General features: G+C 44.4%; 3 protein-coding genes across 17 annotated transcripts; 2 read left to right on the plus strand and 1 right to left on the minus strand.

The window, feature by feature from the left end:
- The first annotated feature begins 28,020 nt into the window (after window positions 1-28,020).
- On the plus strand, window positions 28,021-33,272 carry ZNF32 (zinc finger protein 32). 8 transcript variants are annotated; one of them, XM_084904798.1, is made up of 5 exons: window positions 28,029-28,115; window positions 28,949-29,106; window positions 29,231-29,356; window positions 30,648-30,787; window positions 32,341-33,272. In XM_084904798.1, the coding sequence occupies exons 4-5, from the start codon at window positions 30,718-30,720 to the stop codon at window positions 33,090-33,092; spliced, it is 822 nt and encodes a 273-aa protein (XP_084760924.1). In that variant the 5' UTR covers window positions 28,029-28,115; window positions 28,949-29,106; window positions 29,231-29,356; window positions 30,648-30,717; the 3' UTR covers window positions 33,093-33,272. The 8 variants fall into 8 exon arrangements, 7 of the variants coding, with proteins under 7 accessions (XP_084760925.1, XP_084760924.1, XP_084760923.1 ...); XM_084904795.1 differs by having other exon boundaries at window positions 28,044-28,293; XM_084904794.1 differs by lacking the exon at window positions 29,231-29,356 and adding an exon at window positions 28,618-28,695 and having other exon boundaries at window positions 28,045-28,293.
- A 2,454-nt stretch (window positions 33,273-35,726) lies between these two features.
- ZNF239 (zinc finger protein 239) lies at window positions 35,727-58,273 on the plus strand. Of its 8 annotated transcripts, none has more exons than XM_084904776.1 (7): window positions 35,727-35,780; window positions 36,428-36,521; window positions 38,146-38,206; window positions 49,163-49,456; window positions 53,857-53,917; window positions 55,464-55,556; window positions 56,656-58,273. In XM_084904776.1, exon 7 carries the CDS (start codon window positions 56,751-56,753, stop codon window positions 58,146-58,148), a length of 1,398 nt encoding a protein of 465 aa, XP_084760902.1. In that variant the 5' UTR covers window positions 35,727-35,780; window positions 36,428-36,521; window positions 38,146-38,206; window positions 49,163-49,456; window positions 53,857-53,917; window positions 55,464-55,556; window positions 56,656-56,750; the 3' UTR covers window positions 58,149-58,273. The 8 variants fall into 8 exon arrangements, with proteins under 8 accessions (XP_084760902.1, XP_084760905.1, XP_084760908.1 ...); XM_084904777.1 differs by lacking the exon at window positions 35,727-35,780 and adding an exon at window positions 35,822-36,304; XM_084904778.1 differs by lacking the exon at window positions 35,727-35,780 and adding an exon at window positions 35,822-36,001.
- On the minus strand, window positions 45,902-47,782 carry LOC311632670 (zinc finger BED domain-containing protein 5-like; the record flags this gene model as incomplete). The annotated part of the gene is made up of 1 exon (XM_084904384.1): window positions 45,902-47,782. One exon carries the CDS (start codon window positions 47,780-47,782, stop codon window positions 45,902-45,904), a length of 1,881 nt encoding a protein of 626 aa, XP_084760510.1.
- Window positions 58,274-69,582: the final 11,309 nt, after the last annotated feature.

Raw genomic sequence — 69,582 nt, forward strand, 5'->3', positions numbered from 1 at the left:
CTTTAACCCACGTGTTGTAAGGTCAAACAGGCTTGGCTCACTGTTTTTAAACATTCAGCAGTCATTCAACTATGTCACCATGGCTTTAAGCAAAAACAGCAACTTAAAAGAACATATTTTGATATGCCAGGGGAAATCATTTGGAACCAAAGAATCATGAATACTAGGGCAAAAACTAAGTTCAACTGTAAAAGAGATCCCTAAAATGAAGTCTCAGAAAACTTAAGAGTCCCAAGAAGGACAAATATAAATAAAGGAAAGCAAAGGTCACAGCATTCAGTACCACACCATGGCAGAGTTGGGAAATGCTCAAATCACTTCACCTCCATTTCTACTCACCACTCTGCTTGGATTGCCTGTGTGGATCAAGCATGGTCTGGAAAACAGTGCTTCGGTAACTCTAAACTGTAAAGTAGACAGCTATTTCCAAAAAGTTCAAATATAAGCTCACGTAGGATAAGTTTGTTTGTGTGAAAGAATATTTGCTAAATGCTCAAACAGAACAGAGTGTGATCTTGGGAGGAAGGAAGGGAGCAGAGGCAGTGTTGCATAACGCTAAGAGGTCAGTGTGTGAGGGTTAGGGGCCTGCAGTGGGGAGAACGTGAGAGCAGGGCAGGAGGAGGGCACGGGAGGAGAAGAACATGGCAAGGGGGCCCCACAAACACCTAAGAAGGTCGTGCCCTTCCCCTGCCCAAATCTCAGGCCAGCCATGCAAAACTTCCCCTTCGGTTCCCAAGGGCCACCCCTCCTTCTTCCCCTGCCCAGTGAGCTCTTCCCAAGCATCCACATGGCCACCGCACCTGAGAGACAGCTCAGGTCTGCCTTCTCCTCAGCCTTCCATGTCTTCATTTTTATGTTTTTTATTTTGTTTTGTTTTTTACTTCTTTGCTGCTGTAAATGAAGAATAAGTGAAGAATGGATAATCTTTTAAAAAAGCCAAGCTGTGTCTTTTGTTCCAGGTCTGTTGTGAAAGGTGTAATTAAGAATCTTCAGCACTAGACAGTTTGGCTCAGTGGATAGAGTGTTGGCCTGCAGACTGAAGGGTTCTGGTTTTATTCCAGTCAATGGCATGTGTCTCAGTTGCAGGCTTCTCCCTGGTCCGGACCTTGGTCAGGGCACATGCAGGAGGCAACCAATCGATGTGTTTCTCTTTCTAAAAATCAATGGGAAAATATCCTTGGGTGAGGATTTTAAAAAAAAAAGGGGGGGGGAATCTCTGGAAGATGATAGTACAGTGGGTAGAAGTTATACTCACCTCCTCTCAGAACAACATCAAAATTACAACTGGAGAACCATTGAAAACAAGCTGAACAAAAGTCTTATAACTAAGGATTTTCAGAAGAAGCCACATGAAGATTGATAGGAAGGGCTGAGACTATGAAAAGAGTTGGCCCCACACCTGGGTGCAGAGGCGGGAATCCAGAGGGATAGCTCAGGTGCAGAGGCCCCATGAGGAGTGGGGGTCTCAACCCCATGCTGGGCAGAGGAGCCCACCCAGCACCTGGCTGTGAGAATCAGCAGTGATTCTATCTCCCTGGGAGGGAAGGGAGACTGCTGCAAACTCAGGCGCCCAATTAAAGATCCAGCACACGAACTCTCCCTGACAGACACTCACCTGGGGCTCCAGCAAAAGGATAGATTGGGCTGTGTGCCTTTGGGGAGAGGGCTGGAGGGACAGCTGCAAATGTTCCTGTACTGAGTCCATCTCCCATACCGCCCACTGATGCCCACTCTTCCCTGAACTGAGTGCTCCCCTCCATACAGCTTTAGCCTAGGGAGCTCCACTAGCCTCACCCTGCCATCTCCCTGAGGCCCTCACTGCCAAACTCGTACTCTGCAGAGGGCTCTGCTGGCAATGGTCAGCCTGGGCCCACGTTGCAGTCTTTCTTGAAAAACCTCAAGGAACTCTGGGAAAGCTCAGAGTATGCAAGAGACACACAGGGAGAGAATGAGTTGTGTGGCTTTGGAATAGAGCTCCCCGCACACCTGACAGGCATCATTAGTCCTATGCAGAGGCCTCCCTCCACACAGCAAAATCCTGATCTGATTTTTTTTTATTTCTTTATTGATTAAGGTATTGCATATGTGTCCTTATTCCCCCATTGAACCCCACTCCACCCCTACTCATGCCCTCACGCCCTGTTGTCTGTGTCCTTTGGTTAGGCTTATATACATGCATACAAGTCCTTTGGTTGCTCTCTCCCCCTAACCCCACCCTCCCCTACATTCCCTCTGAGGTTTGATGGTCTGATCAATGGTTCTTGGTCTCTGGATCTGTTTTTGTTCATCAGTTTATGTTGTTCATTATATTCTACAAATGAGTGAGATCATGTGATATTTATCTTTCTCTGACTGGCTCATTTCATTTAGCATAATGCTCTCCAGTTCCATCCATGCTGTTGCAAATGGTAAGAATTCCTTCTTTTTTACCTCAGCGTAGCATTCCATTGTGTAGATGTACCACAGTTTTTTAATCCACTCATCTGCTGATGGACACTTAGGCTGTTTCCAAATCTTAGCTATGGTGAATTGTGTTGCTATGAACATAGGGGTGCATAAATCCTTTCTGATTGTGTTTCTAGTTTCTTGGGATATATTCCTAGAAGTGGGATCACTGGGTCAAATGGGAGTTCCATTTTTAGTTTTTTGAGGAAACTCCATACTGTTCTCCACAGTGGCTGCACCAGTCTGCATTCCCACCAGAAATGCATGAGGGTTCCTCTTTCTCTGCATCTTTGCCAGTACTTGTCTATTGATATGTTGATGATTGCCATTCTGACAGCTGTGAGATGGTACTGCATTGTCATTTTGGTTTGCATCTCTCGGATGATTATTGACTTTGAGCATGTTTTGATATGTCTCTTTGCCTTCCTTTTGTCTTCTTTTGAAGAATATCTATTTAGATCCATTGCCCATCAAAAAATTATTAGACTTAATAAATGAATTCGGCAATGTAGCAGGATACAAAATGAATGCCAAGAAATTTATGGCATTTCTATACAGCAATAGTGCACTTACAGAAAGAGAGACTAAAAAAGCAATCCCATTTACCATTGCAACAAAAAAATTAAGATACCTAGGAATAAACTTAACTAAGGAGGTAAAAGACCTATTCAAGGAAAACTACAGGACACTGAAAGAAGAGATAGAGTAAAACATAAACAGATGGAAGACCATACCATGTTCATGGATTGGTAGAATCAATATTATTAAAATGTCCATACTACCTAAAGCAATCTATTGATTCTATGCACTCCCCATTAAAACAACAATGACATATTTTACAGACCTAGAACAAACTTTCCAAACATTCATCTGGAATAAAATAAGACCCCAAATAGCTGCAGCAATCCTGAGAAAAAAGAACAAAGTAGGTGGGATCTCAATACCAGATATCAAGCTGTATTACAAAGCCACTGTTCTCAAAACTGCCTGGTACTGGCACAAGAACAGACATATAGATCAATGGAATAGAATAGAGAACCCAGAAATTGACCCAAACCACTATGCTCAATTAATATTTGCCAAAGGAGGCATGAAAATACAATGGAGTCAAGACAGTCTCTTCAATAAATGGTGTTGGGAAAATTGAACAGATACATGCAAAAAAAAAAAAAAGAAAGAAAGAAAGAAAGAAAGAAACTAGATCACCAACTTACACCATACACAAAAATAAAATCAAAATGGATAAAGGACTTAAACATAAGACGAAAAACCATAAAAATACTAGAGAAATCCACAGGCAGCAAAATCTCAGACATGTCCCGAAGCAGTTTCTTCACTGATACTGACCCTGGGGCAATGGAAACTAAAGAGAAAATAAACAAATGGGACTACATCAAAATAAAAATCTTCTGCACACCAAGAGAAACCCTCAACAAAATAACAAAAGCCCACTGTGTGGGTGTTCTCTCTGATAAGGGTTTAATCTCCAATATTTACAGGGAACTCATAGAACTTAGGCAAAAGAAGATAAACAACCCAATCAAAAAATGGGCAACAGACCTGATCTGTTTTAGACCAATGAACTCAACTGGCTCCATCCTGGTGACCCCTGAGACCCTGCCAAACTGCAGAGGTCCTCAGGTCCCAGGTGGTAGCCATGCCCGGGGTGTGCCCTGGAACTCCTACAGGGCCAATAGAATAAATCAGTGTCCTGGGTGGTTTTAATGTACCTACTTTGGTAAACATTTCCAACTGATCAAGTATGTAAAAAATTTAAAAAATATAAAGAATCTAACTAATATATAATCAGTCCTTAGTTCAGAAGCATTCTCATTATTTTTATGTCCTGATACTGCTTGAGGAGGACTTACAGCAATTAATCATGTTTTCAATTACAAAGAGAAGTGGAACATTAATTCTACATCTTTATCATAAAACTCACCTCTCTGCCAAGCTGCCTGGGACATCTCCTGGAGAAGCACACAGCCACAGTCCATTGTGTCCAGTGAAATCTGCCCCCGGAGCCAGTGAAGTGATTACTGTCTGTCATGGAACGCATTGCTCCTGGGTCCAGGCCCGTCACTCACAGTGTGGCCATAGGCACCTCTTTCTACCTTAGTCTCTCTCTAAAATGGGGAAATGACAGTCCTGGCTCAGAGCACTATAGTGAAGATTACAAGATATACATACATATAAAATGCTTGTGGGAGTGAGTGCATAACGGAGTAAATGCACAGTAAATATTAGCAATTATAATTATTATTACTCCATGATATGGAGCTTAAAACACTATTAAAAAGAAGCAAGTCAAAAGAAATGGTTTATTGTCCTAACCCACATGTGTCAAACACAAGGCCCGCGGGCCAAATCCAACCCGCCAGGCCTTGCAATGTGGCCCGCACCGCGCTGTCATCACTGCACTCCGCTGTCAGTTTATGACATTGTCAGTTTATGACTGTTCAGTAAAACATTCGGCCCGCGATTTAGGCTGGATTTTAGATTTTGGCCCCTTCTCTGATTGAGTTCGACACCCCTATTAACCGGTTTGGCTCAGTGGATAGAGCATCTGCCTTCAGACTGAAGGGTCCCAGGTTTGATTCCAGTCAAGGGCATGTACGTATCTTGGTTTCGGGCACATCCCCAGTGCAGGAGGGGGCTGATGGATGTTTCTCTCTCACCGATGTTTCTAACTCTCTATCCCTCTCCCTTCTTCTCTGTAAAAAATCAATAAAATATATTTTAAAAAGAAAAAAGAAACGGTTCATTTGAGAGAGTTGAGCTGTAAGTGAGGGGCCTCCACAGAAAGGGGAGTCTCCAGAAGTCTTACATCAGAAAATCACAGGCTAATGCTCACTCTGTTGTTCAGGAGCTGTAAGAGAAAGCCCAACATCAGCCTGGCGTAAAAACAATTAGCACACGTAACTGGAGAGCCAAGATCCAAGACAACTCCAGAACTGGTGGGCCCAGGGACTCTCAGGAGTCGTGTAGGTCTCCATTTTCCTCTTTCTCCTCAGTGTCAGCTCCATCCCTTCCTTGTGACTGCAGTCTGGTTGCCAGTAAAAACCAGACTACCTGTTTCTTCATTCTGGCCCTCTGTCAGCATACACTCTGCACCCCTGCCACAGAGAGTGAGGCCAGGGCAGGAGCCACTGTGGGTCCACTGTCCACGGCAAGTGCTGCAGTGGGAGCTCAGCTTCATCCCAGCAGCAGAAGACAAAAAAGGGGAAATTCAAGAGATCCTGTGGGCAACCATAGATGCTGAATAGCTAACCACCAGGTCTGCTGGCTCCCTGGTTGTTTTTTCCAGGACACAAACACTAGATATTAATCACCTGTGTTCACCACACATCCTGTGAGACAATTTTGCCCATGCAAGTGAGCCAGTTCTGCCCAAAGGGTGGTCAGTAAGCCATCCCATCAGAAATCATTTGCTAATCTAATTAAATGCCCACAGGAATTAGCTAGCTTCACATGTGGTTCCTTTCAACCACTGTGCACCATGAAAATCCAGATTGATCGCTCCATTGGGCTCACATGGAGATGCGGTCTAGAAGGTGTGGGCTCACGCACCTGAGGCTGGGACCAGGCAGCCCAGTGATGGCCCAGTCCAGACAGCACTCCATCCATCCTACTTCCTCAAATTAGCGGTGCTGGTTTCATAACTTATGCAGCTCTGACTTCATCCAAAATTCTGACAAAACATTTTTTTTCCAAGTCTGGTTTATTCCCAAAGGTGAAAAAGTCTAATTTATAAAATATTGGAATATCTCAACAAAATAAACAAAGGAGAACTGGGTGAAAAATCATGGAAATTTATAAAAACCCCTCCACTGACTGAAGAATCTTCCAAGGCATTTTGTCTGGTTCAAATTAATAACTTATGTAACGATCAAAATACCACTTGATGAATCCTTCAATTACTCCACCTCATGGGAAAGGTCAAAGCATGTCCTGAGTGTCGTAAGGCTTGGGGTCCTGCTCCCATTCCTCCGTTTGGAATGAGAGCTCTCCTAACGACCTGGGGGCTTTGTGCTATCAGCACAAAAGCATGCACCTCCTGAAATCTGAAGGCCCGTTAGCTCCACTTCTAGCCTGGAGTGACAATAGCTATGGCCCTGCGCCTTTTTGTTTAAAATTCACAAAAACAACCCTAACCAGTTTGGCTCAATGGTTAGAGTGCCCGCCTGTGGGTTTGATTCCGGTCAAGGGCATGTACCTTGTTTGCAGGCTCAATCCCTGGCCTTGGTCAGGGCGCATGTGGGAGGCAACCAATAGGTGTGTCTGTCTCTCTCACCTGGATGTTTCTCTCTTCCCATCCCTTCCACTCTCTAAAAAAAAAAAAAAAAAAAAAAAAAAAAAAAAAAAAAAACTCAATGGAAAAAATATCCTCATGTGAAGATTAACAAACAAACAAAATTCACAAAAACAACATAAATATCCCCAAGATATAAATAAGCAAAGAGTTAAAGACAGAGCGAGATGTTTCTTAACTGACTTGGGCAGAATTACTCAAAGAATGGGGCTTAGAGAAAATTCACCAGTGTGAACATTTACTTTCTTGGGAGCAATGAAGGGCCAGTGTCACATCTGTTTACCTTTCCAAGTACTGCATCAGTGGGGACCCTGGGGAGAGACTTTTACAGCTTCTCAGATGTGCTTTGTGGCATCTGTTCAGGAGATCACAGGTTTCTTTGTTTCCTTCCATCTTGGGGACATGGTGAGTGATGTTAAGAGTTCCTGTTGTTGAGCTATACATACTAGCACGGCTTAAACAAGACATTCTTGGTCAGAACACACTACTCTTTAAGTTTGCTTGATTTGTTAACATTTTAACTGAGATTTTTCATCTTTGTTTATGAGTGAAATTGACTTACACATTTTCCTCTTCATGCTATTCTCTTTTCCAAAGTGGGATCACAGGGTTATGTTCACCATTTAGAAAAAGATCAGGACTATTTCATCTATTGCTGGGTCTGGAACCATATAAGTAACAGAAAGTATCATTTCCTTGCATGATGGTGATTCTTTAAGAAGTACATTTTAGGACATTTTTCCAATTTCTCCATAGTTATTGGGACTTTTTTAAAATATATTTTATTGATTTCTTACAGAGAGGAAGGGAGAGAGAGAGAGAGCTAGAAACGTCGATGAGAGAGAAACATTGACCAGCTGCCTCTTGCACACCCCCTATCGAGGATGTGCCCGCAACCAACGTACATGCCCTTGACCAGAATCAAACCTGGAACTCTTCAGTCCTCAGACCGACGCTCTACCACTGAGCCAAACCGGTTTCGGCAGTTATTGGGACTTTTTTGGACCCTTCTTAGATCACAGTTTCCCAGCATTTGCTCTTCTTATCTAGATTGTTTAAATATATTTAAAGGGGATTTCTTCTTTTTAAAATGTCTTACCTTGCTGAAACCGGTTTAGCTCAGTGGATAGAGCATCGGCCTGCAGACTGAAAGGTCCCGGGTTCGATTCCAGTCAAGGGCATGTAAGGACATGTACGTTGGTTGTGGGCACATCCCCAGTAGAGGATGTACAAGAAGTAGCTGATAGATATCTCTCTCTCATCGATGTTTCTAATTCTCTATTCCTCTCTCTTCCTCTCTGTAAAAAATCAATAAAATATATTAAAATAAATAAATAAATAAATAAAATGTCTTACCTTTCATGAACCACACTGAGTTTCTTATTCTCAGTCCTAATATTGTCTTCTATTTTTCTCTTGACTACTGTCAAAAGGTTGATTTAGTTTGATATTTTCAAAGAATCATCTTTTTTCTTTCAATTTCCAAGCTTCATTAATTTGTGTTTTTCTGTTGTTTTTTAACAAGTACTTCCTAAAATATTCTTAAAAGTAGAAACGGTTGGCTGAGTTGCATTTAGACATACTATGTCACGCTATTGGTAATACTCATTTCTAAAGAATCTGTACTTTTTAGTTGATATTCTCTCTAGCTAAGGCTTGTTTAGAATGGTGATTTTGTAAGGCTTGTTTATTATAGAATGGTGATTTCATTTTTGGGGTTTTGTTTTCATTTTCAAAGTGGATTGGTTTGGAAAGACTATTTTTTTAGTCACTGCCTTCAGAAGATATAGCATGTATGTTTTCTTATTTTTATAATAATAGTCATAAAATTTCCATGGGTATTGGAATAGAACATGTACCCTTTTCACTAAAATATTATAATAGATCAATTACAGTAGTTGAATAATTGGAATCATGTGAATCCTTACACATTTGTTGTCACTGTTCTGGCAATTTTCTGACATGGCAAAAACAGACATGATTAATGCATCTTAATTAGTGTTTTAACTTTTTCAGTATGAATATTGGCCCCAATAATTATAAAAATAAATAAGATTACACATGGATGGCTAAAAGGATAGAAAGATGAGTAGGCATTTAATAAAACAAATAGAGTAAAATGTGCATTTTGCTCTAGATGGTGTGTCTGCATTGTTCACTGTAATCCAACTCTGCTGTTTGAATATTTTCATAATAAAATGTTCAAAAGAAACAACACTTTAAAACCAACTTCATGGAAGTGTGTTTTAAGAACACGCATCCAACTAAAACCCTCAGAGCAAGTTTACTTTTCATCACCCACAGATAGTCATGGAATGAGTTGATGCAAGAAAATATAACAGCACTGGTCTTACACACAAATGCTAAAATTTAAAATCTAGCTAAAACAATAACAGTAATTAGTACTTATTAAGTGTTTGCACTGTGTTAGAACATATATTATCTCATTTATTTGCACAACAGCCTAATATCACCACTTAGCTAAAAGCTGTGGTTCACAAAGTGAAGGGATTTTCCCCAGGCCAGACATTCTATCCATGGCTCTAGATTCAAACTCAGCTTCATGTGGCTATAGAGCAAACACCCGTCCGTCTGTCTGCAGACCTACTGTGTCAATAGAGGGGCCACTAACTAAATACTTGACATGAAGGAAACCTGAACTGAGATGTGCCCTCTGAATATAAAAGACACCAGTTTTCTAAGATGTGGGGCAGAAAAAAGAAAGCAAAATATTTCTGATCATTTTTAACATTATGTGTTGAAGTAATATTTTGAATAAATTAGGTTAAATAAAATGTATTTTAACATAATTTTAACTACTACTGGACATTTTTTCATTCTCTAGGAGCACATTGTGCCAGCTGAACTTTGAGGAAGATGAAAAGCGCATGCCAACAGGAATGCTCAGACAGGTGGGCAGGTCATGTGGGTAGAATCATGAGCTGGGTTATAGCTGAGAGGGGGGCTCCCGTGTGAAGATCAGATGAACCAGCACACTCAGGGTGCCTCCCTCACAAAAGGAGTGTCCAGGATTGGGACGTGCTGGTTGCTGGGTCCTGCTACACACAAACCGCTCCAATCTGGCTGGATTCACGGTGGCTTGCGGTTGTCCCCTGACTTTCCCTCCCAGCTCATCACAACATCCATTGCATTGCAATGCAGCATGAAAGGAATTAGAGCAGGACCCTAGAGGGTAAGGCCGTGGCCCCGCTGATCCTCCAGGCCCCGGGCTCCACAGCCCGGAGCACTGCAGACCCCGACTCAGAAACCCGCGCTCACAGAGGCCAATGCTGAGGGAAGGGCGTGTGAAGGGAAGTAACAGCCTTAGGTACACTGGTGCCAGATTATGAATTTCTTCTGAGTCTCTCTTAAAGGGAATGGGAAACCACTGGAGGTGCAAAAATAGGAGGCAGATTAACCTGAGGTTGGCACGAGGGACTCATGGAATTTAACTGAAAGGTTTTGCTAGATGTCCAGGAGTGGGTGCCAAATGTGACACTTTAGCAGGAAGGGAGCCTGCTGTAGACAGCCAGAAAGGGGGCCCGGGGAGACTTCTAAACCTTCCCTCTAGACACTGAATTTCACTCTGTACCCATTTCCAACGTCCTTTCCGTTTCCGAGATTCCCTGAGCCCATCATGTGGTAATGCCGTGATTAGCTTTGTTCATCTTTCCACATGTTTCTGAAGAGGCATAAGTCATGGAATATTTACTGATTATATGTAAGCCAGAGAATATACACACAACATACGTACAACGACTTTTTCCATTTCAATTGTCCTAGCTACATCGTGTCATATGTAAAGTAATAGTACTTACATCCTATTTCCCAAAGTAAATGAACTTGTCCAAAATAGTGCCGTTGTCATGGCTGTCGTGCTTTCCTGAAAACAGCTAAGGGTGGGATGATGGTACATCTCCTCTCACTTAATCTTTAAGCCATTCTCATCGCCAAAGTCGTTTTCTTGTAAACACAGTTCACTCACAACCATGTGCACTTCTGGGGCATGAAGAGCTTTGCTGGGTGCTTTCATACATGACTTTCTTAACTCAGCAGAGTGGGTCTTAATGGTGTTATTGCACTGATGGGAAAACTAAAGTTCAGAGACATCTGTCTGCCTCCCTCTAATGCATCTCTCTGGGACTCCATGACACCTTGAACGCTTCCACATAGACATTCAAATATTAAAAGTTTTCTAGGCTAAACACACTTCCCCATGATTCTGAATACTTTATCCCAGTCACCTTCTAGTTAGCTTTCCTTATCCACTTCCCACCCCAATTCCTACTCTTGTTGATCTAATTGACACCCACTCCATACTTTTATCTGGTTTATTGAGGAGAACGAGGAGCAGAACGGAAGCCAGCACAGCACGCATATTCAGCCATGGCATCTAGAATTCCTGGTTCTGGGACCAGCTCTGCTGCCTGCTAATGCTGTGATTAGAGCTGAGTTGCTAAAAATGGCTGGGTCTCTGTTTTCACACATACAGTGAAAAATTATGTGTGTTCTCTCCCAGAAAAGTGGGGATACAGAGACAGTGCAGGTCAGAAAAAAGCCAAATTGAGATAGAGGCCAGACATGACCTTGTCTGGAGAGAAGACAAGCTCAGGCTCTGGTGCTCTGCAGGAAAGGTGGTGATGTGGGGCGTCAAGAGCAGGCACTCTGCCAAGACCGGTTTGGCTCAATGGATAGAGCGTCGGCTTGGGGACTGAAGGGTCCCGGGTTCGATTCCGGTCAAGGGCATGTACCTTGGTTGGGGGCATATCACCGGTAGGGGGTGTGCAAGAGGCAGCTGATCGATGACTCTCATCGATGTTTCTAACTCTCTATCTCTCTCCCTTTCTCTCTGTACAAAATCAATAAAATATATTTTTAAAAAAATAAATTTAAAAAAAATAAAAAAATAAAAAAGAGCAGGCACTCTGACACCAACCACCCTGGGTTCAAGTCCGAGGGCTGCCTAGGTCTTCTCTTCAGTTCAATAGGATAGTAAGACTATCTACTGCACTTTAAAAAAGGTCCTGACCAGGAGCCTCTTAAAATCCAACCTTTCTGAGGTAATTTGTTAGTGGAATACCTATAATTCCAGCACAGTCTTAAGTACTTAGGAAGGCTCATCCCTCAAAAATTTATTTATTCATTCAAAAATATGTGTTGAGTATGATGCCAGGTGGATATTAGACTTATTAAGAGGATCACATTGTAAGTTACATAAATTCTAACTTCTATGTTGTACACCTGAAATTAATGTAATATTGAATGTCAACTGTAATTGAAACTTTTTTAAATTAAGAATAAAACATTACCTATGGGGGAAAAAATATGTATTGAGCACCTGCTCTGAGCCAGATATTATTCTAAGCACTTAGGGTACATCATGAACCAAATATGCCTGACCTGATGGAGTTTACATCCTTGTCAGATTAAGTAGTGGATAATAAATGAGTAAACTGGTTTGGCTCAGTGGTAGAGCGTCGGTCTGCGGACTGAAGGGTCCCGGGTTCAATTCTGGTCAGGGGCATGTGCTTTGGTTGCGGGCACATCCCTGGTGGGGGGTGTGCAGGAGGCAGCTGGTCGATGTGGGGGGTGTGCAGGAGGCAGCTGGTCAATGTTTCTCTCTCATCGATGTTTCTGACTATCTTTCTCCCTTCTTCTCTGTAAAAAATCAATAAAAATATATTTTTTAAAATAAATAAATAAAAAATAAGTGAGCAAACCACAAATAAAGAAGTTAATATACAAAATGTATAAAGAACTTATACAACTGAACATCAAAAAACAAATAATCCAATTTAAAAATGGGTAAAGGACCAAAACCAGTTTGGCTCAGTGGTTAGAGCATTGGCCTGTGGACTGAAAGGTCCCAGGTTCAATTCTGGTCAAGGGCATGTACCTTGGTTGCAGGCACATCCCCAGTAGGGGGTGTACAAGAGGCAGCTGATTAATAATTCTCTCTTATCGATGTTTCTAACTCTCTATCCCTCTCCCTTCCTCTCTGTGAAAAATCAATAAAATATATATTTTTTTTAAATGGGCAAAGGACCTAAATACTTACTTCTCCGAAGATGACATTTAGATGAACAGTAGACATATGAAAAGATACTCAATGTCACTAATCATCAGAAAAAGCAAATTAAAACCACAAAGAAATATCACCTCACACCTGACAGAATTGCTATCCTATATAATAAAGAGCTAATATGCTAATTAGACTGGATGGTGGGACGACCTTCCAGACGACCTTCCGGAACAACCAATGGGCAGGGCCGCAGGGCCACGAGGCAGCTGGGCTGTGAGGGCCAAGTCCGTTACAAGAATTTCATGCATCAGGCCTCTAGTCATCAATAAATCCACAAACAAGTGCTGATGAGGATATGAAGAAAAGAGAACCCTAGTGCACTGTGGGTGGGAATGAAGATTGGTGCAGCCACTATGGAAACAGTATGGGGTTACCATAAGAACTTAAAAATGGAACCGCAGCCGAAAACAGTTTGGCTCAGTGGATAGAGCGTTGGCCTGCGGACTCAAGGGTCCCAGGTTCGATTCCGGTCAAGGGCATGTACCTTGGTTGCGGGCACATCCCCAATGGGGGGTGTGCAGGAGGCATCTGGTGGATGTTTCTCTCTCATCGATGTTTCTATCTCTCTCTCTCTTCCTCTCTGTAAGAAATCAATAAAATATATATTTTTTAAAAATGGAACCGCCTTATAACGCATTAATTTCACTTCTGGATATATATCCAAAGAAACTCATAATACTAGACTGAAAGAATATATGCTCCCTATGTGCACTGCAACATTATTTACAACAGCCAAGATATGGAAGCAACCCAAATGCCCATCAATAGAGCAGTAGATAAAAAAGTGGTGGTATAGCCCTGGCCAGTGTCACTCTCAGTGTCTAAAGCCCACACACTGAGGGATCACAGGTTCGATTTCTGGTCAAGGGCATGTAACAGGGTTGCAGGTTCCATCCCCAGCCCTGGTCAGGTCACAGGCAGGAGACAACCAATTGATGTGTCTCTCTCACATTGATGTTTCTCTCTCTATCTATCTTCTCTCTCTCTCTCTCTCTCTCTCTCTCTCTCTCTCTCTCTGTCAGTGGTGAGGAAAAGTGATGGAACATACTTATATAGAATAAAATATTACTTGGCCACATCTATAATAATAAAAGGGTAATATGCAAATCAACCGAATGACCGAACAGCAAAACAACCATCCAGATGACCTTCCAAACAACCATGCTATGACACGCACTAGTGCCAGGCCAGCCAAGCGGTTACAATGCAATTGGTTGGCGGGCCCCACCATCACCCCATGATCACCCCACAGAGGGAGACCCAGGCCATCAGCCTGCAGGGCAATCGATCAGGGGATGGATGAGGCCTCCATGATTGCCCCAAAGAGGGAGGCTCAGGCCACCCCCTGCACAGCAATCAATCGCGGAGCCTGGCTGAATGGGTATGGCCTCCCTCTGCGAGGTGATGGATCACCCCACAAAGGGAGGCCCAGGCCACTGGCCAGAGAAGGTGTGGTGGATGTATGGGGCCGGCCAGTGATTGCCCCACAGAGGGAGGCCCAGGCCAGCCAAGTGATCGCATCCCACACCTGTCACCCACAGAGGGAGGCAACTAGTCATGGGGAGAAATGGGTGCAGCATCACACAGATGGCAAGCAGTGGCAGTGGTGCAGGCAGGGCCAGCTGCTGGCAGCCAGGGGAAGGAAAGCCCTGATAGGCCATGATTGCCATCCAGGCCTAGGGATCCTACCAGAGGGGTCCCAGGTTGCGAAAGGGCATAGACTGGACTGAGGGACACCTCCCCATGCAAGAATTCCATGCATCAAGCTACTAGTATAAGAATAAAATCTTACCATTTGTGCCCTAGTTGATTTGGTTCAGTGGATAGAGCATTGACCTAAGGACTAAAGGATCCTGGGTTTGATTCTGGTTAAGGGTACTTGCCTGGGTTGCAGGGTTGATACTCAGTGGGGGGCATCAGGAGGCAGCCAATCAATGATTCTCATCATTGAAGTTTATGTCTCTCTCTCCCTCTCTGAAATCAATAAATATATATATATATATATATATATATATATATATATATATATATATATATATATATATTTTAATCTTACCATTTGTGACAGCATGGATGAAAATAGAGGGTCTTCTGCTAAGTGAAATAAGTCAGTCAAAGACAAATACCATATGATTTCATTTATATGTGGCATTTAAAGAACAAAGAGAATGAACAAACAAGAGTGAAACATACTCATAGATACAGAGAACAGACTGATGGTTGCCAATGGCTGGGGGGATGGGGAAAACTGGATGAAAAAGGTGAAGGAATTAAAAAATTTGTAGTTACAAAATGGTCACAATACAGTAATCCTATATAATAGAAGCCTAATATGCTAAGTGTCAGATTCATCAATCAAAGCATAATATGCTAATGATATGCTAAGGCCACTCAACTGCTTGTTATGACGAGCACTACTCACTAGGTTAGCTTACTGCTGGGGTCCAGCTGATCAGGACCGAGTGAGACAGGCTGGACATGCCCTGGAGCCCTCCCATGGTCCCTCCCCAACTGGCTGACTTCCCACTTCCCTCCCCAGCCCCAATCATGTATTGGTGGGGTCCCTCGGCCTGGCCTATGCCCTCTCACAATCCAGGACCCCTTGGGGGATGTCAGTGAACCAGTTTCAGCCTGATTCCCACAGGCTAGGCCAAGGGACACCACCAGTGCACAAATCCATGCACCTGGCCTCTAGTCCTATATTATAAAACCTTAATATGCAAATCGAGCTAACAGGGGAACAACTGGTTGCTATGACACGCACTGACCACCAGGAGGCAATGCTCAATGCAGGAGCTGCCCCTGGTAGTCAGTGCTCTCCCACAGGGAAGCACTGCTCAGCCAGAAGGCAGGCTCACAGCTGGCAAGCGCAGCAGTAGTGGTAGGAGTCTCTCCCACCTCTGCAGCAGAGCTAAGAACCCTTTATGGGATATCCACCAGCTGCCTAGGGACATCCCCCGGGGTCTCGGACTGCAAGAGGATGCATGCCAGGCTGAGAGACCCTCCCACCTTCCCAGTGCATAAATGTCATGCACCAGGCCTCTACTATTGTAATAACCATGTATGGTGCCAAGTGGGTACTGGAAATATCAAGAGGAACACTTATAAAGTATATGATTGTCTAAGCACCAATACAAAATAATATTAAGTGTAAACTAAAATCAAAAAATAAAATTTTAAAAATCACATAGCATGTCAGAGATGATACAGTGTAGCACAAATGGAGGGAAAGACAGGTTGCAGTATTACAGAGTCAAGCTGGACCTGTTGAAGAATCTGACGGCTGAGCAAAAGCTAGGAGAATACCTGGAGGAGTCACATCCCAGACACAGGAACTCACCTGGCTGGTGCCACAGAGGAATGGCAAGGAGACCGTGGGGCTGGAGAGGAATAAGGGAGAGTGGACAGGTCAGAGGGATGGGGGTCAGAGAGATGGGGATGACTGGCAGACAAGTGTAAGGACCTCAGCCTCTGCACGCAGTGCGTTGAGCGGCATTGCAGAACTTTGCACAGAAGAGGGCCAGGAGCTCTGACATTGTAAAGGATCGTGCCAGGTGCAGTGCGAGGAGACTATGATAGAGAGAGGGTGGAGCAGGAGCGCCGTTAGGAAGCGCTCACAATCACCTTAGGAAGGCGGTGGCAGTGCCCTGCACCAAATGACAGCAGAGGAGGAGGGACATTCTGAACTTTTTTTTTTTAATATATTTTATTGATTTTTCACAGAGAGGAAGAGAGAGGGATAGAGAGTTAGAAACATCGATGAGAAAGAATCATTGATCAGCTGCCTCTTGCACACCCCCTACTGGGGATGTGCCCGCAACCAATGTACATGCCCTTGACCGGAATCGAACCCGGGACCTTTCAGTCCGCAGGCCGACGCTCTATCCACTGAGCCAAACCGGTCCCGGCAATTCTGAACTTTTTGCACTTTCTTTTTCTTCTTATTAGGGTACAATAGACATAACATCAAACTTACCATCTTAACCACCTGTAAGTGTACAGCTCAGCGGCATTAAGTATTGTACATTCACTCTGATGCGTAATCATCCCTGCCATCCATCTCCATAACTCTTCATCTTATCAAACCGAAAGCTGGACATCTTTTGTAGAGATTTAGGGATAGTGGGGCATCCTGGAAGTTGGTGGATATTCGACCAAATATCATAAGCATATCCTTTTTAACAGGATGTGGCCCAGGAAGTCAAGCACTGGGCTAAGGGAATTGCTTTCATTGAATTGTCTGTTTCTGTGGAAACCCTGGGGCTAACAATTCAATGAAAGCAATTTCCACAGACCCATAGCAAACTCTCATCTAGGCACAATCTCCTCCAGTTATCTAGACAATCATTTCCCTTACACACTAGTGGAAATCAGCTTGAATTTAGATAGATGCTCAAACCGTCACCAAAGGCATTTGAAAATCTGGAAGCATTCTGCCAGGTCCAGGGGTCACAGTTGGTGCATGGATAGATGGGGACACTGAAGCAAAAACGCATCCTCAGACACAGACAGCAGCCAGGCCTATAGCTGAGGTGAGATGCTTCCCTCCAAGGCATGGCACCTTCTGGATCTAGTGGGATGGGCTGGAGGGGAGAGCCCATACCCACACTTCCTGGGGTTCTCAAGGACCGAGGCACACCAGCCCCAGCTCTCCCTGCTCCATCTTGATCCTGTGTGCACCCAGAAAATATCGTGATAGTTTGGTGCCTGTGGAAGCCCCAAAGGACTAACCAGGAGTTGGTAACATTTTTGTGCAAAGGGCCAGATGGTAAATATTTTAGGCTTTGCCATCCCACTGTGTATGTCACAGCTTCTCAGCTCTGCTCTATGAGGGCAGAAGCAGCCTTCGTCAATATATGAATGAATAAACAAATTTTCATGGCTGTGTTCCAATAAAACTTTATTTGCGAAAAGTGAAATTTATGTAATTTTTACAGGCCACAATATATTGAATATTTTCTTTTTATTTTTTCCACCATTTTAAAATGTAAAATCCATTCTCACTTTGCTGGGCAAACAAAGAGGCAGTGGCTGGATTTGGCCTGCCATCCTTAGTGAGGACTCCTGGACTAAAACTGCTGTGTCTTGGAAGGGCTCAGGGCAGGACCGAGGGATGGACCTGCTCCCTCAGGAGCAGCCAGGTTGAGCACAGAGCCTCAGAGGCAAGCTTACTAGAGTCATCTTCCTGCAGCGACCCCAGCTCAGCGGTGAGTGCTGTAAGTCAGATGTGCCAGGTCTGGGCCCTCTGATGACTCACAGAGAAGCCCCACACATTAGAGTAAGGCAGCTGCTCATCATGACGCTTTCCTGCCATCTACTGGAAAGTTGTTATGGTAATAAATAGATCTACCAGGACAATGCATTTGAATAACATTTCCTTGGAGTTTTGCAATGATCATTTGTTTAATTTAAGCAGTGATTCTGCGTTCAAAGGCGACATCATGCTAATGACAAAAAGATCTCCCTTCCACAACTTCCGAGAATTTGGGGGAAGTGAGGCAGAATGGAGAAGGGAGGGAAGAAGGATCATCGCTGTTCTTACCCAGGGTTTGGGCTAGTTTTAGTTCAAAGTGGTCATGTAAGATACACTCTCCTGGGTGTAAGTTGGGGGTCTATTTAAGCAACATGTTGATTCATTCAGGCATCCTTCCCAGCATGCCTACCTTGTTACAGCTTGTCTCCGCCCTCCACTGAATCAGGTTAGACAGGTGCTCTGCCCTCCACGGGAGGTGGTCTGCCAACAGAAAGTCTCTCAGGAAAGTGAGGGTCCCACACACTTGCCTCCACCGGACCCTAGAGGGACAGAAAAGAGTGGAAGCCATTAGCATGACAGCCCTTCTCAGCCTCAGCCTGTCCACACAGCAGTGGGGTCCTGTTCATTCGGCAAGGAGAACCTGGATAAGGTTAAGCTTTCCCACAGACTGTGTGACCTGGGCCAGCCCCTGGTCTCCTTTGCCTTAGTTTCTTTGTCTCCTGGGCAAGAACAGCAGTGGGAGACGGTGCTGTCTCACAGAGATTCGTGACCGTAGGATGAACACTTACACATGGGCCAGCCTGTGGCCTGAAGGCTGCCGTGAGAACAGGAGGTGGAAGCAAAGGGGCTGGTTCGACGTACGTAAAGTGTGATAGAAGAGCTACCAGACACAAGACAGTCAACAACACGGCGGGAGTCTCTCGGGACCTAGCAGTGAGTCCCCAGGTGTCCAAATAACACTGGAGAAGGGTCAGAGACCGAGACCAAGGGATATTTGCAGAGACCATGAGGTTAACCTTCTCTACCTTAAAACCAAAGCCTTTACTCTGTACCCTAGGGAAGCAGGGAAGGAAGAGACAGGGCTGATGGGCTTGCCTTGCCTGTCTTCAGACATTTCCCGCCCTCAGGCAGGTTGATAATCCAGGTCAAGAGTTTCTGCAGCAAACATGTGAGGGCACAGTGAAGACTCGGTAAACCAAACATGCGCATCAGCTGGAACTCAGGAAACTGAGGTGCAGAGAGCCGCTTTCAGGCGGGGGAGGAGGGGGTGGGTGGCGGCTGGGGCAGCACAAATGCAAACATCAGACCGAAATCTGGCAACAGAACTGTCCAGGCAGAGCTGCAGACCCCAGTGTTATGACAGCTGCTCAGGGCAGCCCGGCACCAAGGCACTGTGTGGGGAGCGCGGCCTGGGGAGGGCTGAGTGTTATCACTCGCCCGACACTGTCTGCCACAAGCTGACACGGCACCTGCGGCAGATTAATCTTATAAACTTAAAAACCACTTCCTCCTCATCCACATCCCATGACTAACCCTCCATGTTGAAGCTTCTCTGTGAGAACATGGGACTCCTCTGGGCCGGGTGTGTTGTGAAGGGCACTTAGCCTGACCCAGCACAGAAGACATAGACCAATGTTCAGATCCACTGTGACCCAAACAAGGAAGATGAGACCTCCGCTGGCTAACCTGCCAGCACTTCCTACGAGTATCTCAGGAGCCTCGAGAGCCAGACCCTCAGACGCTCCTCCCCTCCTCTCTTGGTACTCTCCATCTCCTACCACGTGTCACCACCGGCAGCCCTACCAGCCAAGCTGGAGGACACAGCTGCCCCTGGCCTCCAAGCAGACATGAGTCTGTCCTCAGGGAGTGGGCACTGTGGCCCATTCTGCTCACCAAACCACAGGCACAAAATTCTTCTTACCCCAACACCTCACCATAGTCTGAGCTCAGGGTATTACTTTTTGTGGGAAGTTCCTAAAGACCTGGGAATAAGCCAAGGGAAATATAACAGAATAACTTAGAAGTGGGCCTCATGTTTGGAAACAGCCTAGGTGCCCATCAGCAGATGGCTGGATCAGAAAACTATGGTATATCTACACAATGGAATACTATGCTGCCATAAAAAAATCTTTTTTTCTTTTTTTTTTTTTTTTCTTCTTTTTTTTTTTTAACAGAGCTTGGTGACTTCTTAGCTTTATTTTTTTTTAATATGTTTTATTGTTTTTTTACAGAGAGGAAGAGAGAGGGATAGAGAGCTAGAAACGTCTATGAGAGAGAATCATTGATCAGCTGCCTCTTGCACACCCCCCACTGGGGATGTGCCCACAACCAAGGTACATTCCCTTGCCCGGAATCGAACCCGGGACCTTTCAGTCCAAGGGTAGACGCTCTATCCATTGAGCCAAACCAGTTTCGGGGGGGGGGGGGGGAAAAAAATTCTTACCATTTGCAGCAACCTGGATGGAATTGGAGAACATTATGCTAAGTGAAATAAGCCAGTCAATGAAAGAAAAATACCACATGATCTCACTCATTTGTGGGTAATAAAAAACATTATATCTCTATCCCTCTCTCCTCCTCTCTGTAAAAAATCAATAAAATATATCTAAAAAAAAAAAAAAAAAAAAAAAAAAAAAAAAAAAAAAAAAAAGCCGAAACCGGTTTGGCTCAGTGGTAGAACGTCCGTCTGCGGACGGAAGGGTCCCAGGTTCGATTCCGGTCAAGAGCATGTACATTGGTTGCGGGCACATCCCGGGTAGGGGGTGTGCAAGAGGCAGTGGGTCGATGTTTCTCTCTCTCTCTCATTGATGTTTCTAGCTTTCTATTTCTCTCTCTTCCTCTCTGTAAAAATATCAATAAAATATATTTCAAAAAAGAATAACCAATGGATGCAAAACATTGGAGGGTGAGGGCATCCTCATCTGCAAGGCACCATATATATATAATATGTAAAAGAAAACCTAAGGATATATCTTCTTTGTATACAAAGAACTTATGTAATTTCCCTGGCCAGCATTGCTTAGTGGTTAGAGCATTGGCCCATAAACCACAAGGTCACTAGTTCAATTCCTGGTCAAGGGCACATACCTGGATTGGGTAGTGTCTCAAGGAGTCATTAGGGTGAGGTAGCAGAGTCTATCAGACCCAAACAGACCAACATTTGGCTATGTGAAGGACGGGGGACCCTACCTGTGCATGAATTTTGTGCAATGGGCCTCTACTACATTATATAACTTATAAAGTGATTCCCCTAAGTCTAGTTCCACTATACATAGTTATTACAGTATTATTGACTATATTTCTTATGCTGTGACTATTTTGTAACTGCTAATTTGTCCTTCTTATCCCTTCATCTTTTGACTCAGACCCCATATTCATTCTAATTCCCAGAGTTGCCAAAACATACACATTGGAAAAGAAGTAATGAAGCTGTCATTAGTCACTGGCATGTTTGTGTATGTAGAATATCCTATGGACTATAAAAATAAAACCACTAGGAGTCCAAGATCTGGGAGAAGAGCCCGGCAGTGTTGCTTCCATTTTGATTCTTTCTCGCTGGTTCACATTCACCTGTGTGAAATATGAGTTGGATTCTAAGATCAAAAGATGACTGGAGTTCCATACTAGTAGAAGGTGAAGAGTCTGGACAGCAAGTTGGACCCATGGTTGACCAGCAGCCGAGTAATGAAAAACCTAAACAAGAGGAGTCACCCTCTGAAAATCAGGATGTTACACCTGAGGAAGAGAAATCAGATGGAGGAGCACCTGAGCTTCAGGGACTGACATGGAAGCTGATACCCAAGAACTGGTGAAACCAATTATTGGGCCTGAGGGTGGAGATGATCCTGATGTCATTGGACATGCTTATGGAAATCCAGAGCCCATCAAAATGCCAGAAATAGGGGAAGGAAAACCACCCATTTAAAGAAAGATGATCTGAAGACACACAGATGTTTCTGATGTTGGATACTTCATTGTTAAAGTTCTCTCAATAGCCGAGACTGGTTTGGCTCAATGGATAGAGCGTCGGCTTGGGGACTGAAGGGTCCCGGGTTCGATTCCGGTCCAGGGCATGTACCTTGGTTGTGGGCATATCCCCAGTAGGGGGTGTGCAAGAGGCAGCTGATCGATGACTCTCTCTCATTGATGTTTCTAGCTCTCTATCTCTCTTCCTTCCTCTCTGTACAAAATCAATAAAATATATTTTTAAAAATAAATAAATAAAGTTGGGCACATGGGAGCTGAGAAAGAAGGAAAGCTGAGACAAGCCAGGGATGCAGGCCTACACCTAAGAGCACATGGCAGGGCTCAGCCTGGAGAGGGGAGGATTCAGATTGTGGCTGGCACTCCTTTCAGCCAGGGGAGCAGAGAGATTCAGTGGACATTTCTGTGTGACATGGGCAGTCTGACCTGAAGCTGAGCCCAGAGACCTGGGCAAGGACACAGCCCAGAGGTGCAGCCGCAGTTGTCAGGCAGCCAAATTTCAAACAAAGAAAGAAGCCACAGAGTCTGGCCACCCTGTGGCCCTCTAGAGATCACCCTCATGCACCCTGGTGTCAGGCTGCAGAGCACATTATCTGCAGACCTGAGAACTGGTTCTACAAAATCACTTTTCCCCTGAGCAAAGGGTCCTTCAATCAGGGCGTAGGGGAAAGTCAGCAATGATCCAAAGTCAATATTGCCATAAGGGCAAAACAACAAAAAAGCCATCCAGGTTCCTCCAGCCCACCCCACATCTTTGCCACACTGATGGCAACATTGGGCTGCGAGGGACAGCATGGAGATTTCACAGATTTGGAGCCCATTGCCCACAGCATTTCCCTACAGGGCTGGTCCCCTAAAACTGGCATGGCCAGAGCACAGGAGAGAAAACTGCCTACCAAGGGAACACAACCCAGCAAAGCTCTGAAAAGCCAGAAAAGCGTAAGAGAGTTAAAAACTTGTCATTTGGTGCCACCTACTGGAAAATAATACAATGACCTTTTCATATTAGTCTGTGAGAAAACTGCCTCTCACACATGGATACCTAGACAGGGAAGGAATTCATCAAATACTATGAATAACCAAGACAGCAAGAAAAAAAAAAAAAGGAAATCTTAGAAAATATTGTTTTCTGCCGAGACCGGTTTGGCTCAATGGCTAGAGCGTCGGCTTGGGGACTGAAGGGTCCCGGGTTCGATTCCGGTCAAGGGCATGTACCTTGGTTGCGGGCATATCCCCAGTAGGGGGTGTGCAAGAGGCAGCTGGTCGATGACTCTCTCTCATCGATGTTTCTAACTCTCTCTCTCCCTTCCTCTCTGTACAAAATCAATAAAATATATTTTTTTTAAAAAAAAAGAAAGCTCTTCACTAGGCCACATGGCGAGCATCACTCTCCCTTATTCATGGGGTACATGCAGAACAATTTTTGTTGTTGTTTTTGTTCACTCACTACCTGCTTTGCTCTGAGGGAACAGGATAAGATTCATCTAGTCTACACCTTGACCCTCCCAGAAGCTTTCCCCTGGCCCCTGGCCCTGTCACCTGACTATTCTGGGCTCCCTACTAGGTAAGAAGCCCATCCAGAGTCCCGAAGCTAGACTCTGGTAGAGTGGCAAAGCCAATATGTAAACTCAAGACAATTGCAAAGCCTGCTCTCTTACCTTTACCTGGTGTGATAAAAGAATGGAAGGAAAGAGCTCTCTACCAGATTAAGGTATCCTCCTCCCAGCCCATCAAAATTCTTCTTTTTTGTTTCAAATTATCTTCTCCCAGTCTCTGCTTAAAATATTTGCTCCTTGGTTCAGAGCCCTAATTACAGAACACAGTCTCTGCTCATGCATTTGTTACTGAATTCAAGGAGTTTGCCACTCAAGGTACTCTATCCAAGAACAAGATACAATTGTCACAAAATAGTTTTATTTTATTTGCAACAAATAAAAGAGAGGGGGGATTTATCTCCAAAGCTCTGTCTCCTGAAGGGAGGCCTAGCCTTTAAAAATTAGCAAGAATGACATGGAGTAAGAACTGCCCAGGCATTGAAACCTTAGTCCTAGCTAACAATGGCCCCCTGAGATTTTTCACTCCTTGTCCTCGAGGGAATGGGGACAAGGGTTATACTTTTGTAACTGCTTCCTGCTGAACATGGATGCAGTGAGCACCTCTTTGAGTTGAAGAAGTGAAATTCTCTGCCTGCCTGACTTATTAAAGTCCCCTAGCTTCTGGGTTTCCTGAGAACAGGAGAGCATAACGAGAGCAGTACTTGCCCAGGCTGGTTTGGATCAGTGGATAGAGCATCAGCCTGCCGACTGACGGGTCCCAGGTTCCATTCCAGTCAAGGGCACATGCTAGTGTTGTGGGCTCAATCCCAGTAGGCAGCATGCATGAGGCAGCCCATCAATGATTATCATCATTTATGTTTCTATCTCTCTCTCCCTCTCCCTTCCTCTCTGAAATCAATAAAAATATTTTTTTTAAAAGAGAGAGAAAGCATTACCCTACCAGGAGATATGCTGTCGGAGATGAGGCAGAAGCAGGGGGAAAGAAAAGGAAACCGAGACCCTGCCACTCATAAACTCACACTCTGGTGGGGAATCTAATGAGTAAGGCGGACCAGAGTGACCGCCTCCCTAAGAACAAAGATGCCAGCAAAGGAGAGAAGAGGGAAGGTGCTGTCATATTTTAATCATCTTCCATATGATTCAGGACACCAAGCCATGATTTTTGTTCAGGAATCACTTATTGAGCTGCTGGGTCTATCCAGGACTTTGAAGGACAAGCAGGATCTGGGCAGGAAGTGACTCTGCAGAAAGGGGAAGGCCTGTGGATGACAGTTCTACACTATATCGGGCCAGTGTCCATGGTTTCCCAAGCGCAGTGATGCTCGCCATGTGGCCTAGTGAAGAGCTGCCCCTGGCCTGGGAGGGAGAACAGCTTGCGAGGAAGTCCTCTGCATCCATTCTTTGGAAGCACTACCACCACCACCACCCACCTATGCCCGCTAACACCCCCTCTCCCGTGACGGCAGGCGGCACTCCCAGGGAATACAAACTCTGTGTGTGTGTGTGTGTGTGTGTGTGTGTGTGTGTGTGTGTAGAAAGAGGATAAGGCCAAACATGAAGCCATGCTGATCTGGCCCAACACAAGGCCCTCTGTGATCACACACATCCTGTTGAGCATCATCCCCTAGTTAACCAGTGGCACAGCTGCAGCTCAGAGAATACAGCCCTCCTAAAGATCAGGACACAGGGCAACACCGCCAGTCACTCTCTACCTCTTTGTCCCCAACTCACTGCCCAGTAGGCACTGGGATGAGCCGTGAGATGAGGTCTACATAACCCACAGTTCCTGTCATCCACAGGCTGCCTCCCCACCTCTGATCCCCAGTTTGGGAACATCAGGAGCTCAAGACTGAAAGTGGAGAAAAGAAACAGCTGTGGGCACAGGTTGTAATCAAACAGGAGAAGAAAGTAAGGAGTCAGTGATGCCAGGAGAGGCTGCTCACATGAGGCACTGCCTGCCTCACCTCTTCCCTCCGGGCCAGACACTCACATTAGCAGAGTCACCCCTGCTACAGTTACAGACCCCAGCTCCTCTCCGCCCTCTGCTTCTGGACTCTGAGAGAAGGTGGGCTGAGAAGGCATCCCAAGGCTGTCCCCTCCCCTTTCCTGGCCCCGGGCTGGAGGGGCCGTGAGAGGTGGAGGACAGACCCAGCATGCCTGGTTTACCAGACTGGCTCACATGCCAGAACTCAGGCCCAATATGATAAAAAGGTTCTGTGTGGTATGGCCTCCCTGCACCTGTCTCTCTTCCTGCTCACTCCTCAGCAATGCAGTATTCTGTTCCTAAACGTCTGTAGTTGCCTCAGCCAATTCCACTGGCCTCAGGCTGCCAAAGCCATAGGGCTGAATGGGGGTCACTCCCCAAGGATAGGACAGTTTAGAAGCACCTCATCCTGCCTGTGGATGCAGAGAGCAAGTTCTCTCACCTCAACCTGCCCCACCCCAGCCACCCCACAGCTTTGAAAAGGGAAAGCTAATGGGCTGCTGCTCAGAAAAGAAGCTGAGGTCTTGAGCCTTCTGGACTTGACTGGGCTCTGACAGGGAATGCATGACTGTGCATTTGCCCAGTCAGTGATCTCAAAATCATCCTGCAAATGAATGGATATGAGACCAGTAAGTTACTTCTTAAGACCACACTAAAATTTTACTAAACACAGTTCACTTCCCTGTGTCATTTCCACCTTCCTCCCATACTTTGTCGCTAGGAAGCCCAGCCTTTTGGCTTTTATTACTCAAAATACATGTACGTGGTTTATTCTACCTGCTTCATTTTGCAAGTCCAGTACATTTACATATAAGACAAACAAGGTCACGCAAAAAACAAAATCCAACTTCTGCAGGACCATCAGACAACCAGACCAGAGATTGACCTGAGAATGTCACTTGAGGATGTCTTGGACTGCTCCACAGGCATTCCTTGACTCCCCAGTTAGACTGAGGTTGGGCTCTGAATCTGTCTTCTCAGAGACAGTTCCTGCCCAACCAACCAGAAACCAAGCATGAGCCAAAACTTAAATTACCTCTCCAACAACACAATACCCAAAATGAGATATGCTAATTAAAGCAACCCCTGGGGCTGACCTACCCACCTCCCTCCTGCTAGTCAAGTGCTGAGTGAAACAGGCTCAGGTGGCCACTAGGCTTCTAGATGAGGCAGGCCAGGAAGCCATTCTGGTGGTCAGCACCAAGCAGGGGTCCCCCACAGAACAGGTCCTGGGTCCAGCGGAGACCCAGGCACCTGCCAGCTGCTTTGCCAAGCATCCACACCAGGTGGAGAGGGAGTCCTTTTAAGAGGCCCATCTGAAGTCACCAAATTTGTTACCAAACTCAAGTTCACCTCTTGGGGTACTCTGTTCAAGATCCAGCCACGGTTGTCAATGTTGTGGGGTCGAATCCTGGGTTCAAAATAAGACCACCGGAGGCTGATAATTTATTTAAAAAGCAAACAAGAATTTATTGAACTGGCCAGGGCAAGCAGCAAGAGTACCGCACGCAGGCGGACCCTACATGACCGCGAGGGTTTAGGGGCAGGTAGTTATTTTTAAAGGTTCTGAGAAGGAAAACCCCCATTCTACAACAAACTGTTGTTTGAAATTTTCTGCTGTTCTTCCTAGATAAAATGTTGCTTTCTAGTTTGCTTTAGCCCGTTTGAAGAATGATGAAGATAAACTTAGCTGTCTGACCTTGCAGGCCAGAGACCAGATATGCCCACAATCTCAATACCATGCCAGGTGCATTCTTTTAATTGGACAGAACAGCATTGTTTTCGAGGCCAGCATCGAGATAACCACTAAGTGTACATAGGGCTGGCTCTTTAATGAAAAAGAAAGTTCTGCCTGTAACCTTGCCCAGAACTTGAACTCATCCTCCCTAAGCCCATTGTGCGATGAACAAAGCAAGTAAGTGAAGGTCGAAGTCAGAATAGTAGGGTTAAAATTCAAACAGTAGTTTTTACCCAAGCATGATTGCTACCATATTTCAGCCACAAGGTAGTTTTATTTACTTGCAGAAGTAAAGGAGACAGTGGATTCATCTCCAAAGCGCAACGGGAGGCTTAGCCTTTTATATTTAGCAAGAATAACATTTAGCAAAACTGCCCAGACCTTAAGATCCTTGCCCTATCTAACACAGCACTCAACACATAACCCCTAAATGCCTAAAGCTTTATCAATCACCTTCTCCCCAACACTTTGTTCCCTTCCACCGTCCCCGGCAAAAATCTTATATTTCTCAGCAGACAGCTTCACCGGGTTGTCCATTCCCCCTGGCTCTAGGCTGAAGACAAGTCCCCACCTCTGGCAGCGGCCTGGCTCCCCCAGAACTACATTTCCCACAGTGCTCTGAAAAAGTTAGCGCGGAGGCCCAGGGCCTGGAGGGCTAGTTTACGCAGAGCCTCCTGGGAGTTGTAGTCTGGCTTGTTCGCAGGCGCGCTGCTGTGGACCGGCGCTGGCCTTTGTCTGTCCGTGGGCTTGCACGGCTGTGGTGAGTGAGGCTGCTAGCAGGTCATGGCACCCAGGTGAGCCAGGGCCACGCTAGCAGGCGGTCCCCGGGGCCCTCTGCTGCCCCGACGACCCTCAGCAGGGCAGGCCTGCCCTGCTGCAAAGGCCGGCCGCAAGGGGAGAAGTCTGCAGCTGCAGAGAAGTCTGCCGCTGGACCAGAGGTGGGGTTGAGGGTCTGCACGCAGGGCATGCATGGGGGTGCTGAGGAGGGAGGATCTGCCCCTAGGAGCAGGGGTCCCTCCGACCACCGCTGTGCAGGGCAGGGCGTGTGGAAGGCCCCTCATCCTGGAGTCGAGGGAGGGGGCCGTGATAGACAGGTGTCCCCCGGGCCTGCGGGGAGGGTTCAGAAGATGGACAGAAAACTTGCAGTCTCTCAAGGGTGGGGGGGAGGGGCGGCAGATGGGAGAAAGGACAAAGTGGATTCGGTCGTGCGGAGAAAATAATCACCCCCACCCAGAATCTCTAATGCTGAAACTACGTCCCAGGAGGTCCCAGAGACGCAAAGTCACCCCCTCTTCTCATCCTGTTCTTGAGGGCTGTCAACTTTAGGCCTTAAGTAATAGGTATGGTCACATTTGGTTCTTTTATTCTCCCAGGAATTACCTGATATGACTGTTATTAACCTATTTAATAAGTGAGGAAATAGAGTCAGGATTGTTTGGTTACTTGCCCAACGTTACATGAGGGAGTGGGGAATCAAGGCAGAAATCCCAGTCTCTCATGGCCTAGTTCTGAACTTTTCCAAAGGATCAGGAGCCATTCTGTTTGGAAAAGCACTATTTTCTATGACAAAGCCATTTTCTCCAAATTCTGCAGGAAATTAACTCCTCAGACATGTGATGTTGGGAGAAAAATAAGAATTTCCTTTTGCCAGACCAGTTTGGCTCAGCGGATAGAGTGTCGGCCTGCGGACTGAAGGGTCTGGGGTTCGATTCCGGACAAGGGGACGTACCTTGGTTGTCGGCACATCCCCGGTAGGCAGCTGATCGATGATTCTCTCTCATCGATGTTTCTAACTCTCTATCCCTCTCTCTTCATCTCTGTGAAAAATCAATAAAATATATTTTTTTTAAAAAGAATTTCCTTTTATTAATCAAGGAAGTTCCTGGGATGCAGCTGAGTTTATTGCTTGTTGAAGAGCTCACAGTATGTGAAGAGGCAGAGCTGTAGATTCTACTCCATTTGCTGGATTCCACAGGGACAGAGTCCAACCTCAGGCAGAAGGTGCCAGGAACTTTCCATTGACTCTTGGTGAATGTGCAGTGGTTGAGCAGTAACACCTTAAACTTCCAAAATTAATGACCAGTCGTGTCCTGACACTCTGATCGGGGGTTCCTTTACAGCTTGTATTCCCAGTTGGAGATGAGTCCTCCAATAAGAGTTTAAAATGCTCTTCAGTCACCATAACAGGTTGCAGAATGTGCAGTTGACAGGAAGACCACGTGCTTCAGTTAACAAAGGAAAGAACTGCAGCATCACACTTCCGTTTCATTAAATCAGGCGGCCAGCATTTTGATAAGACTTACTGGAGGGAAACAAAGATTATACACCAAAACCACTGTATAAAGTGTAAGAATGTGGTGATCAGGATCCTGAAGTAAGAAAAGGATATTCCAAAGGGGAAAAAATAGAAAAAGATAATATGGGGCAAGAGAATACCTAGGATCTAGATGAGTAGTAAAGTCTGGCTAAGCCCTGTTCCATTCTGTTCCATGTTATAAAAATTCCTACCAGCTCTTTAATGATGAGGAACTAGAGAACTGTCTAGTCTAAAGGCATAGGCTTTGGATCCTGAAAATCTTGGATTTGAATTTCTTCCACCTTGACTCCTTACTGGCTCTGAGAATTTTGGCAAGTTACTCACCCTAGTTGGATGCCTTGTGCTAGGTTTTGGAATCCAAAGTAGGTCTTCTTTTTCCAAGTACTGACAAGTACTTACACTTCCCTCAGAACTGGTATTCTCATATCTTGAAGAGTAGAAGAGGGGAAGGTCTGGATCTGGATCCTCCTAAGAATTGTTTAAAGGTTAACATGAAATATCTTATTCTGTCCTCATAACTTAGGGGAACTGGAGAGGAGGACCACAGCCATTTCTATCGTAGAGCCAATTATGAAGTCTGAATATTGAGTTTTTTTAATATTCTGAGGCTATACAAATAGCAGATGGTTAGATGGGGGAAGGAATTAGAAGATTCTAATCACATACCAAGGTTAAGGAACAAACAGGAGTGCCCATTATCTTAGAATTGGCAGGAGGAGAGAGATGTGTGTTGACATGTTCCTTTTCCACCTGCTGCCCCCTGGGCTCATTTGTGTGTGATCATGTGCCTTTAAGACCATGTTGCTGTTACATTAAAGGTGACTAACATTATATCAGTTCATCCTGAGTTCTCCATTTATTCATACCCCAAACTGGAGCTCCTGTTGACTTGAATCTTTTCACTCATCAATTCTCCTGCCTTCTCCTGTTTTTGTTCTATTTTGTTTTTGTTTCTTTGGTGGTTTTCCTCCTCAGATGCTCAAGAACAGCATATGGAAGCAGCACATGAAGAGGTGGTGATTAAGGTCATACGGCAGGAGTGGACATGTTTGGATTTCCAACAGCTACCCTGCTGGACTGTCATGGACGATATGCCCAGAATGTAGCATTCTTCAGTGAGTGAGCCAGTTGATCTCTGGGATGCCCTCAACTCACCGCATGGAGTGTCCCTGTCCTCAGCACTGGTTGGCAGGCTGAGAAGCAGAGGAGACATTCCTGTGGTGGAGCTCACCATTTCTGGGAGTTACAGGAAAAGCCTGCAAGTTAGAGTGAGAAATAACAATGGAAACAGCAGAAAACAATCCTGATATGGAGGTAAACTTGAGGTAGTTTCTCAGAAAATGAATGAGCAGCTTTAAATTTCAGTGCAGCCACTGAGTAAGGAAGGGTAAGGCAGAGGAACAATGAGAAAATCTCCCTAGGATGACTCCAAGAAAACTGTTAATCCAGGGTAGTGATAAATTGGACCCATATTTAAAGGGCAACATTGGAAAATACTGTCAACAGCTGCATAGGAAGTGTTTGAGAATAACTGCTAAACCAAAACTGATCTCAATTCCACCACAGCTTAGTAGATTGAAGTAGCATAAATTTTCAAGGGAAAAATTCCTTGAATCAGAAAGTCTAGTTGTTCTGGCTCTAGATGCAGTATCAGACAAATTATTTAACTTCCTTGAACTGCAGGGTCATTGTCAATGAAATAGGACAACAGCTCTACCCTGCAGGGTTGCAAGAATTAGAGACAACAAATGTAAGGTACCAAGGATTCTACCCTGCCGGTGTAGCTCAAAGATTGAGTAGAGAGCCAGGAACCAAAAGGCTACCAGTTCCATTCCCCACCAGGACATATGCTTGAGCTGTGGGCTTGATACCCTGGGGGGGGGGGGGGGGGGGGGGGGCAGGAGGCAGCCGAATGATGATGTTTCTCTCTCATCCATGTTTCTATCTCTCTATCCCTCTTCCCCCCCCCCTCTCCCTCTCTCTCTCTCTCTCTCTCTCTCTCTCTCTCTCTCTATATATATATATATATATATATATATATATACTTTTTTTTTTAAGTACGAATTATTCTACTACATATTTTCTGATGTCATGGAGTTTACTCAACTGTCAGGAAAGCAGACTAGTGCAGAAGTGGGTTTTTCATGAAGCTAATGAAATCTAAGTTTCAGGATTCCTCTCTTGCAGGGTCTCTTCAAGGCCCTGTTCCCACTTTTACACTTTTTCCTAATGAAGTGCCTCCAACATTTTAAAGCTTTAGGCCCTGCCCAACCTGGCTCCTCACCTGTTTGAAGTCAGATAAAATTTGGATATGGGGTTCTGTGTGATCCTGTATAGTTCTCCTGAGTCTGGAGATGTTTATATTTACCTCACAAGATTATTTGGGAGGCTATATTGAACAAAACACAGAGGCAGTGGAGTAGGCTTGTGTTTGAATCTCAGCTCTATGCTAACCTAAATGCATAACCTTTGACAACCTCTCTATGCTTTCATTTCCTTGTGTGTAGCATCCCATAGGATTGTTCTTAGTGTTAAATTATCTATGCAACGTTCACTGTGTAATGTCTGGCACATAATAAGCACTCAACAGAGCACTGTTTTATTTTTCCCTATTCTTCTCACTCAGCATATTAGTGCATCTTATCTGGCTTCCCTCTCATTTTACCAGATGTGATGACAGAAGCCCACCACAAATATGATCACACCGAGGCCACAGGATCCTCAAGCTGGGACTTCCAGAGTTCTTTCAGAAGAGAGAAGCTGGAACAAAAATCCCCAGATTTTAAGGCACTACAGGAAGATTCACCTGGTGTGAGACAGAGGGTCTATGAGTGCCAGGAATGTGGAAAATCCTTCCGGCAAAAGGGTAGCCTAACGTTACATGAGAGAATCCACACTGGTCAAAAGCCCTTTGAGTGTACCCATTGTGGAAAAAGCTTCAGGGCCAAAGGCAATCTTGTCACACACCAGCGAATACACACAGGAGAGAAGCCTTATCAGTGCAAGGAGTGTGGAAAAAGTTTTAGTCAGCGAGGTAGTCTGGCTGTTCATGAAAGACTCCACACTGGACAGAAGCCCTACGAGTGTGCAATTTGTCAGAGGAGTTTCAGGAATCAGAGTAACCTTGCTGTTCATAGAAGAGTTCACAGTGGCGAGAAGCCTTATAGATGTGATCAGTGTGGAAAAGCCTTCAGTCAGAAAGGAAGCTTGATTGTCCACATCAGGGTCCACACAGGCCTGAAACCATATGCCTGTGTACAGTGCAGAAAGAGCTTCCATACCAGAGGAAATTGCATCCTGCACGGCAAAATCCACACAGGAGAGACACCATATCTATGTGGCCAGTGTGGGAAAAGCTTCACTCAGAGAGGGAGTCTGGCTGTGCACCAGCGAAGCTGCTCACAAAGACTCACCCTTTGACCACATTCTTCAACAAGAATTCTCTTTAATTAACTATAAAATCTGAGATCAAGCCACCTACCCAGTTCTGTGGAGTGAATGGAGACTCTTTCAGAAAGACTATCATTAGGTAGGGCAAACCGACTTTTCCCATTTCTTCCAAATAAATATGAAAAATAAATGTCTTGTTTATTATCATTATCATGTTTGTTTCATAGTTTCTGTCCATTTCTTTTGTCCTAATTTCTCAAGGTACTTCCATTAACGTAGTGCACACTTGGAGATTGTTCTGTGTGTGGCAGATACAGATTTCAAGTTTTTAGTTTATACCATCAGCCTTGGGGGGGGGCGGGCGAGGGAGGAGGAACACAGCCTCCTGCCAATCCCAAGGTTCTTTTCTTCCTGTATAATCAAATTGATCTTGCTTTGCTCCATTTCTCCCAAGTCCTCCCTCCTATAACTAAAAAATCCTGGAAAGAGTTGTGACTGCTGAATGGCACATGACTGATTCCTTCGTTTCCTCAAAGTCTTTTTTTTTTTTTTTAATATATTTTATTGATTTTTTTTACAGAGAGGTAGGGAGAGGGATAGAGAGTTAGAAACATCGATGAGAGAGAAACATCGATCAGCTGCCTCTTGCAACACCCCCTACTGGGGATGTGCCGGCAACCAAGGTACATACCTGTTCCAACTCACCCTCAGGTGGGAACTGCTCAGGTGACTGGGTCCCTCAGCCAGAGAACTGGACTTATATGGGTTGCCCACGGTACTTTACTAAAATTGACCGAGCATAAACTAAACACAGACACAAGAGTTAAAATGCATGAATCCCAAGGTTTATTTACCAGAGTCCTGGTGGTTTCCAGAAGCCTAAGCAGGTCACCTGGAGATCCGCGCCGACAGACATACACACTGGAATACAATTCACACTCCAACTATAAATCACTCATAAAAGTAAATGCTTTCATTCCTATTTTAAATGACACAAGTAATTATTCTTACACTGTTTTAAATCCTTAAATCATCACTCTAATACACATGTGTCAAACACAAGGCCCGCGGGCCAAATCCAGCCCGCCAGGCCTTGCAATGTGGCCCGCACCACGCTGTCATCACTGTACTCCGCTGTCAGTTTATGACATTGTCAGTTTATGACTGTTCAGTAAACCATTCGGCCCGCGATTTAGGCTGGATTTTAGATTTTGGCCCGTTCTCTGATTGAGTTCGACACCCCTACTCTAATATAACAATGCCCTTGACCAGAATCGAACAAGGGACCTTTCAGTCCGCAGGCCGACGCTCTATCCACTCTATCCACTGAGCCAAACCGGTTTCGGCTTCCTCAAAGTCTTGACTCCAAAAGTTCCTATTTAAAATCGCACTGCCAGTGGCGGCCAGGCTGGGAGTGGCCAGGCCCGGAGCAGCGGCTGCCAGGCTGGGAGCGGCCAGGCCCGGAGCAGCCGGGTCTGGTGCGGCCAGGCCTGGAGCAGCGGCTGCCAGGCTGGGAGCGGCCAGGCCCGGAGCAGCGGGGTCTGGTGCGGCCAGGCCAGGAGCAATGGCTGCCAGGCTGGGAGCAGCCAGGCCCGGAGCAGCGGCTGTCAGGCTGGGAGCGGCCAGGCCCGGAGCGGCCGGGACCGGAGCAACCGGTCCCAGAGCAGCCGGGTCGGGTGCGGCCAGGCCTCTAGCAGCAACAGCCAAGTCCAGAGCAACTAGGTCGGGAGCGGCAGTGACCAGACCCGGAGCAGCTGGTTGAGGAACGAACCAGAGCAACAGAGGCCAGGCCCGGAGCAGCCAGGCCCGAAACAGCTCGCTCCTCGCCTGTACCTGCCCAAGGCTGCCTCTCAGACATGGCTGGAAACTTTTGCGGGAACTTGAGGGTCTGCTGAATCAAGTGATGAAGGCTTAGATCTGGATGTGTTGAGTTAGTATAGTGCTGGGGTGTTGATCTGTGAGTGCCTTGGGTGGGGCCTGGATGAGGCAGGTTGACCTATTTGGAGATGTCTTTTGTGTGAAGTGTATCATTGGGCATGTGGAGGTATTATTGTTATGAGAAAATGCTAAGTAACAGAAAAAATAAAAAATAAAAATAAAGAAAGAAAGAAAATAAAATCGCACTGCCGTTCCTCAGTCCCCGACTCAGCTCTACTTTCTCCGTAACACACACCACCTTATCACACACTCTACCGTTCTTTATCAAAATTACGTATCGCTTGTTTCCTCCACTATTTAACATCCAGAGTGATTTTCTTTAAGCGTCTTTAACAGTTCCTAGAACACGTACGGCCTCAGATGTTTACTAAACTAATAAACTTCAAGAGGCAGATGAAGATGCCGAATGGCATATATTCAGTTCAGAATATTTTTACAGGTAAAGACGAAATTACGGGTGATATTCACGTTCTTTTCCTCTAGCACATTAACAAAATGTGAAAAACACTTTAATGGATATTCCTATGATAATTCTTACACGTTTGTAATTCTAAAATAATAATAACGTGAATGAACGCTCAAACAATAGTTAAAAATCCCTCCTATAACTAAAAGGAACCTAGGCACCTCCACGCAACGCCGGGGAAGCCAAGGGAGCAGGGGACGGCACCGGAGTACACACCGGAAGTGCCGTGGGCTGCCCGCGGCTTTCTGGGACTTGTAGTTCAGAGCCCTCCGCGGGCGGAGACGCCGCTGCCAGGCGCTGGATTCACGTGGGAGGTGAGCGGCGGGTGGCAGCTGGCAGCTGGCAGCTGGCACCTCCTGCAGAGAGGCGGGGGAGGGGGGGAACCCGCGGGGAGGCTGGCTGTTGTGGGAGGGCGCGCGACCCGGGAGGTGCGGTCCGAGGCGCACGAGCGACCGGGCGCTGCGACGCCGCAGCGGCTCCGAGGGGCCCTCTCGCCGGCGCTCCGGGGGGCTCCGTAGTTGGCCTTTTCTGCCCGGTGGCTGGCCTTCTTTCAAGGAGGTTTTAAGTGGGCGTTAAGCAATCGAGAGGGGCTCCCGTGAGGGGCGAGGTTTCTGTCCCCACAAACAGTGTCCTCATTAAAGGGTTGCATCCGAGCACTGCACCCCCAAAAATGAGTCAGGTGGAGGAAGGCGGCGCGGGCATCCAAAATTCATCACGAGAGATGATACATCCAACCCGAGAGCTCCTACTGCCCCAACTAGAACTTGAGAGCCGAAAATGGACACATCCTGGAGCTGCTAGGGGCAGCAGGATGTGCCTCGGGGAAGGAGCAGGCTTGGTCTGTTTGACCCAAAGCCAGTAGGGAGAGGCGAGGGGAACCGCGTGGGGAGATAGGAGAGGGTTTCCTACAGTAGCGGGAGCTGGGGGACTTGATATTCATGGCTGTTTATTTATTTGCAAGCTCCAGCCTCCCAGGACTCCGTGCTGCGAGGAGGGAATGGCCAAGTTCCAGGTGCGTTGGGTTTCTTCTCCGGAAATGCTGTCTCCCTGAGAAGGTAAGTATAATAACTTTGTTTTCTTGGGACCCAGGAAGGACATCAGCATTGAGTGCCTCTGATGTCAAGTCCTGCCTTTGTTCTGTGTGTCATTTTTCCCTTTATTGTCGGACTCCGGTGTGAGCCTTGGTATTTTATAAATACGGGTGCAGCAATATTGATATCCTAAGGGCATATACTAAGGCATCCAGCCCTCAGTTGCTGCACTGGTCTCTGCTGCCTGTACATTACACATCAGTTTTCACTGAGCTACACTCTTCCGGAACTTGGCTCACTCCCCAGAGCGCTGGGCTCTGCTCTTGTATTGAAAGACTCCACACAGCATCTTTGCTTGGGCGTCTCTGTTAAAGCCTGCCTTTTCCTGAGTGTAGACATTTCACTCCTGTTGAGTCATTCAAAGCTATTACATGTCAGTCCTTTGCTAAGTGGTCGCAGGAAAACCCACTCACTCCCCGAAATGCTCGTCAATCAGGCTGTGTATTAGAAGTGTATTTGTAGAGTTTTTTAAGAGTTAAGGTTCCTAGGTACCACCACTCCCAGACCTACTAAAAAGAGAATTTCTCTTTTTTATCCCTTCGGTCTTTGTATGTCCATTAATTTGTGTCATTTATTGTCAGTCATTTCTCTACTTGCTCGATGTGAGCATCTCTAAGATAGGTAAAAGGTCGTCCATTTTTTATGCTCTGATTACTTTGTTCCACCAACATATCAACATGTTTAAGTGGTATAATAAATTGTTAAATTACCAATTAGCACTTTTTAAAAAATCGATTTTTCATTTGTCTTCATAAAATCATTTCTAGAAAGTTACTTCAAGATTGGCACTTAGAATCACAGAATGTTTTCAATGGAAGGGGTCAGCCAGCCCCTCTCTGCCCTGGTGCCATCACTCAACTGAGAAGACTAATTCTGAGGGAGCTAGAAGAGAGCGTCATTTCCTTGTTGCAGGGAGCAGCATAGCAGGGAGTAAGCCCCATGCTTTCCAACATCATGCTGTTTCTTCACTATAACTGAAAAGGTCATGACACCAGAAATTCTATGAACAAAAGTAACCAAGACCATCTTTTTGTTTAGCAAATCCAGTCCTCACATACATAAGAAGTGACCATGAACTCTTGTAAAAATTGGTTTGGCCCAACTGGTGTGGCTCAGTGTTTAAGCATTGGCCTATGAACGAGGAGGTCGGGGTTTGATTCCCGGTCAAGTCACATGCCTGGGTTGCAGGCTAGATCTCCAGTGAGGGGCCTGCTGGTCAATTATTATCTCTCATCGTTGATATTTCTATTTTCTGAATCTCTCTCCCTTCCTCTCTGAAATTAATTTTTAAAATTTTTTAATTGGTTTGTTTAAAGGACAGTAAATGGCCTCAAGGTACTGAGAGCATGCCCTCACTGTGCCTTGTGAAGTGATTGACTCCAAGGGAGATGAGATGAGCAGTAAGACCCAGTGCTCTGTATTGTCCTTCCTTCTCTTTTCTCGCTTTCCAAGTGAAGACTATTTTCTCACTGCTGATGGAATTGTGGATTGCTAGTGTATAAATTTTGAGGTTCTGATATATATTAATAACTGAATTTAAAGAAGGGACTTCATCCACCAATGCCTGCTGGATGTTTTTCTTTACCAGGCATTGTCCTGAGTGCTGAAAGCGGCAGTTGCAATTAACCACCCCTTCCTCTGTAACTTGGGTAAGTCACTTCACCATTATGAACCTTAATTTTCTCATCTGCAAATGAGGGTTGAATTTGATGAGCTCACAGTTTACTTGTAGCATTTGATTATTCTTTTAAATCGAATGCAAATTTATAAATACCACTTAGATTCTGAGTTCATTGTGCTAGTTATTGAGAATTGAAAGATTAGTTGAGCATGGCTCCTATCCTTTAAAATCTTATAGCCAATTTGGAAGAGAGACTTAATAGCTATAGTAGATGTACATGTGAGATGTTGGAGGAGGACGCATGTAACTCATCCTCATGCTGCAGAAAGGAGGTGGTTGATGGTCCTGAAACTGAAAGTAGTTCCTAAATGGATGAGAGGAACAGAAGTCAAAGCAGAAGCAACGTGTACAGGGCTGTTCTAGTCCAGAATATGACGTTTAGATGACAGGTAATCCGGTCTGACTATAGCTCCTGGCCACCTGCATTACTGTTTCCTGCCCCCTCCAAAGTAAAATGTTGGACCAGCAAGGAAGGGGTCTGGAAAGAAAGTAAAAAGCCATATGATGTATGTAGTTTGGTGAAGTTAGGTTTTTGTGGTGGGAGGTGGGGTGGTGGGAGGGACAGGAGACTGCTAGTCCTGGGACCTTCCACCTTGGTTAGCCCTCAGGATCCTGAGTCCACTTTCCCAGAGAAAGCACGAGGTCCACCTGGGGTGACCATACCCTCCACTGATACCGGGGAGACTATTCACTATTCAGGGTCTTTTAGTCCCAACTTTGTCTTCTTTAGCAGGACCACTGTTTTCTTTGATTCCTTTCATTTGGTCCACTGTCATACCATTCCTCATCTTCGAATTTTCAACCTACTCCAAAGTTTATACTCTACCAGCATATCCTTTTCATTCTCAGCAAAAAAAACTCTCTCCACCACTTGGTGGGATTTTAAAAAATTACTAAATCTGCTGAAACCGGTTTGGCTCAATGGATAGAGCGTCGGCCTGCAGGCTGGAGGGTCCCAGGTTTGATTTTGGTCGAGGGCATGTACCTCGGTTGCAGACACATCCCCAGTGGGGGATGATTCTCTCTCATCAATGTGTCTAGCTCTCTATCCCTCTCTCTTTCTCTCTGTAAAAAAATCAATAAAGTATTTATTTTTAAGAATCTTTAAAAAAAAATTACTAAATCTGACTATCTAATCTATGAATTGAAAAATGGCAGAACTTGTATTTGAAGACTTCCTAAGGAATTCTTGTGGTCTGGGTAAGAAATGAAGGCCTTACCCAGGACAGTGGCAGTGGGACTACAGAATAGGTAACATATTGGATGGAGATTTGGGGGACAGCATTGACAAGATGTGAAGTTACCTGAATATCGTTGAGGTAGAGAGGGTGTCTTAGACAACGGGGTGGAAAATGAATAAAATATAAAAGAGAAAAAGGTAACTGTAGGACTTGAATCTCAGAAGGAAAGAGAGTATTTGATCTGAAATGTATAGGAAGTTAACGTTGGACAGAAAGAAAGCTTTTTCTCTTGAGGTCAAGAAGTCTGGTGGAAAAAGTGGCCAGTCCACCTTCTTGATACTCACCTGGCCCTCTTGAAGAAAAGGGTGCATTTATGTCCCTCTTGGGCAACACCTCCACTTCCATTTCTTCTTTGTCCCACCTTTTGTGCAGGGACTTGCAGGCTGCTCTAGCCCAACCTTATCCCTCTTCTTCAGACACAGTGGAGACCTGTGACCTGGAGGACAAACTGCCATTGGCCTCACTATCACTTTCTGCACTGGTGACTAGTAGTGAAGTCATTCCTGGGGGATAGGAGGAAGGGCTGGTTGTCCTCAATTTCCTGAGGAAGGAGTAGGTGGTGCCCCTTCAGCCTCAGTCCTAACATGTGACCTCTTCTGAAGGTTACTGGGCATTCCCCTCGCTCAGAGTTGAGTTGCTCCTTTGGGCTTCAGTTGGCTCAGTTGTTTTGTGTCTATTCTGGCCTCTGCTTTTCAGCATGTGGCCTGTAGACTGCTGGCAGCCCAGTTTGTTACTGGTATACAAAGATATATAAGTGTTGCTGGTGGAAACAGGATTCTTTCATGGAGTCACAAGAAATGCATTTCAGGGACCCATGCATGGGAGGACTTGAGCATAGTGTCACATTTATTGGAGAGAAACAAAGGACTGTCCCCAGCTGTCTGCTGTCTTATTCACAGCCAGGTGGTCACGTCCATCTCCCTGCAAAAGAAGCCCTGGGCCTGGTGAGCACAAGTGCCCACCAGGAGGGCTCACCCCAGAACTGCAGTGCATCACCCTGGGCTCCAAGTAGCCCAGCACAGTCGTTGTTCCCGGCTGCACCTGCCTGTGCCTCATGTCCCCATCTGCACACCTGCCGCCAATGCTCAGTGGTGCAAGGCCACCACCCAGTACTGAGTTCACTGCAGCTGCTGAAAGGGGAGAGAGCACTGGCTTTTGTTAAGCTTCCCCTTGGGTTTGGGAGAGAATAAGCTTTCTTTCAAACTAAACAATCATCCTCCCAATTCTTCATGGGCGTTGCTGGGCCCTCCCCTAACCAATCCCTTTCCTGGATCTTCTGGGGTTCCATGCCCTTATTCTATCTGATCCTTCTCCCAGACTAGACACCTCCCCTTTACGTTTGCCATGTTGGCTCCTACTGCACATGCATCAAAGAGGAAGACCTCCCCCTGGGCCATCTTAGCTTCTGCACCTGCCTCAGCAGAGGAATTTCCCTTTTACTGTTCTCCCTGCCCCTGATAATCTGGGGGTGCCCCTGACTGTTTGCTGGGGAGATTGGAGGACCAGTCCTTCCTCCCTATGCAGGGGGAGAAAGGGATGTTTTTGTTTTTTGGGGGGGTTTTTTTGTGTGTGTGTGTTTGTGTTTTGTTTTGTTTTTTGTGGGTTTTTTTTTGAGGAAGGGATGTTAATCCCCTTGGGGGGCAATGCAACTATCCCTTGGAGTGTCTGGAACCTGTGGCTCCCTAGTCAATCAGAATCAGCCAGTTTAGCTCCCTTCTCTTTGGTCAGTAACGGACTAGCTGCCTACCCTGACATAAGAACAGAGGTTGAGTGTTTGAAACCTTTATATCTGTTAGATCTAATAATTTAAAAAATTGGTGTTGGTATTGAATATCTTTTTTATTGTATTTTATAAACTATCAGTCTGTGACCCATGAGAAACTTGCCAGAGGCGGTTTGAAAATGTTGGTCCTGTAAAGAAATCCTGAGGAGCTAGATTCACTGTGAAGTTAGCTCCTCGTAGGTGCCAAGCCCCCGTGAGGCCTTGAGAAACTGGAGAGTAAGAAAATGAGATAAAGCATAAGTAATGCAAAGAAATTAATGCAGAGAGAAGTGAATGTTTGGGGCCATATCTGGTATTTTTTATATAGACATCTTTGCCACAAGCATTTTATGCACAGTTTATGTTCAGTCTCTTCCCACATCCCCATCTCCCCTTTTCCCCAAGAATCGTCAGTTCACTTCCCTTCCATACCTCTGATTCTATTATATTCAACAGTTAATATTGTTCATCAAATTTTTTTTTAATTCCCTTGGTTTTTAGATTCACTTGTTGATGGTTACGTATTTGTTGTTCATAATTTTTATCTTTATTTACTTTCTCTTGAGGACACAGCTGTGAACAGATCAGACAGCCTCTCTGTTCTAGGGAACTCGCATGTTAATGGGAGAGAGAGAGACAGTGAATAAGAAAACTGGAGAGTAAGAAAATGAGATAAAGCATAAGTAATGCAAAGAAATTAATGCAGAGAGAAGTGAATGTTTGGGGCCATATCTGGTATTTTTTATATAGACATCTTTGCCACAAGCATTTTCATGCCTGAGTAATTAACAATTAGTAATGGCAATTTTGCCATTAAAAGAAAAATCACAAAAAATAAAAGAGGGGCACTAAAAAAGGGCATAAAACTTAAAAGATTTAAAATGCAAAATATTCAGATACATTTTAAAATGTGTGTAGGTTCATGGGAAAATTGCTCAAATAACTTTATTTGTTTTGTGGATTGTACTAGCATTGTTTTTATTCTGTGAGAAATGTGGGTTTAACTCTGGGCCCTCAACAAAGCCCTTATAAGGTGTTTAAAAAAGAAATCACAGCCTTGGCCGGATAGCCCAGTTGGTTAGAGCATTGTCCTGGCACACCAGGGTTGTGCGTTTGATCCCTGGTCAGGGCACATAGAGAAATCAATCAGTGAACGCATAAATAAGGGGAACAACAAATCGACGTTTCTCCCCCTCCCCCTTATTCTCTGACTCTCTAAAATCAATTTTTTTAAATAAATCTTTATTGTTTATATTATTACAAATGTTCCTCATTTCCAACCCCCCTCCATTGCTCCCCTCCACCAGGTTCCACCCCACCCTCTGCCCTTTCCCCAACCCCCATTGTCCTCATCCATAGGTGCACAGTTTATGTTCAGTCTCTTCCCACATCCCCATCTCCCCTTTTCCCCGAGAATCGTCAGTTCACTTCCCTTCCATACCTCTGATTCTATTATATTCAACAGTTAATATTGTTCATCAAATTTTTTTTAATTCCCTTGGTTTTTAGATTCACTTGTTGATGGTTACGTATTTGTTGTTCATAATTTTTATCTTTATTTACTTTCTCTTCCAAAAGAACCCCCTTCAGCAATTCATATAATTCTGGTTTGGCTGTGATGAACTCCTTTAGCTTTTTTTTTATTAGTGAAGCTCTTTATCTGGCCTTCGATTCTGAGTGATAGCTTTGCTGGGTAGATTATTTTTAGCTGTAGATTCTTGCTATTCATCACCTTGAATATTTCTTGCCATTCCCTTCTGGCCTGCATGGTTTCTGTTGAGAAATCAGCTGACAATCGTATGGGTGCTCCTTTATAGGTAACTACCTGCTTTTCTCTTGCTGCTTTTAATATTCTCTCTTTGTCTTTTGCTCTTGGAATTTTAATTATGATGTGTCTTGGTGTGGTCTTCTTTGGATTCCTTTTGTTTGGGGTTCTGTGCGCTTCCTGGACTGGCAAGTCTAATTCTTTCACCAGGTGGGGGAAGTTTTCTGTCACTATTTCTTTCAGTATGTTTTTGATATCTTGCTCTCTCTCATCTTCTGGGACCCCCATAATTCTGATGTTGGTTCGCTTGAAGTTGTCCCAGGGTTTCTTACATTACCTTCAACTTTCTGGATTCTCTTGCCTTCTAGCTTCTGTGGAGGAGTGTCTTCTGGCTCTTTATGTTCCAAATGTTTGACTTGATTTTTGTGATCTTCCATTCTGTTTTTAGGACTCTGTATAATATTTTTTATTTCAGCCAATGTATTCTTTATTTCTTCTTGATCCCTTATTAGTTTTTGTTGATCCCTTTTCATCTCCTCATAGGTCTTATCGACCTTATCTAGGAAATTCTTGAAAAACCTTATAAGCATGATTTTGAACTCTATATCCAGTCTCTTTTCCTCCATTTCTTTTGTTTGTGATCTATTTCCTTGTCTCAGCATTTTCACAGCTTTCCTGAGTTGGTAGGGTGGCTTTATGTGCTAAGGTGTCCTATATGGTTCAGTGAGTCAGCCTCCCAGTTACCTGAGGTGGACAGTGTTGGTGTAGCCCTTTTGGGCTGTGTGTGCAGTCTTGTTGTTAAGCCTTGCTTGTTGTTGGTATCACTGGGAAGCGTTGACCTCCACGCCAATTGGCTATGAGGATCAGAAGTGTCTCAGCTAGGAGGGTGTCTGTATTCCGCTTGAATGGGGCGGAGTCTCAGGGTGGCACAGACAAGCTTTGTTGAATCCCGCACAATTGGTTGCAGACAAGCTTTAGATTCCTGTCTGCCCCTCCCTAGGAGGGTCCTATTGGCAGCGAACGAGGAAGCTAGCCACTGGAAGGGCTTCTGTGCTCCGCTTGGATGGGGCGGGGTCTCGGGTGGTGCAGACAAGCTTTATTCAGCCCCTCCCTACAAGAATCTGGTTTCTGAGTCCCGAAATAATGGCCTCTGGCTTCACACACCTCCGAGAGATTTCTGCCCACTGCCTGACAGTCTGGCCTCTCCCTGTCTGGGGTCATCTATCAGCGCAATAGGGTGGTTCTGTTTTCCTCCCGAACAAGAAAGCCAGCCGCGCATTAGCTGTCCGCCCTCTCCTCGCACAGGGAGTAAGCCGGTAGCGAATTTGTCCCACTCTCTCTGCACTCCGCAAGCAAGCCGGCAGCGAACTCTGTAGCCGCCTTTTCGCGCGCACAGTTCTCCGCACCTTCACAGTTCCTGAGGTTCAGTGTGCCTTCTTTCTCCTTCCCAAATGGTAGAGCCTCCTTTCAGCCAGCCGTCCGGCGCTTCAAGGTGATGTTTCCCCTGTTTTCCAATTCTAAATTCAAATTTGTTGTGGTAGGCTGCATTCGGGTGTCTACCCTATGCTGCCATCTTGGTTTCTCCTCTAAAATCAATTTTAAAAAATAAGAAATAAACCTTTGGGGCCGGTCATTGTCAGCGGGAAGAAATGCTCACTGCTTTCAGAGACCGCCACATCTACTTGTCACTGTCCAACCATTTTGAGGACTAGCTCAGATTCACATATAATGCAAAATGGGAGTAATTGAGAATTTTGTCGATTAAGAAATGAAACCAAACTGACTACTTGCTTAAATACATTAAGTCTTCTGAATGTTGTTGATTTTTTGTGGAGAAGTGAAAACAAACAAAAAACAGTTAACCAGTTTTTTTATCTTTTCTATAGCAGTTGATTGATTTATCAACAGAGAAATGAAATCAAATAAACCAAAAAAATTGAACTGTGAACCAATTTTGTTTTGGTTTGTGTGTTTTTTTAATACATTTTTATTGATTCTTTACAGAGGAAGGGAGAGGGATAGAGAGTTAGAAACATAGATGAGAGAGAAACATCGATCAGCTGACTCCTGCATACCCCCTACTGGGGATCATGCCAGCAACCAAGCTACATGCCCTTGACCAGATTTGAACCTAGAACCCTTCGGTCCACAGGCCCATGCTCTATCCATTGAGTCAAACTGGGTAGTGCTATTGTGCTTTTATAGCAGAATTGCCTTACAGCCAGTGAGTTAGCAGGGATAATGTTTGCAGTAAAAATGCTTGTGGCAAAGATGCTATGGCAAAACTACCTAGAACAGGTGTTTTTTGTTTGTTGTTTTGTGCTACTGTGGATTATGGTCAAGGAAATGCTTCTCAGAGGAGATGGCAGTCCAGCTGAGACCTGAATAAGGAACCAGGCATGTGAAAGATGTGGAAAAAACATTCTGAGCAGAGAGGACAACAGTGCAAATTCCCTAAGTTGGGATGTTTGATGTGGTCTAGGATCAGCCTAATGACACAGGATGGAGGAGTGACTCTAAGCTGGAGAATTGACAGGACACCAGTGACTACTAAAATGGGCACAGCTAGGAAAGAGCAGATTTTTTTTTTTTCTCAGTTGAAAAAATGCAGATCTTAGTTTTAGGCAGTTCCACCAACCAGAGTTTAACATTTCTGTTTAGGACTATCTACAACAGTGTTTTTCAACCTTTTTTGGGCAAAGGCACACTTGTTTCATGAAAAAAATCACGAGGCACACCACCATTAGAAAATGTTAAAAAATTTAACTCTGTGCCTATATTGACTATATATAAAGTAATTCTCTTGAATAGGAATCAAATAAACACAAAGAAAGTATTTTATAATTACTTTATTATGAAATATTAAGTAAACAAAATACTGAAAAATTATAAAATTCAGTGCGCAACCTGGGCCTGTTTGGCTGAACACAAAGCTGATATTCTGGCTGGAATCGAAGAAAGACACACACGTAGCTCTTCGTCAACAGCTCTCAGTCTCTCTCTGTATTTGGTTTTTATAGCAATCATGCTTGAAAAGCTAATCTCACACAGATATGTAGTGGAAAATGGGAGCAATGTCAAAATAGCTTTATTTGCCAGAAGGCGGAACTCCTTGGCGGTATCCAACCAAAAACTGTCCAAAGGTAGATCAGCAAATCTTAGCTTGAAACCACGATTTTGTCTCAGTTCAGTTAGTTCCTCCTGCTCCTGTAAAGTCATGTCCTTTCCACCAACTGATGCTGGGCTATAAGGGTCCCTAACCCAGTCAAGGCATTCAGTGGAGACTGAAGAGAAATAAAATGACAACTTCTCCTCAAGAGTTTTTAAATGTTTAACTATTATCTCACACAGTGCAGCAGTGTGAACACCTTGCCATTGCTTGGTGAGTGTGAACATTTCAAGATTGCCACTTTCCACGTGTTGATGCCAGAGTTGCACCTTTGAACGGAATCCATTTATTTTATCTGTACTTGTAAGCAGGTTTTCACTTCTGCCTTGCATTCGTGTGTTCAGTTCATTCAGATGATAAAATATATCTGCCAGGTATGCCAGCCTTACACACCACTCATCACTTGTAAGCTGCTTTGCGTAATCTGACCTCTCATTTGTCAGAAACATTTTAAGTTCCTCCCGCAGCTCATACACACGAACCAAGACCTTGTCACGCGACAACCACCGGACCTCCGTATGAAACAGCAAGGTTTTATGCTTCGCTCCCATCTCCTCACACAAAGCTAAAAATATGCGACTTTTCACGGGTCGTGACTTTATAAAGTTTACCATGCGCACAACATCATCCAACACATGAACTAGGGCTGCTGGTAAAGTCTTGGCTACGAGGACCTCGCGGTGTAAAAAACAATGCGTAACAATCACATCTGGATTTCTTTCCTTCACTCTGCTTACAAAGCCTTTGGTGCGCCCGACCATGGCTGCAGCTCCATCGGTGCAGACACTTGTGCTGTATTCCCACTTAAGTCCTCCTTGTTCAAGGTATTCTGATATAACCCGAAAAATTTCTTCTCCTGTTGTTTTTTCTGGCAATGCCTTGCAAAAAAAGAAGTTTTCTCTAATTGCATCACCATCAACAAAACGCACATTGGCCAAGAGTTGAGCATGTCCACTGATATCAGTAGACTCATCAAGTTGCAATGCAAATTTCTCACTGATACGGATCTTTTCAAAAACCACACTTTCGATGTCTGCAGACATGTCATTAATACGTCTGGAAATTGTGTTGTCTGAGAGAGGGACTTTGGCTATTTCCTTAGCTGCTTCAGGTCCGAGCATCTCCTCTACAATAGCTTTGCAGGCAGGAAGTATTAATGTCTCTGCCACAGTGTGCGACTTTTTTGACTTGGCTATAAGTTCAGCAACTTGATAGCTAGCTTTAAGAGCTCTTTCATTTACCTTTGTGGTTTTTCTCATGAAAGTTGCCTGATTCTCCATGTTGTCACTCAGGCAAACAAAATAGTCCACATTCTTGTTTTGAAGCAAAGGATGTTTCGTTTGGAGATGGCGTTTAAGTTCGCTTGGGACCATAGCACTGTTAGCTAGCTTTTCACCACACACCACGCACAGTGGAGTTGGTTTGTTTGCATCTCCAGTGCAAGTAAACCCAACTGAAATATAGCTTTCGCTATATTGCCTTGCGCCAGAGAATTTGCTTGCGTTAACCATCTTTGCTTTCTTTTGACCCCCACTCATACTTGGGCTCTCATCTGCCTCCAAATTTTGTTCAGAGTCCAGTTCTTTCCTTTTCAAAAACTTGTCCATCACTGCAGTATCTCACTGTCACTGACAGCTCCAGATGACAGCTCTGTCTCCACACTGTGCTAGGCCTGGAAGGAAATCGGAAGTTGTCCTACCTACCTACCTACCACAGTCATACAGTCAACAACCATTTAATGTTAAAAAAAAAAAAAAAGGCTTTTCCAATCTCACCACTAGGTGGCGATGTGGCAGCGTGTACACTGTACACGCTGCCACAGCACTGATTTCCGGGACATTTTCTCCACAAACCCACCCCCCCACTGATTTTTTTTTTTTATATATATATACACACAAAAATTTTATATATTATTATTAATTGTTTTCTTACATGTCAGGCTGTCTTGGGGTGCGGCATCCAGGGGTGTCCCGGGATTGTCCTCCGGTGGGGAGTAGGGCGGCTGTGCATGGGCCTGGCCCCTGGTGGATCTGGTCTGTCGGGGCAGGGCCTGGGCAGTTGCTCCACTCGGTCGGGTTTGCCAGGGCAGGATAGTGCTGCCTCTCCTCTCTGGTTGCTCCGCCCTCCTGGATCCGATGCCGGATGACGTCACAGGCAGTGACGATTTCCGGGCATCAGGGAGCCAGGAAGTGGAAGGTGTCCCAGAGGGGACCGGGGGAGTCTAGGCGTGAATTTCAAAAAGGACAAAAAAAACACAGTCTGTCTCAGTGTCTTGTCTTGTCTGCACCTACGGCACACCAGGCAACATCTCATGGCACACTAGTGTGCGGCGGAACAGCGGTTGAAAAACGCTGATCTACAAGCTGGTTATGAAAAATACATGCAAACTCCCAGAACACACAGAGGAACCAATAAAACCTGCACCCACATGCACAGTGCCTGAGCCTCCGCCTTGGGAAGGTGAGGGTGGGGGCTGCAGTCTGTGCCCTGGTTGTGGATGTGGCCCAGGCAAGGAGATTGGGGTCAGAGTTTGTAATCCAGCCAGGTGATGTGTGGGGGTCGGGTGGGTCAGAAGGACGCACCCAGGGCTGTGGTCCAGGTGCTGGTTGTGCACCAAATGAACAGGGTCTGGGTCCTATTTGTGGGCTGGATGAAGGCCCAGAATCCTGGAACATGGGTTGGGGTCCAGGCCCCCACTCACTGGTGCCGAAGCTGCAACACAGCAACCTGCACTCCCCCACCCACCATTTTTTTTTATTAAGGTATTATATTTGTACATATCTTACCATTGCCCTCCCTCCCCCCACTTCCATACATGCCCTCCCTCCCCAGAGTTTTTCATCCATTGGTTTTGCTTATATGCATGCATACAAGTTCTTCGGTTGATCTCTTATCTCCCCCATATCTCCCTACCCTCCCAGCTGTAATTTGACAGTCTGTTTGTTGCTTTACTGTCTCTGTAAAACATACCGTTCTTGCCAAAGCAGTTCGCCGCGCAGCCATTGCCACCCCCGTGGGCCTTGAAGATCTCCAGGCACCACAAGATGAAGCTTGAGTGGCCCAAGCTCACGTCCACCGAGCCTGTGAGATGGTCACGAAGCACTTCTTCATCGGGTACTCGAACTCAAGGTGTGTCATGAGGCCAGCCCGTTGGGGGGACACACCGCCCAGGGCCTGCCTGACCTGGACTCATCCACCGGGAGCTGACTGGCCGCTGACTGGCAAGCAAGGAGTGGCAGCCGAGAAGAGCAGATACGGAAGGAGGTTATTGAGAGGAAGAGGTCTGCTGAAGCTTATTACGTTTTAAGGCCTTTTAGATACCCAAGTGCAGGTGTTAGGTGGAAAGTTGGAGCCTGGAGTTAAGGAGGAAGGAGCTAGAGATAAGTTTTTGCAAATACCTAAAGAGAGTACATATGGTTGTACGTATATGTGCTATTTTATTTTTTCTAATAATGTTCAAGTACTTCATTTAGAAGAAGAAAGGACATAGGATTGATATGACTATGGAAAAATTTGAGATCTTAACTATGTGTGGCTGAGAGGAAAAGACAAAAGGTTAAAGGATGATTGATGATCTTTATAAAGCAGCTGTGATAGAAAGGAAGAACAGAAAGAATTGGAAGATGTTTTAAAACTGTAACTATCACCCGGTTGGTGTGGCTTCGTGGTTCAGCTTAGGCCTATGAACCAGGAGGTCTCAGGTTCGATTCCCGGTCAAGGGCACATGCCCAGGTTGTGGGCTTGATCTCCAGTAGGGGGTGTGTAGGAGGCAGCCGATCCATGATTCTCTCTCATCATGGATGTTTCTCTCTCTCTCTTTCTCCGTCTCCCTTCCTCTCTGAAATCAATAAAAATAATATAAAAATTAAAATTAAAATAAAAAATAAAAGTGTAGCTATCGCCCTAGCTAGTTTGGCTCAGTGGATGGAGCATCAGCCTGTGGACTGAAGGGCCCCAGGTTCAATTCTGGCCAGGAGAACATGCCCGGGTTGCGAGCACCATCCCCAGTGAGGGGCCTGCAGGAGACAGCCAATCAATGATTCTCTCATCATTAATGTTTCTATCTCTCGTCCCCTCTCCCTTCCTCTCTGAAATCAATAAAGAAATATATTTTAAAAAATAAAGTGTAGCTATCAAGATACTAATATTTCAAAAGCAGAGTGGGCTGAAACTGGTTTGGCTCAGTGGTTAGAGCATCGGCCTGTGAACTGAAAAGTCCCAGGTTCGATTCCAGCCAAGGGCATGTACCTTGTTTGGGGGCACATCCTCAGTAGGGGGTGTGTAAGAGACAGCTGATTGATGATTCTCTCTCATCGATGTTTCTAACTCTATCCCTCTCTCTTCCTCTCTGTAAAAAAAAAATCAATAAAATATATATTTTTTTAAAAAAAAGCAGAGTGGTCCAAGTAGTGAAATGGCCCTGATTATGGTAATTGAGTGTGAAATGAGACTGAGGTCATTGGGACTGTAGAGGTTAAAAATGTCAGGTTAGGATGTTGGGTAAGTTGCTCTCGTGTGTGTTGAAGTTGTCAGGACAGTAGTAGGAATGGGTGGAGAGAACTACTCAGCAATGACCATGAGACGACAGTGACATGAAAGATTAAGTAGCTGGATGGCTTGAGCCTGAGTGAGTTGTGGGCAGGAGAGGAAGGGGTTGGAAGGAAGTATCAAAGTAGAAGAGAAAGAAAAGAGTTTCCAACAAACTTGACTTGGATCCCTCAGTTCCCTGAACTGCATACTTCCATACCTTCTCACCTTCTCAGGTGCTCCCAACCTCATCTTCCCTCCTTGTGCTGATGGTTGTCAGTAAAGGAGGAGCGCTTACTGTTTCAGGAGCCAGTAACGTTCGAGGGCTTCTCTGCGGACTTCACTGAGGAGTGGGGTCCCCGGACCCTGCCCGCAGGAAGCTGCACAGAGCTGAGGTGCCGCAGCCCTACAGCCACTTGGTCTCAGTGGGTGAGAACATGAGCCTGGACACCTGCCCATTGGAGTCTTTGTTTCTTCCGTTTTAAATAGTGATGGAGTCCAGGAGTTGTAGTTCAGGAATCAAAGTTTCCTAATTTATTTTTTACACAAAAGGATGTTTCTGATTATTCTAAGAAGCTAAAGAACTTGGTAAGAATTGGAGAATTGTAGCGTTACTGAGTCGCCTGGGAAATCATACCGGATCCATCCCTGATAAGCCAGAATTTGGTACTGATTTGCTTTCTGCACAGTTATTCAACCAACCTCTGTGTGTTACCCAGACATGATCTTTCAGTTGACAGAGTTGAAGTTAGTTACATAATGAAGAACAAACTCCAAAGGAATCAGCAAGGCATCGTGGCAAGTTACAAATCCAGGCTAATCCACAAAAGAGGAGTCCCTTACATTTTATTTTTTACTTAAATCTTTATTGTTGAAAGTATTATAGGTCCTCTTTTTGCCCCATTGACCCCTTCTAGCCCACCCCCAACCTCACCCCCCAGCTCTTCACTACCCTATTGTCTGTGTCCATGAGTTATGCATATATGCATACATGTTCTTTGGCTGGTCTCTTCACACCACCCACCCTCCCCCGTTTTCCCTCTGAAATTCCAGTCTGTTCTATGCTTCTATATGTCTCTGGGTCTATTTTGTTCATCAGTTAATGTGAGTGAGATCATGTGATACTTACCTTTCTCTGATGAGTTTATTTCACTTAGTGTAACACTCTCCTGGTCCTTCCATGCTGTCTCAAAGGGTAAGCGATCCTTCTTCTTTACTGCTGCATAGTATTCCACTGTGTAAGTGTACCACAGCTTTTTTATCCACTCGTCTGTTGATGGGCACAGATCCTGGCTATTGTACATTGTGATGCTATGAACTTAGGGCTGCATACATTCTTTCTGACTGGTGTTTTGGGTTTCTTATAATATATTCCTAGAAGTGGAATCACTGGGTCAAATGGCAGTTCCATTTTTAATTTTTTGAGGAAACTAAGTCCCTTTTTAAATGTTTAAGGAGTTCTCTTTGAAGTTCTCTGGTCTGTGGAGAAGGCTGAGGCTTCAATACTTTGCACAAACTGATCTGCCTGTATCTGTTCACTTACTCTCCCTTCCGGCTTTTCAGAAAGTCGTGGTCTTCCTCATTCACACTGACCTTCTTATCTGTTCTTCGTCTTCTCCCATGTTTTCCCTGCCTTCTCCATTAAAAACCCCACTGCCCTGCAATATCTGTTTCCCTTTGCTTCTCTTCTTACACATCAGAGACTCATCCGTCTCCCCTTCTGCATATAAGACAACATCCATGTAGTGATAGTTAGGAGTAGAGCTGACACAGGTTTCCTCAAAAAGCTTTTGACTACTTGAAGCAAAGAGCCTGAAACATTTCTGATGAAATAATTTTTAGGTATCTACCCTAAGGAATTAGTAACATCAACTGAAAATTGTGAACAGTCATTATAGAATTATTTAATACAGTGAAATAATTACCAAATATATCAGAGGGGGTTGGTTATACAAATTATAGAGGGTCATATATTGGTAAGAGAAAAACATGTAGCCATTAAAATATATATTGATCAAGACTTTTTAATTTGTATTGAAATTATTAGGACAACATTGGTCAAAAAAATTATATAGGTTTCAAGTTTACAATTCTATAATAGATCATCCATATATTATCTTATGCGTTCACCACTCCAAATCAAGTCTCCTTCAATCACCATTTATTTCCCCTTTACTCTGTTCAGTGTTCCCTAATCCCCTTTTCTTTCTGGTAACCACCGTACTGTTTTCTGTCTCTGAGTTTGGGGTAGGAGGAGTTTGCTTACTGCCTTCACCTTTTTTATCCTACCCCTCAACCTCTCCCTTCTGACAGCTGAGTCTAGTCTCTGTATCTAGGTCTGCTTCTATTTTGTTTGTTAGTTTATTTTGTCCATTCGATTCCACATATGAGTGAAATCATATGGTACTTGTCTTTCTCTGACTGGCTTATATCACTTGGCATAATGTTCTCTAGGTCCACACATGCTGTCACAAAGGGTAAGATTTCCTTTTTCTGTAGCCCCATAGTATTCCATTGTGTAAATGTACCAAGCTTTTTTATCCACTCATCTGCTGATGGCACCTGGGCTGTTTCCAGATCTTGGCTATTGTAAATAATGCTGCTATGAAGAGAGGGGTGCATATAGTCTTTCTGATTGGTGTTTCTGGATTCGTAGGATATATACCCAGAAGTGGTATTGCTGGGTCAAAAGCAGTTCTATTTTTAATTTTTTAGGAAATTCCATGCTGTTTTTCACAGTGGCCACACCAGTCTGCGTTCCCACCAGCAGTGCTTATGAAAATTAGTTTCTACTTTTTTTGTCTGCTTACATTTTTTTTTTTTAAGAACTTGAGGGCAACAGTTTCTTTTTTTAAAAAAAATATATTTTATTGATTTTTTACAGAGAGGAAAAGAGAGGAATAGAGAGTTAGAAACATCGATGAGAGAGAATCATCGATCAGCTGCCTCTTGCACACCCCCTCCTGGGGATGTGCCTGCAACCAAGAACCTGGGACCTTCCAGTCCGAGGCTGATGTTCTATCCACTGAGCCAAACCGATTTCAGCTGCTTACATTTTTTATTGTCCCATTTTCCCCCACAGTTTTTTTTGTGTGCATAGTACGATACTAGAGTCTACATCCTCAGCTGATCCCAACCTCTTTGGTGTATGCAGGCTCTACTAACAAGGAACAGCTCTTCTAGCTGGGCTTGGAATGGATATCAGAATCCAGATGGTGAGTGGTATAGACTCTTTTTGAGGGTGCCTTTTCAGACAAGTAAGTTATCTGAGGCATGCCATGCTCTGATCTGCAGCTCTGAGATATCTCCCTTGTCAGAAATCCCTCTTCAGGGGTTACCTTGAGGCTTTGTCCTGGAGTCAATTGCTTCTTTTTGTACCTTAATCAGCCCTGCCATTGTACAGGTTCAGCATTACCTCCACTTCTTCTCTTCTCAGCCCAACTAATACTATTAGCAGTCTTTGTTTAACAGATCATTTATTTGTTCTTAAGACTTTGTTTGGGGCTACATCTGGTAGCTATCCAACATTTCATTTTTTGTTGGGAAAGGATGGTTGGGAGTATGGTAGTGAAAATAGCAACAATTAGTCTAACCATCAGAAATGTCTTAACAGGAATTTAAAAACCTGAATTTCCTGCCTAGGAAGCAGAGCTTTTGACACTGACTGGCATAGAAACAAAACAAAACAAAAAAACCTGAATTGCCAGGATAAACCTCTCGCTGATTCTGACTTTGAAATTTGAATTATTTGAATTTCTATTGTAGGACTTCTTGAGATCTCTTATTCCTTCAGAAATCATCTCCTATACATGGCTTGAACTGTTCAATTTTTTTTTTCTAGTTTCTAGTTTTCTATTTTCTCCATTATTCCTAATTCACCACTTTTTCATCTTGGAAGAAACATTTTTATTCTGGTGATGACAACTCTTACTTTTTTTTTTAAGGCTTTTATAGATTTTTGTTATTTCATTTTAATATTAGGATTTTCACTCTAATTGTTTTAATCAACATATATACTACTAAGTCTAAAAATTTGTATTTTTAGCACAATTCTCCCTCAGAAGTTCCAGACCCATATATCTCACTGTTTACTGAACAGTAAGAAGATTCCACCAGCACCACAAATTAAACATTAGATGTAAAGCTTGTCCTCTGTCCTTCTTCACTCCAGCCTTCCCTTTTGCATCCCCTATCTTATTACATAGTACCCCTAAACCTGTTCACTCAAGCAAGGAACTTGGGGATCATGCTTGGTGCCTCCTTTCCCTTCTAGTTAGTCATCATATGATTTAGAATGTCCCTCTCACTCTTTCCATAACTATCATCTTTACCATTTCTAATTTTCTATATCAATTGTCTCTCTACCTAAAGTCTTGCTCATTTCTTTTTTTTTTTTTTTCTTTTAACATATTTTATTGATTTTTTTTACATAGAGGAAGGGAGAGAGATAGAGAGCTAGAAACATCCATGAGAGAGAAACATTGACCAGCTGCCTCTTGCACAGCCCCTACCGGGGATGTGCCCGCAACCCAGGTACATGCCCTTGACCAGAATCGAACCTGGGACCTTTCAGTCTGCAGACCGACACTTTACCACTGAGCCAAACCGGTTTTGGCAAGTCTTGCTCATTTCTGATGAACAAGTCAATCTTTCATTCCCAATTGAAATCCTGTAATAGCTATAAATCTTTAAAGGTTTTAGCCCTAAATCCTTGGTAGTACATACCAACCCCTTTGTTCTAACTCCTGCTTTCCTCTCCAGGGTGCACTTTCTAATTGATATGGTGATCAACCGAAGGACTTGTATACATGCATATAAGTACAACCAATGGACACAAAACTCTGGGGAGGGAAGGTAGGTATGGGAGGGGGTGGACAATGGTAAGATATGTACACAGATAATATATAATTTAATTTAAAAAAATAAAATAAAAAAAGAAAGAGGCCCAAGACAAGCTATGTTTAAAAAGTTTAAAAATAGCCAAAACCAGTTTGGCTCAATGGATAGAGCGTCGGCTTGGGGACTGAAAGGTCCGGGTTCGATTCCGGTCAAGGGCATGTACCTTGGCTGCAGGCACATCCCCAGTAGGGGGTGTGCAAGAGGCAGCTTGTCGGTGATTCTCTCTCATCGATGTTTCTAACTCTCTATCCCTCTCTCTTCCTCTCTGTGAAAAATCAATAAAATATATATTTTTTTAAGTTTAAAAATATATGAGACAGTATCTACCATTTGTAGGAAATACACATATGTATTATTCTTATATGCATAAAATATTTTCAAAGAGAAAAAAAATAATTGATATGGTGCTATCATTATTGATATATTTATCTTTCTCCCCAGTAGGCTCTAGCTTATTTACTTTCTTGTATCCTTCCCAGCATCTATTAAAGTGGATTACCAATTCAATGCAAATTTACCTAAAATAAAATGAAGTAAAGTGAACCAAAATGTAATTTGTGGCAAGGATGTAGGATTCATAGCCTTCTGCAGAGTTAGGGGAGGAATATCTTTTTTTATACATATATATTTTTTTATTTTATTGATTTCAGAGAGGAAGGGAGAGAGAGAGAGAGAGATAGAAACATCATTGATAAGAGAGAATCATTGGTAGGTTGCCTCCTGCACGCCCCCTACTGAAATTCGAGCCCACAACTGGGCATGTGCCCTTGACTTGAATCAAACCTGGGACCCTCCAGTACACAGGCTGACACTCTTTCCACTGAGCCAAACCAGATAAGGCAGGAGAGGAATACTTTTATTGGCTATGCATAAAAAAGACAAGATTTATATTTTATGTACAAAAGTATTTTCTCTGACAATCCAAAGTACATGACTATAAGGACAAGACTGAACTATTTCTCAGTTATTAGGCTTCAGGACTTAGACACTTCACTTCTGAAATCTTAAAATCTATCCAGTTTGTTTATATCACTAAATTTTCTTTGTTCCCTAGGAGACCTGAATGAAAATTCTGTGGAGAATCTTTAAGAGAAAGGACCTGGGGATCTATTACATGAAGAGCTTTTCTGCTGGCTAATTTTGGAAGAGATGGCCAGTACCATAACTGGGAGTAAGGATTACACTATGAATCTTCAAGGAGAAATGTATAGGAACCCAGAACTAGATCTTTCCCTTTGTCAAAAGAGGGGAGAAGCATCTTCTCACATTTCCAGAAACAAGAGCAGTGACGTGACCCTTCAAAGTGGTGATGTCAAGAAGTATTTAAGTGCCATGGAAAGTGAAGAATATTTGTCTTTGAAAGTTCCGGGCCAAATTGCCAAACAGGACTCCTCAGTGACATTTTGTGACAATGAGCCCCAGGACCCTCAGAAGACAAAAAGTCTGTTTGTAACAGAAGAAAGTACTGAGAGAAAAGTATTAGGAGGGAAAAGTCCTCCCATAGACCATTGTTCAGAGACCCTTCATATTAAACTTGTGTCTGATGTAATAGAACTGGTCTCACCATTGTTAGGTAGTGAAGCTATTTGCCAGAAGAGCCAATTGAAAGAATCCTTGGATCCCTTTGACTGTAACTGTAATAACATTTATGGTTGGAAATCACGAGTGGTCAGTCATCAGAGAGCTCCTACAAAGAAGCATCTCTGTAATCATTATGACTCTGGCAAAATACATAATACCAGCTCAGATAGTCACTCATGTGAGAAAATACACAATGCAGAGAAACAATACCAATGCAGTAGGTGTGGTAAGGACTTCCGTGAGAGCTCAGAACTACTACTTCATCAGAAAGACCACACAAAAGAAAAGCCCTACAAATGTGAGCATTGTGGGAAGGGTTTCGCAAGGAGCTCAAGTCTCCTCATCCATCAAGCCATCCACACAGATGAGAAACCTTACAAGTGTGACAAGTGTGGGAAGGGCTTCACAAGGAGTTCAAGTCTGCTTATTCATCATGCAGTCCATACAGGCGAGAAACCTTATAAATGTGACAAGTGTGGGAAGGGCTTTAGTCAGAGCTCCAAATTGCATATCCACCAGCGAGTGCACACTGGTGAGAAGCCCTATGAGTGCGGGGAGTGTGGAATGAGCTTCAGTCAGCGCTCTAACCTGCACATCCACCAGCGAGTCCACACAGGAGAGAGGCCCTACAAATGTGGAGAGTGTGGCAAGGGCTTTAGTCAGAGTTCGAACCTTCACATTCACCGGTGCATACACACAGGAGAGAAGCCTTACCAGTGCTATGAGTGTGGGAAGGGCTTCAGCCAGAGCTCAGATCTCCGCATCCATCTCAGAGTTCACACTGGGGAAAAGCCCTATCACTGCGGCAAGTGTGGGAAAGGGTTTAGCCAGAGCTCTAAACTCCTCATCCACCAGAGAGTACATACTGGAGAAAAGCCCTATGAGTGCAGCAAGTGTGGGAAGGGCTTCAGCCAGAGTTCCAACCTCCACATCCACCAGCGAGTTCACAGGAAAGATCCCTCTTAACAAGCTCTTCAATTATATGCTTGTACTCTAAAGACTTAAATATTTTTAACATCACTCTGACCTCTATATTCTATGAAGATGAGTTAAGATATGTTCCCTCACTAAAAATAATTCATTCATTTGAAGTATTTAAGTGCCAAGAACTTTTGTTATACTATACAATGAATTCCTTTTCCTAGTTCCTTAGATAGGTGATGTGAAAACAGCTGTACACTAGTTCAGCCAATGTTATTAGAATTATACTAGAGGCCCCGTGCATCTGTAGAGTTCCTAGACCTGGCCAGAGGTCAGGACCAATCAGGGCCTTCCAGCTGACAGACAGGGTCTGCCTTCCCTGGCTGACAGCTGACGGCCACTGGCCGCACCCTTCCTTCATTCCACACCACCTCCTGGTGGTCAGCACATATCATAGTGAGCAATAGAACTCCTGAGGGGACACTTTGCACATTAGCCTTTTATATATATATAGGTACTCAGCATTTATAACTGTAAGGATATTACATTTATCCAAGTTCAACATATTTCCCTTTGTTCACAATCTCAGAAATCATAACACTAGTTTCTTTTCAAATCAGGTGTCTTGTGTTTTTCATATTTCTTTCCAGCCTGAGTAGCCCTGAATAAACTATAATGATATTACATCCATTTTAAGCCACGGGGTAGTTAAAGATATAATAAACATAAAATTTTTGTTTATTGCAAAAACATACAATAGTCTGTGGCCACACAAGAAGTTAGAGAAGAGCTCCTTGTGTAGTACAACCCATACATCATTTTTTAAAGTATTTTTATTGATTTTTTTTTTTTTTTTTTTTTTTTTTTTTTTTTTATAGAGAGGAAAGGAGAGGGGATAGAGAGTTAGAAACATTGATGAGAAAGAAACATCAACCAGGACCGGTTTGGCTCAATGGATAGAGCGTCGGCTTGGGGACTGAAAGGTCCCGGGTTCGATTCCGGTCAAGGGCATGTACCTTGGTTGCGGGCATATCCCCAGTGGGGGGTGTGCAAGAGGCAGCTGATCGATGACTCTCTCTCATCGATGTTTCTAACTCTATCTCTCTCCCTTCCTCTCTGTACAAAATCAATAAAATAAAATAAAATAAATAAAAATAAGTGTTTTAAAAAAAGAGAGGGAGAGAGAGAGAGAGAGAAGCATCAATCAGCTGCCTCCTGCACACTCACTACTGGGTATGTGCCCACAACCAAGATATATGCCCTTGACCAGAATTGAACCTGGAACCCTTCAGCCAAAAGGCTAACGCATTATCCACTAAGCCAAACCAGTTAGGACAACCCATCATTTTACAGTGTGTTGAGAAACCCTCCCCACAAACCAACAGCTCAATAACATAACTACCATAGTTTTTTTTTTGTTTTGTTTGTTTTTTTAGTGATACATTTTTTAAAAAATATATTTTATTGATTTTGTACAGAGAGGAATGGAGAGAGATAGAGAGTTAGAAACATCGATGAGAGAGAGTCATCGATCAGCTGCCTCTTGCACACCCCCTACTGGGGATATGCCCGAAACCAAGGTACATGCCCTTGACCAGAATCGAACCCAGGACCCTTCAGTCCCCAAGCCGACGCTCTATCCATTGAGCCAAACCAGTCTCGGCAACTACCATAGTTTTTCATGGGCGTAGCTGTTATTCCAGATCTTGCCCACCTCATATGACTCCCCAAACTAGAGCCAGGTAGTTTACATATACTATGGTGAAACATTTTTTTTTAATATATATTTTATTGATTTTTTTACAGAGAGGAAGGGAGAGGGATAGAAAGTTAGAAACATCGATGAGAGAGAAACATTGACAAGCTGCCTCCTGCACAACCCCCAATGGGGATGTGCCCACAACCATGTGCCCGCAACCAAGGTACATGCCCTTGACCGTAATCGAACCTGGGACCCTTGAGTTCGCAGCCTATGCTCTACCCACTGAGCCAAACCGGTTTCGGCTGGTGAAACATTTTAAATGAAGTTGAAACCTATTTAAATGAATTCAGTTCCTCTCAACAATTCCCTCTTGTTTTCTTAATTTTCTTGACAACCCATGTTCTATACTAAGCAAAACAGGAGTCAGGAGAGAGTTTCTGATAATTATCTCTGGGATTATCTCTTGTCTTAATATTAGATTTACTGGGGAAAAAAAAAAAAGCCAAAACCGGTTTGGCTCAATGGATAGAGCGTTGGCTTGGGGACTGAAAGGTCCCAGGTTCGATTCCGGTCAAGGGCATCTACCTTGGTTGCGAGCATATCCCCAGTAGGGAGTGTGCAAGAGGCAGCTGATCAATGACTCTCTCATCGATGTTTCTAACTCTCTATCTCTCTCCCTTCCTCACTGTACAAAATCAATAAAATATATTTTTTTAAAATTAAATTAAAATTTAAAAAAGTCGTTAGTTTTTGTAGCATCTCTGGCCTCTAAACCACACTATAGATATCCCATATTTATAAATTTCTTTCATATTTGGCTGAAAGTATTCCATATGAAAGTAGCTATATAGCCGAAACCGGTTTGGCTCAGCGGTAGAGCATCGGCCTGCGGACTGAAAGGTCCCAGGTTCGATTCCGGTCAAGGGCATGTACATTGGTTGCGGGCACATCCCCAGTAGGGGGTGTGCAAAAGGCAGCTGGTCGATGTTTCTCTCTCATCGACATTTCTAGCTCTCTATCTCTCTCCCTTCCTCTCGGTAAAAAATCAATAAAATATATTAAAAAAGAAAGTAGCTATATAAATTATTAAACCATGTTCAGGCCCAGTCAGTGTGGCTCAGTGGTTGAGTATCAACCTATGGATGAGATCACAATTTGATTCCTGGTCAAGGCTGATCCTTGAAAATACATTAAAAAGAGGTGAGCCCTAGCTGCTTTGCTCAGTGGTTAAAGCATCAGCCCGTGGACTGAAGGGTTGCAGGTTTGATTCCGGCAAGGGCAAGTACCTTGCTTGCAGGCTTGCATCTCTGGCCCTGGTTGGGGTGTGTGCAGGACGTAACCAATCAATGTGTCTCTCACACGTCGATGTTTTTCTCTCTTTGCCTCTCCCTTCCTGGTCAAGGCACATGCCCTGGTTGTGGGCTCGATCCCTAGTGTGGGGTGTACAGGAGGCAGTCAGTGATTCATCATTGATGTTTCTATCTCTCCCTCTCTAAAATATAGCAAAATATTTAATGAAACAGTATTTTGAGTGCTGGGAGCCCCTCAGGTACATTGTCCTGTTCCTTCCCTCCTTTGGCTCTGTTCTCCACTCTCATGGATAGTGTGCTTTGTGGTCCCTGAGCAGCGAACATTGAGTCAAGGTGCTACAGTGGTCTCCACTCCTGTGGCAGCTGCATGGGACGTGACAAGCTAACAACTCTCCACGGAGTCCTGGCAGGAAGCTCTAGGCTCCCTGCAGGACACCTTCTGAGGAGGCTGTGGGCAAGCACTGCAATGTTCTTCTCCCTGGAGACAATAAGGGTGACCCACAGCCCTCCTGAGGCCTTTAGCTGGCTCCAGTGTTTATGGGCCAATCAGCTCTGCCCTCCCCAGAGCTGCTTGCTTCAGGAGATAGAACTACAAGAAAGTTAGGGAGTGCGGTAACTGGGAGATTATCTTCCTAGCAATTGTATTTTCTTTAGCAAAAATCTCCCCTCCTCACTTCATTTTTTAGGCTAGAATCATTATTTCTCATTATGGAGGAGAGTACTACCAATTAATACAAGTGATTAAGTTTTCCCCTCGAGAACAGATTTTATCTTTAGCAAGGGAAGTCTAATAGTTGTTGTTTTTTATTGATTTCAGAGAGAGGGGAGTCACGGGCACTGATCACTTTTCCCTTACAGTGTCAATAAAAAATGACATCAGCCAACACAATAGTTGTCCTGTGTGGATAAGTCAAAATTATACCTACCGTGTTTCCCCGAAAATAAGACCTACTTACAGGTTTCCTTCTGGGTGAAATATAAGGCACCCCCAAGGCTGTCTCAGAATGAAAATTAATTTACCATAAACTGGTTGCTAGGGCCGCCCCAACTGGCGTCTAGCAACCAGTGACCAGTGACATTATTCAGAGTCCTGACATCACTGCTGTGTGGAGGCAGAGCAGAGGGATATCAGGAGTCAGCAGTGAGCATGGGGCCGGAGAGAGGAGGAGACTTTCATAGATGCCTGTAGAAGAACAGGAGGATTAGAGCTGACACAGCGAAGGTGGTGAGTGCTGGTCCGTCTCTGGTGACACTACCTGATGTTCACGGCCCCCCTCATGATGACTGAAGGTTCTCAGACAGTGGCAGACCCTGCTCCAGCCCAGATCCAGGCCCCAGCAAGCTCAGTGGCAGGCCCCAGGGGGTAAATGTCTCATAAAGGGATAGGGGGATGTCTGGTGAAGGTGCTCAGTGGTACATGCGTGGGGAGAGGGGAATCACTTAAAATGACAGAGGAGGATCAGAGGGGGCAATCAAAATGACACAGGAGGATCAAAAGGGGTTACTAAAATGGTAATCTCCCCTCTGATTCTCTTGTGCCATTTGATTCCCTCCTCTGATCCTCCCTGTGTCATTTTAAGTGATCCCCCTCCCCCCGCCTTGGTACCCCAATTCCTTTTTTTGCCCCTAGAAATGAGTGCAAAAAGAAAAAGCTACTCTGTAGAAAGGAATCATGGAAGACTCTTGGGGCCAAAATCTTACTGCTTTTTGCAAAGAGAAGATGTTGAGTATCCTGTTGGTCCAAAAATGGCGAGCAGAGTATGGTAACCTCATTGAACAAATGGACAAGGGAAATGCTAAAAAGCGCAAGTGTGGGTCAGGTCGGCAACCATTATTTTCCAAGCTGGAAGACCTGATTTGTGAGTGGGTTATTAATAGGAAAGCAGAGGCTTTGGTTGTGAATAGGGCTCAGATTCAAGAATTTGCCCTTGGCAATGGCACCACAGTTTGGCATAGTCCCCCCCCCCTCCCCCCCCCCCCCCCCCCCCCAGAACTTCAAAGCATCACAACACTGGCTGGATAATTTCCTTCAGCGAAGTGAACTGTCTTTAAGAAGAACTATCGGTACTACATTGTTTAGGTTGGAAGATACTCAAGTTATTAAGTAAGCACTTGCATTCAAGTCCTTTATTGATGATGCTGACTTCTCTAAATACAATCTTTCCAACATGATTGCTATGGATGAAACTGCAGTGTTTATGGGCCAATCATCTCAAACAACAATTGAACGGCAGGGTGCCTCCTTAGTGTGCATTCCCTCCACTGCTTATGAAAGTGCACGTGTCTCCTGTATTTTGGCAACTAAAACCCCACCTTTAATCATTTCTAAGGGCAAGAAGGAAAAGATTGAACGTGTTTTGGGCGTTTTTATTCTTGAAACTGAAAAAGCCTGGACCACACAAGCAGTTATAAGGAAGTGGGTCGATTTAATGCTGCCACTTGTTATGTGAGGGAGCCAAAGAGATCTGCTAGACATGAACACATTTCTTCACCAAAGAAAAATAGATCAGATAATGATTCCCGCAGGAATGACGGCCTGTCTCCAGACTCTTAATATTGAAATAAACAAGCCATTCAAAGACAATTTGCGCATGGTAATTAATGACTACATTGAAAATAGAATGGAGAGAAATCAGCGTGGAAACTGGAACCTAAACTGCAAGAAGTTGTGACTTGGGTGAAGAATTCATGGGAGAAAATCACTGACAGTTGCATTGCAAATGCACTGCGAGCAGGCTACCTTGACAAGAAGTACTCATTTGAAGACAGTACTATTGCTAAACATGAGAGATTTGGTCCACTGATTCTGAAAGAAATGAAGTCACAAGAAATTCACCAGGAAATTCAGGAATTGGATTGCTATGATGATGTTCCAGAAGATGATGACATGATTGTCATTGAATAAATGAGTAAATTCTTGATACTGTAGGATTCACAGTTTGTCTGGTTTGTGTTGACAACTACGGTACTACCGTACTGTATACAGGTAATAAATTTCCTTTATTTTCAATAACAATAAATGTGTACCGTATTCTTCTTCATGGAAAAATAAGACATCCCTTGAAAATAAGACCTAGCGCACCTTTGGAAGCAAAAATTAATATAAGACACTGTCTTATTTTCGGGGAAACGGTATTTTTTTAAAAATCAGTTTGTGAGCCATGAGATGAAAAGGGTTGAAAATCACTATATAGATCAGTGTCCACTATGGTAGGTACTACCCTGTTTCCCCGAAACTAAGACAGTGTCTTATATTAATTTTTTCTCCCAAAGTTGCGCTAGGTCTTATTTTCAGAGGATGTCTTTTTTTTTCTTTTTTTTTTTAATTTTTATTGTTCATATTATTACAAATGTTCCTTTTTTCCCCCCCTCACCATTGCTCTCCTCCACCAGGTTTCCACCCCACCCTCTGCCCTTTCCCCACTCCCCATTGTCCTCATCCATAGGTGCACAGTTTATGTTCAGTCTCTTCCCACGCCCCCCTCTCCCCTTTTCCCCAAGAATCATCAGTTCACTCCCCTTCCATACCTCTGATTCTATTATATTCAACAGTTACTATTGTTCATCAGATTTTTTTTTTTAATTTCCTTGGTTTTTAGATTCACTTGTTGATAGTTACGTATTTGTTGTTCATAATTTTTATCTTTGTTTACTTTCTCTTCTGAAAGAACCCCCTTCAGCAATTCATATAATTCTGGTTTGGTGGTGATGAACTCCTTTAGCTTTTTTTTATTAGTGAAGCTCTTTATCTGACCTTCGATTCTGAGTGATAGCTTTGCTGGATAGATTATCTTTGGCTGTAGGTTCTTACTATTCATCACCTTGAATATTTCTTGCCATTCCCTTCTGGCCTGCATGGTTTCTGTTGAGAAGTCAGCTGACAATCGTATAGGTGCTCCTTTATATGTAACTACCTTCTTTGCTCTTGCTTCTTTTAATATTCTCTCTTTGTCTTTTGCTCTTGGAATTTTAATTATGAGGTGTCTTGGTGTGGTCCTCTTTGGATTCCTTTTGTTTGGAGTTCTGTGCGCTTCCTGGACTTGTAAGTCTAATTCTTTCACCAGGTGGGGGAAGTTTTCTGTCACTATTTCTTTCAGTATGTTTCCGATATCTTGCTCTCTCTCATCTTCTGGGACCCCCATAATTCTGATGTTGGTTCGCTTGAAGTTGTCCCAGAGGTTTCTTACATTATTTTCAATTTTCTGGATTCTCTTGCCTTCTAGCTTCTGTGGAGGAGTGTCTTCTGGCTCTTTATGTTCCAAATCTTTGACTTGATTCTTGCGATCTTCCCTTTTGTTTTTAGGACTCTGTAAAATATGTTTTATTTCAGACAATGTATTCTTTATTTCTTGTTGTTCCCTTATCATTTCTTGATGATCTCTTTTCATATCCTCATAGGTCTTATCCATCTTTTCTAGGAAATTCTTGAAAAACCTTATAAGCGTAGATTTGAACTCTATATCCAGACGCTTTTTGTCCTCCATTTCTTTTGTTTGTGATTTATTTTGTTGTCGCATTTCGCAGTTACAGATGGGAGGGGGTTTCAGGGTGGAGCCTGCAGCTTTGGCTTCCGTCAGCCCCGCCCTATGCGGGTCCTTCAGTGCTCGCTGCGGCGCCTCTGAGAGAAAGGTGCCCTCGATTTTCGCCTGCTGCCAAACAGTCTATGCTCTCCCACAATGAGCCCGGTATTGGGGTTCAGTTCAGTTGGAAGTGGAGTTGGAGGTGGCGTTCAGAGCAGTCTGGAGCCCCAGTCTCCTTCCGGCCAGGGCAATCCCGCGGCACAGCCGACCGTCCCTTCTCTGCGCACAGTGTGCGCGCCGCCGGGACCTCCTTTAGCCGTGGCTTCCCCGGGGTCCTGTCTTACAGCCGGGGTCCCGCCTTACAGCCCGGCTCCCTATGGATGAGCCTTGGTCTCCGGGGTCTGGGGAACTGGGGTTCAGAGCAGTCGGAGGGGGGGGGGGGGGGGGGGCCTAGCACAGTTGGAGTTTTATCTCCCTTCTGCTAGGGAACGCCCGCCAGGCACTCGTCTCCCCCTCCTCTCTGGCTCCGTCCTCTCCGCGCACCGTGTCTCCGTACCTTGGGCTTTTCCAGCTCCTCCGCACCTCCTTCTGGTTTTGTCCTTGCTTCTCGCTGTAGAATTTCCAGTCAGTCAACCTTCCTGTAGTTCTGGGCAATGTCCGTTTTATATTTTAGTTGTATTTTATTGAAATTGTTGTGTGCGGCTGCGGCTAGGTCTTCACCTGGGCGCAGCCATCTTGGATTCTTCAGAGGATGTCTTATCTTTCCATGCACTAGGTCTTATTTTCGGAGGATGTCTTATTTTCGGGGAAACACGGTAGCTACGTGTGGTTGGCTAGTAAGTGCTTGAAATGTACTAGTTCAAATAGATAAGGGCGATAAGACAGTGTGAAAAAATGTAAATCTAATTTTTTAATATTGATTGTTTAATACTCTTTGGTTATGTAAAGTTAATTGAAATTTAAACAGAGAGAGCAATGGTTACTTGTTCTGTTAGATAAAAAATCATCCCTTACGTTAATTTCAATGCAAGCATTATAGATGTAATTTACCTGGCATCACATTGTATTATTTTGGCTTTTTAGTTAACACAGCTTTAGATAACTGTTTAGGAAAAGTAGAGTATTCTAATTTCAGATTTATTCTAAGTAAACTAAACGGTCCAATAGTTTAAAGATAATAATAGAAAACAGCTTTCCTGTTGCTTACAGATCATTACCTATCTCCTTTGATGGATAAAAATGTAGTAATAACAATAAATACTTAAAATGTTGTATCTTGAACTTGCATATTGTGCAAATTAGATAAGAATCCTCACACTTAGGGTGCATGAGCCCCTGGGAAATTTAGGTATATAATAACTGAATATTATAAAGATTAAAAAGGATTAACCACAAAATAAAAATGTTTATACAAAACAACCAACACCAAAACATCCTAGCAAAGGGTTGGATTTTTAAATTATAAAGAATTTGAACAAACATCAGGGGGAATTAGTAGGGTAATAGTACAAAGGAATAAAAAACTAATATGGTCTTCTAACTTCTACTTTGAAACCTTGGGGCTATTGGGGCTGGAGGCTGTGGGGGTGAGGTGGAATGGAGTCTCACCTTCCTACCCTGCATTGCTTCTGCTCAATTTAAATGTCACTTCTTCAGAACCCCAATGTTAATCCTCATTTTCTAGAATTTTATCATTTCAGGATTTGTTAACAGACATTTATTTCTTTATTGTCTGTTTCTCTTTTTATCCTATCACCCAGTTCTGATAATTACCAGCTATGGGCAGTTTTCTCTACATCCCCATCTATTTCACTCCGATAATTTTGAAGCAAATCCCAGCCATCACACTATTTCATTCACAAACACTTAAGTAGATTTCTAAAAATTCTTTTATTTTTACTGTTATGGTCGTTGGCAGAAAAAAGTTCCCCACCCCTGTGGTAAATGCACGTTACTCAAACAAATCCTTTCACTTTTTTGTTGTAAATCCTCATCCGAGGATGTTTTTCCATTGGTTTTTAGGGAGAGTGGAGGAAAGGGAAAGACAGCGAAACATCAATGTGAGAAAAGCACATGGATGTGAGAGAATCAGACTCGGGGCCCTATCAAAGTCCAAAATAGGGAACCAGACCCCAGACCTTCAGGGCCCTGGAGGATCTCACCCTGCTTTTCTCCTCAGTGGAGCTGTTACAGGTACTTTCAGGTGCCTCCTGTCTTCGTGCATAACAGGCTAGGCTCCCTGGTGTATTCTGTACTTGTTGTTCCTTCACTGGCAGAAACTATTATCATGATTAATCAATTATTAATGCTCTTGCCGGTGTCACCAACCAGTTAAGCTAAGGAGACTCTTAAAACTAAAATGCAGCAAGTATCGATATAATAAGTTAGAAAATGCATGCCCAACCTACTAAATTACCAAAGGATATACTTTGAAGAGGACTTAAAGGGAAATAAATGCTTATGAAACAATCAAAATACCCATTTCTGTAGAGATTCCCCCCCCCCCCCCAAATTTCTTCAGAACATTATTTTGGTTATCTTGGATGTGTGAATTTTTAGTGACTTAACTTTTGATGGGATGGCTAGATTTTGAATTCTATCCCCCAGCTTCAACAATTATCAATTATGGACGGTTTTTCTCTACATTCCCCATCAACCATTTCATCCACAGATACTTCAAAATACATTTCTAAATGTTAATTCCTTTGTTTTAAACGTTACAATTCTATTATATCTAAAATAACTTGTTAAAAGCAAATTTCCAGTCAATATTCAAATTGTCCCAGTCCCATAAATGTTCACCAGTTTGTGTGAATCAAGATCCAAAAATGTCCCGTGCATTGTAAATCCTTGATAAGTCTCTTAAATTCCTTTTATTGAGTAAATGCCCCCTTTTTTGTTGGAGCTAATTTGCTGAAGGGTCGGCTCATTTGTCTCTATTCAGTTCTACTTTATGATTCTTGATATAAGTCGCTACTTACATTACAGCAATTGCCTTGTTTTCCAGTGTGTTCCTTTGAATTAGGATTTATAGGTTTCTAAAATGTAGCTGCTCATTGGGCATATAGTTTTGAGAATTGCGTGCTTTAAAATTAATCTTCTAAAAACTGCCAGCTATTGACTTGTGAAAGCTACAAAACAAGGTGCTGAGGTGTAGCCACTAGAAGTTCTTCCTGCGCTCGGAGATGGGTTTTTCCTTTAAATTTTACGGTTTCTCCTTCCCCTTAACCTTGCTGCCCGCTCTCCCTCCCCGCCCCGGCCCTCCCCGCCGCGGCCTCTGGACTTTCCTCCCGTTGGCACCCTCCTGCGCTGCGAACGGCTTCCTCGTCGCCGCTCTCCCCGCCCACTTCCTGCCGGGCCAACCGCGGGCCGCGGGCCGCACCTGCAGGGCGCGTTTCCATTGGTGACATGTTGGCGGGCCGGCCGCGGCACTTCCTCCTTTACACCCCGTGACCCGCGTCCGCTCGCCGCCCTCCCAGTCACGCGGCCTCTGCTACGGGACGCAGCCGCGCGCGCCGCCTTCCGGACTCGGACCCCAGGCCAGTCGTGGTGAGCCGCCGCGAGCGGGCGACCCCCCACCCGCCACCCGCCACCCTCACCCCCGCGGTTGGGGCGACGCTCCCTCCGCCGCCCCAGGAACTTTCCGCCGCCCCCACAGCCCGTCCCAGGAAGTTCCCGGCCGAGAGCTCCGCCCCGGCCCTGGAAGCCGCCGGCTGCCTGCGGGTCCCGGGACCTCTCTCGGTCCCCCTGGGCAGCCCCCCTCCCCGAGGCCCGTTGGAGCCGGCGCGAGAACTTCCTCTCGCCGCCCGGGACGTCCTCCCGGCGTCTCCGAAAGCCCTCCGACCCCGGCCTCCCCTCCCGCCACCGCTCGGGAAGCCTCGGGCCTCGGGCCCTCACCACCCCATCCCCCACCCCCGCGCGTCGGGGTGAGCCGCTCTCCCCGCCCT

This window comes from Pipistrellus hanaki, assembly GCF_964339955.1.
Source record: "Pipistrellus hanaki genome assembly, chromosome: 14".
In the NCBI taxonomy this organism is placed as follows: Eukaryota; Metazoa; Chordata; class Mammalia; order Chiroptera; family Vespertilionidae; genus Pipistrellus; species Pipistrellus hanaki.

Coding starts and splice junctions, on each gene's coding strand:
- ZNF32 (XM_084904799.1), top strand. CDS start 30,718: ATGTTTGGATTTCCAACAGCTACCCTGCTGGACTGTCATGGACGATAT. Junction 30,788..32,340: donor CCAGAATGTAGCATTCTTCA/GTGAGTGAGCCA, acceptor TCATTTTACCAG/ATGTGATGACAGAAGCCCAC.
- ZNF239 (XM_084904776.1), top strand. CDS start 56,751: ATGGCCAGTACCATAACTGGGAGTAAGGATTACACTATGAATCTTCAA.